Source organism: Belonocnema kinseyi, chromosome 10 (genome assembly GCF_010883055.1).
Source record: "Belonocnema kinseyi isolate 2016_QV_RU_SX_M_011 chromosome 10, B_treatae_v1, whole genome shotgun sequence".
Taxonomy (NCBI): Eukaryota; Metazoa; Arthropoda; class Insecta; order Hymenoptera; family Cynipidae; genus Belonocnema; species Belonocnema kinseyi.
In genome coordinates this window covers 65,512,161-65,571,277 of record NC_046666.1, presented here as the reverse complement: position 1 = coordinate 65,571,277, position 59,117 = coordinate 65,512,161, and the positions used below count along the sequence as shown (strand labels likewise).

Below are 59,117 nucleotides of genomic sequence, written 5' to 3'. Positions count from 1 at the left end.
TTTTCCATGTGGTTGGTGTAGAGTACTTGCGGTACTTTTCATTGTTTGAATTTTTTAGACGATACAACATAAGTCTGCAGGAATTGCAAATGACGTGAGGAAACCATTTTGTTTCTTGGTGCAGCAGTTTACGGTCAAAACACTTTTCGTAAAGACTTTTCACTTCCTCGTCGATTGATTTTCGCAAACTGCTCACTTCATATTTACTGCAAATGTAACAGAATGAATCTGAGCTATTCTTGCATGCATGCGATTGAGACATGCTCACGGTTTTTTTCCTTTTAGCATGAGACTCTACACCAACCAAGTGATCCATTGATGAAGAGCTACGGTTGTATGATGACGACGTCGGAGAGCCCGCTTCCCCACCCTGACCAGACGCCGATACTGGGGTTTTTCCCCACATCGCAATACACTTTTTACCTCTGTCTGCCATGACGGCATGAACGCCGTTTACCCAGGGACTCAGCCAATGTGGATCCGTTGCCCACCGTCACCACGTGGAGGTGCCCTGGTTACAGACACAGGCGAATAATGCTAGCAACAAGCGGTTACGAAACTCCAGACATTTACTGCTATTAATGTCAAAATATGAAAATACGCAAGAACAGGGTTGCCAGCGTAATCAATTAGGTTAGGTCAGGTTTTGTTAGGTTAGGATAGGTTAAACCTCTATGTAGGTTAAGCCGAAGCTGAATGAAACGGTACCGCAAACACAACGGGACAACACAATCAGTTTAATTGTGTTCCGTGAGGTTAGGTTAGGCTAGATTAGATTTATTTCTAGGTTACGCTCGAGTTGACCCATTCGATGTAAATATGTTAATATGTCATGTTAAATAAGTTGATATCAGGCAAGAGTTGATCCTTCACAGTTGTCGACATGTTTTTGAAGTGAAAATTTGCATCACTGGCATTATTTTGAAATTTATTTGCCTCAGTGCATGATCTTTCGTCATTTTTTGAGGTTATGACTCAACTATGACGTGATGGGTGGTTTTTGATACCGAATTTGAATTCAGCGTCCCAAAATCCATAGGAATACGTGTGTCTTGTTACCAGATCCGCACACTTTTTTTTGTGTGGCTGTGTAATTTGTATTGGCCGTTCAAATTTTAAGAAGATGAAACCGGTGAATTCAGAAGCCATCCCATACTCTCGCTACGCCTCTGCACGAGATGTAAGAAAAAAAAACAGAATGTGAGATACAAGACTGATTGGAAAGTGGTCCCAGCAGTATTGTTAATATTTTAATTTCTAAAAAACGTAGAACTTTGAATTTTAAACTGGATAGTTTTAATTTGAAACTTTCACTTCAAAAAAGCATTTTAAAATTGGTAAAAGAGCTTAATGAACATTATTTTTTCCAAATCTTAAGTACTTAATAATAAATGTTACAGAAAATTTTTATAAATAGTTAGTTTTGTAAATGTCACTAGAACCTTCATGTAGGATTCCGAATTCTTAAATTCCGTGAATTTGATAACATCTTAATTTCACAGTATTTTATCATTCAAATTTAGTGCTGAAATAGGCGGTAACTCATTCGGCTCTTGGCGACAGTACTTCGGACATCTTCGTGGCTGTCGCAGATATTTCACTTAAAAGTCAGGACATCTATTCCGAAAAATTGCCATGCTTTCGCAGCACACAGTTTCGTCTCCTCACTATTACTTTGTGCTTTGGCTACTCATATAGGCGACCTTGAAGTATTATAAGTCTGATCCCGCTCAGAGTATAAGCTAGATGGCGCAGCGTTGCTTCCCCTGCCCACACCACCGCAAACCCATAGCCCCGAGAAACGTGCACTTCAGCTTATTTACTTTTTCAAATTAATTATCTAAAAATTGTCTAAAAGGAACATGACCTCATGGATTATCTTATTTTAGGGATCAGAGTATACGCTAGATGGCGTCTATGATTCTTCATCTACAAAGCATTGAGTGTCCACAGCCTGGACCCATATATGTATCTCCTGTTGCAAGACCCAGCTTCTCCCTGTGGCTCTACTAAAAAGCCATATGCTCGCTGTGAATATTTTTCACTTGTTTTCAAGGTGCTCGTTTCATAACAGCTTGTTATCCAGGATTGCTCCTAGACATTTAGCTGGTTCTTCGATGTCCAGTTGTTGTCCGCCTAGTTGCAGTGTACTCGTGATTTCCCACTTGTACCTACTGGTGAATACAACTACGTCCGTCTTACTCTGATTGACTGATTATCCAGTCTTCTTGCACCAAGAATCCCCAGGGCTTTCTGCATTACCCCTAAGAGCGCATCCAGCTTCCGGCCACGCACGATATCGAGTATGTTTTTTGCGTAGGCTATAATAACGTAGTAGACCTGACTAATAAGTAGATGAAACAGATGATCAGCTACCTATCACCACAGCAAGGGCGATAAAGCGCCTCCCTACGGGCATCCCTAGTCCACTGTTTGATGTTCATGAAGTTTCTAATCGCGAAGCCTTTCTGCTTCAGTTGTCGTTCGATGAGATGTACTGCTCCGCTTTGGGCCGTCTTCTTTCGGTTAATGGTCTTAAAGGCGCGTTGTTCCTTGTAAAGTAGCCTACTTAATAAGACCTTGTCAAGAATATATCAATCCACAAGTTTTTCTACCGTCTTTAGTAGGAAAGTTGTGAGGCTGGTGGGATGGGAATCCTTGGGTGAAGGATACACGATCCTGCATGCTTTCGGAAGGAAGACTACTCGCGTACCTCTCCATCTCGTCGGAAGAAATCCCAGTATCATATAAGCCCTAGAAAGGCTTAACGAGCAGTCCTTTGATGATCTCTCCACTCGTCTAAAGAAGACTGGTTATATACAACCCGGGCCAGGAGACTTGTATGGGCTAAAAGACTTCAGGGCCCACTTGGCCCTGGAGGGGATAATAGTTTCGTGGGTTGGCAGCTGTTTTTTGCCAAGTGGGGCGACAGGCGGCTATGTTCACCTCTAAAGTTTTGCCTTCTTTTCCCCATACCTTATAATACCCGGAAAATGTGCCTTGATCAGTTAGCCAATGCCTCCTTGTCCGACACTGAGTATTGTTCGTCGGGCAATTTTAGAGTGCCAAGAATAGCATCCAAATTTCGAGAGAGAAGCTTGTCCAGTCTAACTGCCTCTCCTCGTTTCTCGATGTATGTGCAAAAGTTGGTACAGCTTTCTTGCTTGTCTCTGAGTTCCTTCGGAAGCTCTTCAAGTTTTGCGTTTCACCAGTGTGTCTCCCCAGGGTTTCGTACTATTGTGGGTCGCCAGTTTCTTTCATAAGCAGATTAGATGGTCTCTGTGAAAATATTGGCTGCCATCTCCGGGATGTCCAAGTTTCTAATCGACTTGGGCACCTCCGACAGTAAACTCTTTTGTTCAGTGGAATCCTGGTCTCAGTCTCCATCTGTGAGTGTTCTGAGAAAGTGGATTCGTCTGGGAATCCTAAACAGAGGAGGGTGACTTCTTACCTTGTATTACTACACAAGTGAACGTTTTTCCCCTAGTGGGTTGATTTCGCTATCATATGCAAAGTAGGCCGATCCCATCACTATCTTTCTGATTCCTTCAAGATCTGTGGCTATCAACATCAGACCTCTAGAACATAGTTCTAGCAGCGATAAAGCGTTGACTCTCTTCGCCAGTATGCCGGCCCTCCCCCTAATCCCCTATGCGTGCCTCTCAGCCATATCGCAGAGGTGCTTTTGCTGCAATGCAAGTTAATTCGGGTAATGGTGGGGCCGGAAGCTGTCACTTATGTACTCCCTCCAATTTTCCTCTATCCTGGTAGGTTGCTTCAGTCTCTGATAGGCAACCCCAAGGTGGCAGAAGGACCTGTTTGTGAGGACTATTAGAGCCCTCGCCTTGAACTAAGGAAATTGCACAACTAGAAGTTGCGTAGGACCTTCTATTGTGCTCTCTTCCTGAGCCCGATCTTCCTAGTAATAGGCTAGGCCGATGTCTTGAGTGAGCTTTTGCATAAATGTAACTAGTCTGCTGGACAACTGGCATCCGAGTCCCTGAAGACTCCCAATTCACCGACTGCTGGGCTGGCTTGTGCCTCTTTATAGGTTTATCCCTCCTTCCCCTGTGGGATGCTCTCTGGACACCTCACACTCTTCTGGGTCTCAATGCGGGTTGTCGGTGTTGTTACTACCGATGCTCCAGCCCCGCAGCCGCTCTTCTAGCCTGCTCCGCTTACCTCTTCAGTTTCTTTTTCAGAAAAACGTTGAGGACTTTCTTCTTTTGGGGAGAGACATTGACCTCTCCCGTCTATATATCATGATTCAGAGTCGCCACCTGAGTTTGGACAACTAGACAACACAGATTGGAAGAAATGGGCCCAATTATATTCAGGCCGAATCCCTCTCCCCACTCCGCCACCTGCTTCCCGCCTTTAGATTTTTGTTTTTTGGGGTGTTTATTTTTGATTTAATGATGAGCTATGAAAATAAAAGCTCAGCCTCTGCATATCCTGCTTGTAAGGGTAAGAATTATTACTCGCGGAGGCCGTCTGGTGATGCCGAAAGGCTGTTCGAACACTTTTGTAACCCTACTTAGTGGGCACACTTGGCTTAAATTCATCCTAAAGACGTCTTTTTGTGGACGTCTTTAGGCTTTCACAAAAAGATGCCATGAGGTCGTAATAAGGACGTTCTGAACTATTCCCATAAAGTATATCTTAAAGATGTTATCAGTACGGCTTAAGGATGTCTTTAAAATGTCCTGTCTGGCATTTCGTCATCTTAAGGATGTCTTGAAAGGATATCCAGGGGAAAATGTTGTAAGGATGTCCCTAGGACATCTTTAAAGCGTCTTGTATAAGATTATCATTATTCGAAATCGACCCAAATTCAAAGTATTTCTATATTTTTCTCTCACAAGACTTGAATGCGTATATGCTCTGAAATATTTTAAAAAAACTGATTGAGATTTAATTTTAAAAATTTTATTTTTTTAAATTCAACTTAAAAATATTTCTGCTATGAGATTTCTCTAAGTTTTATTTTGAAAAAGTGAATGAAACCAAAAACATCCTCTAGAGTAAGCCCGAAACTGTTCTAAAAGTGGGAAAACTGTTTTATCATAAATTTGTAAATTACACGGAGATTTCATAAAGTCATCATAAAGAAACCATGAAGACTTCCTATGTGATTTCCGTTCAAAGTTTAAGTATAATGCGCATAAGAGTTCCATTAGGTCACGTGTGAAATATGAAATACCGCAACCCTTAAATCGATAGAGTGGTCTTCTTTAAGACAATGATGAGTAGAAAATCTGCTAAATTAAAAGAATAAAATTTCTTCAATAAAGTACTTTTGAGGACTGCCCTACCAATAGAAATCTCAGAGTATATGCTAAAGATACTCAAGGCTCTCAAAAGCTCTGAGAAATTCTACGCAAATAAAAATACGATCATATATAACAAGCAGAGAGGCTGAAATTGAAATAAGAATTCGATCATAAATAACAAGCAAAGAAGCTACATCAATAGAGTAGCCGACACTCAAGGGTCCTTTGCTAAGCCTTCGGATTAAAGTTTAGAAATCAATTTTTTTAAATTTCATAGTTAACAGCCTAAAACATAATAATTCGAAATCTACGGATTTCGATGATTTCAGATACCTAACTTTTTTCTTAATGTTTAAAATTGGAATTAATACAACGTTTCTCGTAAATGGAATAAGATACGCAAAAAAACATTGTCCTACGGACGTCCTTAGGATGTTATCAAAGACGTCCTGAGGACAGCCTACGGACGTCCTCGGGATTTTCTCAAGGATGTCCTGAGGACAACCTACGTGCGTACTCACAATGTTATAAAGAATCACGTTATGACTAAACAAACTTTGAATGGCGGTGAAAAGATTATTGTATTGCTTTTGTGTAAAATCTGACATGATCGGTTTTTATCAAATCTCCACATTTTGAGACTCCCTGAGTCAGAAGAAACTAATTTTATGAAGGTGTCTGTCTGTTTTTCCGTCTGTAGTCTGTAGTATTGTGAGCTGCGGCACACTTTTTCAGGACCCAAAAAGAAAGAACGAGTTTGTTAACCAGCCATTTTGTATAAAAAGGCTTAGGGGGCTGGCTATACTGAATGAGACACTCAGTGAATATATGTTCAAAGGCCACTACACCCATGGAGGGCTCTTTCTAGGTCGCTATGCGGCCATTCACGTTCCAATTCCAAAACTGGATGTCGACCTGGGAGGGACCATGACCCAGGAATCCAACAAGCCCGTGTTAGCTAGGTCTTTACACCTGCTGGAAAACACTGTATGGAATTCCGTAACTGTTCCTGTAAGTGTTCCTTTGCAAGAATTAGGACCAGTTCTCGTACAAGAAACATTACAGGGTCAGCATAAAGCATTAAGAGATAAATCTGTACATGGACATGAAGGAGACAAGGGGACCCTCACGAAAACATTTACATGCTTTTTATAACCTTGAAGAACCGATTCACTAGCAAGAAAGCTAAGCCATAGATCATCCTGGTTGATTAGTCCCATCAGAGTTCCTGTAAAGGACTTAGTAGCTAAAGCTGTGTATCTAGGTTTCTTTATATCATTAAATTCATGATATTAAAATTTTTCCGCTACGGAGAAAACCGTGGTAGAGGCTAACGGTTAAACCCATTGTAGACTTACCTAAAATTACTATAGGAAAAGCATTACGTGGGGGTGTTACAACGCCTAAATAAGACACTACCAATAAATATAAAGCGTGCGAATGAGGGAAGTAAAGATAGGATGGGTAACGTATAAGTTTGTGACTGTGTACAATAAGGTACAATAAGGTACAATAGGTTAGAGTTAAATGTGGACAAGTCATATGTTATGGTGTTCAGAAAAGGAGGTGGGAGAGATAAGGGAGAGGAGTGGAAGTGGAAGAGAAAAGCGGTACAGGAGGTGAAAGAGTTTGTGTACCTGGGCTTCCTGTTTTGTATGAATGGAGAAGTGGATGTTCATATAAAAGAGAGGTTGACAAGAGCAAATGTGGTGACGAGGTAGGTGTGGGGACTGGAAAGAGGAAATTGTTTAATTCGCTAGTGAGGAGTGTCTTATATAATGGAGTGGAGGTGTGGGGGTGGAAGGTAAGTGACGAGGTAAATAGGATACAGGAGAGGTATGTAAAGTGACAGGAAGAACTAGTTTAGGAACAAACGTAGGGTTGGGAAGATGGAGGTGAAAAGGGAAAGGTATTTTAGAACAAATGAATTGTAGATGGATGAAATGAGAAAGATGCACGAGGAAGGAAGTTATACGTGTTGGTTCTAAAGAATGACATGGAGAAAGAGAAGGAAGAAGGAAAGGAGAGAATAAGAGAGTTAAGGTTTAATGGGAATTATATGTGGATTATGCCAAGGGAGAGAGCGCAATATTTGTGTGAGAAACGAGAGCAAGGAAGTCAGGAACTTATAGCGAGAACGAGATGCGGTTGCATGGAGGATTTTATTAGGTTCTGCCTTTCTAGAGAAAAGAGAATGTGTGGATTATGCGGGAAGGGGGGTGCAAAAGTGAGCACTGGTTGGAGGAGTGTGAAGGGGTGGAAAGGAGTGGGATAAACATGATGGTACTGTTACATGAAAGGGGGGACAAAAGGGCAGTAGCATGGTTGAAGGGGGTTTTGGGTAAGATGGAGAAGAAGAGAAGAAGAGAAGCAAGGAGGAAGAGGAATGGAGAAGGAAAGATTGTAAATAGGAGAGGAAGTAGGCGTAAGAAAACTGTAAATATTGCAAATAATAGATAAGTATTAGGTGTTAGCCAAGGAGGCAGAGGCGGGCAATGCGAGACATAGCGAGAAAATAGCGCGACATGCGTGTAAGGCGAGGAAGGCTAGGCTATAAAAGCGAGCGGATTAGATATAAGGTGTGGATGGATGTTAATTCTTAAGAAGTAGTTGTAAGAAAATTCTGTAAAAAATGGAAGTGTAAGTAAGTCAATTTTTTAAGGCTAGAGGGCCGAAAAATAAGCGTTTATCTATCTATTAAAGTAAACTATTCTGTTCTTTATAAATTTCTATAAAGTCGCTTTAACTTTTTTCTTAATAACGCGATTTATTATTGAGTAATGAAAAAAAAAATTTAATTGATTGAAAAATATCGGTTTTTCGAAATTTCCGCAGGTCTGAGAATAAAATCTGGTAGTCCAGATGTTGAAAATACCTCATCCTCGAGGAAGTTTAGTTAGCATTGAAATTAAAGTTACTCTGATAGGTTTTTGAAGGTTCCATCGTTCTTAGATGTACACCTAGTAATCCAGGTGTTAAACATATATCTTTCTCGAGTAAGCAGTCCAGGTGTTAAAAATACATCTTTCGCAAGGAAGTTAGGTTGATAATTGAAATTCAAGACACTATAATAGTTTTTCAAGGTTTCAACGTTCTTGCATTCGATCGGTTTTTGAAGATCTCTTCATTCTATTGAATAATCATGGTAGTCCAGATGTTTTCTAATTTATTAATGAAATTATTGTTTAAAGTATAATCTACACTTAAAGGAAGGTGTAAAGATAAGTTTTTATTACGTTTTATTGAATTAATATGTCATGCTCTCCAAGCAAATATTGATCTTGAAGTTAAAATATATTTAGAGAAATGCTTCATTTCAGAAATTATAACAAAATTAAGTTTATAACATATATTTTTTTAAGAATTTAGCAACACATATAATAAACTTATTTCTTATGTTCATGTTCTTTAATTCTTATCAAACCACCGTACTTCGTTTTTAAATTTCACTTTATTATTACTTAATTATACAATAATGTCTCATTATTAATTATATAATAATAACACTTGATTTCAATTTTATAATCATTTAAAATTGAATCATAATTAGAACATTCCAAACATTTATATCCCAGAAGGAAATATTATGTATTGTTTATACAAAGTGTGAAGTTTTATATATAATATTCATTTGTTTTATACAAAAAATTTATAAAACAAATGAATATTAAGGTAAATGTGCCAGTCTTCGTCAATGCATGGGTTGTCAGCAGATGGGCAGTATTTTACATATACTAGGCAGTCTGATAAGTCCCTGAAAAATGAAACACGGAGACGTTCTTTTGGCCAAAGTCGGTTTTATTTTGCAACATACTCTCCTTTTAGGTCGATACAGCGAGTCCACCGATTTTCTAACTTTTGATACCGTTCGAAAAGTACTCGATCGGAAGGTCTCCAAAATACGCCTCAGTTTCAGCTATGAGCTCCTCATTTGAGTAAAAACGCTTACCGGTGAGCCATCTCTTCAGGTTAGGGAACATGTAATAGTCGTAAGGGGCCAGGTCTGGTGAATACGGTGGCTGAGGAACCAATTCGAAGCCGATTTCATGCAATTTTGCTTGTACAACTAAGCATGAATGAACAGACGCATTGTCGTGATGATAAAGCGGTTTTTTCTTCTTCAAATGCAGTCGTTTTTCGGCGATTTCGACTTTCATTCGGTCCAATAATGATGAATAGTATGCTCCGGTTATGGTTTTACCTTTTTCAAGATAGTCCACGAATATTATGCCATGTGCATCCCAAAATACGGAGGCCATAACCTTTCCGACCCATTATTGCGTTTTTGGACGCTTCGGAGCACTTTGGCCCGGTGGAACCCACTGTTTTGCCTGTTGCGTTGACTCAGGAGTGTAGTAGTGGATCAAAATATCATCCATGGTTATGAATCGGCGCAAAAACTCGGTCGGCTTACGCGAAAATAATGCCAAATTCTGCTGGGAAGTTGTCACACGAATTCCTTTTTGGTCCACTGTGAGCAAACGCGGCACCCATCGCGCGCAGAGCTTCTTCATGTCCAAAACTGAATGCACGATATTGCCCACACGTTCCAATGATATGCCTACAGCATTAGCTACCTCTCTCAATTTCACCTTGGGATCATTCAACATCATATCATGGATTTTTTCGACATTTTCTGGTGTAGTGAACTCTTTTGGGCGCCCAGATCGTTGAGCATCAACTGTGCTCGTACGGCCACAACGAAACTCGGTAAACCACTTATGAATCGTTCCAAGCGACGGTGCAGGGCCCGAGTAATATTTATCCAGCTTGGCCTTGGTCTCGGATATCGTTTTCTTGTGAAGATAGTAGTGTTTTGTTCAAAACTCGAAACTCAGATTTTTCCATATTAAAAAAAACTCGGAGGTTAGTCGCTTCTCAGTGCTGTAACTTGTAAATGCGTAAACATAAATGGCTGAAGTTTTGACAGGCGTCATTTGAAGGATCAAGCTCGACGAAAATGGTTCACATTAGTGAATACTAATGCCATCTCTTAGAATTTTCAGGTACTTATCAGACTGCCTAGTACCTCTTTATTTCCAAAAAGTGACTGTTTGGTGCGGTATTTGTGCTGGTATGGTCATTGGGCCGTTCTTTTTCAAAGATGAAGCTGGCGAAGCGGTGACCGTCAATCAGGAGCGTTATCGCGATATTAAATTAAAATCAAAGGTTTATGTCAACAAGCCAACGACCCTAGACGCACTTAAGGCCAACATCTAACAGGAAATAGCCGCCATATCAACCGATACATTCGCCAAAACGATGGAAAATGCTGCTTCCCTATAATTTAAAAAATATATATATTTCGTCGAATATGGCCAACCCTGTATACAGTAGGACCTGTCGCATCGGGACTCGTCGCATCGAAATCCTCGGAGGGATGTAGTCCCCACTCGTGAACTTCTCCACTGACCGTGATAGGTGGGCGCACGCGCGTAAAAATGCAGCAGACTCCACGCGACAGAAGTCAGTGTCTGATCGAAAGTGGAGACCCGGTCCGTCCCGATTCGACGAGTCCTACTGTACATTCTTAAAAAGTGTTTACTAAGTACCAGCTTGTTTTACCTAGGTATTAGGTCTTTTTCCCCCCATTTTTAAATAGTATATTCCGAGGTTTTTTCAAACGGTCAGGTTACAATATTAAAAATTCTGAAATTTTGAGGAAAATTTTGGTGAAAATATTCTTGGAAAATCGTCAACTATGTTTACTTAGTTGAAGAAAATAGTTAATCCAACTTCTTTCTTATTTGTCGGTAACAAAATTCTTACCCAGTGGGCACCGGGACGTTCTAAAGACGTCCTTAGAATGCCCCTCTGTGTCATATGATTTGACGTCTTTAAGACATCCTTTGGATCTTTTCATGTCTTAAAAATGTCCTCAGGACGCCCTTAAGACGTCCGCCGAAAGACGTATATAGGACAAGTTTAGGACTTGTGTGCCCACAGGGTAGTTTGTGTGATTACAAGTTGACTAAGAAAAGTAGATTGGGGCCTTAAAAAACTAAGATGATTAGTTAGATTTAGTGATTTCCTTCTTACTACTTTTTTGAGTTGGATCAATTAAGAATTGATATAAAATAGTTAATTTCTTAGTTAGTGCAACTGGAAAAAGTAGTTGAAAGATATTCCAAGTTATTACAGCTATTTTAACTACTCATCTTACAAGGAAAGATTCCTAAACCGAACTCACCGATGTTAATGATTAAAATATATGTTGTAGAATATAAAAAAAATAAGAGACACGTATTTTTTTATCAGCTAACATTGACATTTGAGGAGAGAAACCCTCCCCTAGGGTAACCTCCAAAAAGCGTTTTTTTCTAAATATCTTTACTTAAAATGAATATTTCTTAATGAGGCAAAATAGAGGTTATTTCTTATAAAAATATGAAGTGACCCATGATGTTTTGAAAAGTAAGGATGGAATTTCCTTTTTTCAGGCGTTGAAAACATCTTTTTTTAGCATAATTTTATAACAAGAAAGTTTTAAACGACTAAAAAAATTGGAAAAAATATTTAAACACTATTAATGAGCAAATATAGGTAGCGTATTTCGTTGTTTCTATAAATATTACCCTTAAGGGGGTTAAACCACCCCTAAAACAAAGTAACAATAATTATGTAATTTAATCCATAAAACTTCGTAGAAAGTTTGTATATAGGGAATATCGAGGTAGCTCATTGCAAATCTGGTATCGTATTTTGAAAATTAAAAATGGCAGATCCAATATGGCGGACAAAAAATGTATTTAATATTTGTTATTATCAATATTGCAGTTATTATTGTACTTGTAATTATTGTTATTATTATTACTATTATTTTCTATTATTATTTTTGTTGTTGTTATTGGTAAAAATATATTAAAAAATTATAAGTTGATCCTTTTTTAAATTAGAAAACATGATGTTCTTGAAAGTGAATTTTATACGCGTTCATTAACGTAACGAATTTTATCATGAACTCAATGAGAATTCTACAGATAAAGGCGCTTCACTTTTATTTTTGACAATATGTGCGACTCACAATCAGCAGTTTACTTTTACAAGTATATTAATTTTATCGTGTGTTTGCCTTTGCAGCTTGTGTTATTTTTATTGCAGTAAGTGTCGTGGATACGGCAGTTACCATATCTTGAAGTATAAATAGTAAGCCTGTATCAGTTGTATCAGCTAACAAAGAAAATTGACTTGGATTATATTAGATTCAAAGCTTCTAAACATTGGTTAATAAAATTTTAGAAAGCACACAGAATAGTGTCTAGAAAAATAAATAAGTTCATAACAAGAAACACACTAGAAAGTAGTGCAGAACTTAAGGTTAAAGCAGGCGCATTTGTCGCTGATGTTCAATCATGTATACCTAATATTGGAATCCAAAATTTGTATAATTCAGATCAGAGCGGATTCCAGCTAGAAATGTATTCGGGAAGAATATTAGCAATAGAAAGAGAAAATAAACTGCAATGTCTGGTGCAGTCCGTTTCAGCAACAACGCACAGTTCTATAATACAGCCACTAATATCAGCTACTGGGCAACTATTGTCACCACTATTTCTTGATTTAAAGTAAGCAAGTGGTAAGTTTGCCCCTGTTGTAGAGCCAAACTTATTTAAACCAGAAAACATGTACGTAGAATCATCCAAATCTGGAAAATTAACAACAAGTGAGGAAACTTCTATATTTTAATATTGTAGATCAGTTATTTAATCAATCGTTTCATTGCAGATCAATTCAAAATTTGTTTGGAACAAATATTTTATCTACATGTAGGCCATTACTTGATTCTTAGAGTGGTCATTGCGACCTAGTTGTGGATGACACAATACCAGAAAATAAAATTGTTCACGTGAAAAAATTCCAATCGGATCCACTCGAAAAATTGAACCAATTGATGATTATTGATTTCGTATTTGGAAAAATTTTGTCCGAAAATTTTCTAATAATGCAATGTTAATGGATCATGACATGAATTTGAATGTGAGAAATAATATAATTAAACTTCAATCATTAGTTCACAATCAACTATCCTTACCGAGATATATAGATTTGTTTAAATATTCCGGGTATAAAAGTGGTTACATCAATGAAAGACAGGAGAAATGTACTAATTCTGAAGATTTCAGTTTTGGAGAATCTTGTGGAACACGTTGCGAATTTCAAGGGAGCAGAAATATTGCATTTGTACGGTGTGGTTGGTGTAAAAAATCATTGTGTTTCAAGCATTTTTATGGCGATTACCATTACTGTAAAAATTTCTTAAAATAATATATTTTATGCTCTCTAAAAAAAATTTACTGTGGCAAAAGCTAACAATAAGAAATTGCAGATTATTTTAATATTAAAATATTATTTATTAGATAGGTATTACTTACATTTATAATAAATGTATTTTAATAATAATTTAATATTCATTTTTAGAAAAATTATAAAACTGCTTTACGACACAGAATTGTCCTGTTTAGAAATTTAGGGGCATAGAGTTGTTTGGTTCAAAAGCACAGGTCTTCAGTATATCTGTCGTTAAGGGGGTTCGGGGTTCGGATTTGAAAAGCTACTATTTTTAAATGACATACATTTATTTTCGTGTAATGTTTTTTCTTTGGAAACTTTTGTAATCAGCAGGCTCTAAAGCCTCTGCATACAAAATTTCATAAAAATTTTGTTTGCATTTAACATCTTTGTCCGCCAAATTTCATCTGCCATTTTTAATTTTTAAAACACGATAGCATATTTGCAATCAGCTACCTTGATATCATCTATATACAAAATTTCTACGAAGTTTTATGAATTAAAGTACAAACACATTTCTACTTTGTGTTCGTGTTTCGTTAAGAAATATTCATTTTAAGCAGAGATATATGTATAGAAAAAAAGGCTTTTTAGGGGTTAACTTTAGGGGTGTGTTTCACCCCTTAATTGTTAATATCAGCTGATACACAAAATACGTGTCTCTTATTTTTTTATATTCTACAACATATATTTAAATCATACAAATCGGTGACTTCGGTTTGGGGACCTTTTCTTGTTAGTTCCCTGTGAACCCAGTACATTTTTTTAGTCAACTAAAAATGTAGATACCCACAAATAAGAAACCAGTCCGATTAACTATTATACTTTCCAAATAAATAAACTTAGTTCACGATTTATCAGGAATTTTTTTCAGTGTATAATTTCCGTAATTTTAAACGATATCCCACTCTTATCACAGTTTGTCATATATAAATATCAACAGGTAGACTGATTTTATAACGTGAAACTCCATCCATTTTTAATTATAACATTACAACATTTACAGTTTATTGATAATTGTCAATATCAAATAATCGATTTGACCCTCAACGTACAATTGGGGTTACGCTTATCCCACGATCTTTTTTGACTTATGACATTCCCGAATTATTCTGATTATTCTGATGACAAAAACTTCCATAATATTTAAAAGACAGATATTTAACAGTTACCATCTCATTCCTGATAAAATTTTCTTTCAACGAAAAAAACCGTAAACATTTATTAATTTCATTAAAAGATATAAACAGTCATAGTTGAATGGGGTTAGTCTCACCCCATATGTACGTTACCGAAGTTTTTTGAGGATTGTACGATGAGAATGAAACTTAACAAAGTCCAATTGTTCAATTTCAACTTTAAAGAATTTATATTGATACTTGTATCAATATAAATTCTTTAAAGTTGAACAACTTTCAATTGAAGATTTCCATTTATTTTAATTCAGTTACAAAATTGTACAACTTTAAACAATGTACAGAATTCCAATTTTAAGTTATTCATTTTCTAATGATCGTATAGAATAAGCGTAACTGTCAAGCCTTGAAATTTTAAATTGGCCGCTTTTGAAAGTTCAAATTTTAATATATTGAGTTTGTAATCCCTTAATTTAGAATTTTTTAGTTCAGGGATATATTAAAGTATGTCAGTATTACAGTGAAGTTTCGCTTATTTTAGGTTGCACAGTTCCATCAGCTTCCACCACGGCCCATGTACGCTCACCTCCGCGTCGATGGGTGACCAATTAAAAAGAGATCCGGAGAGCGGAAAGTCATCGTTGGTTTGAATTGAATATTTTAGCCTGACGTCAAGGGAATGCGGAAAATTTTTTGGAGAAAATAGTCTAAATGTAAAAGTAAGTCATAAATATACGAATAGCAATATTTGTCAGGTGTAAAATGTACTTTCTCAGTCATATTCCACTCTTTTGTCGATTGAGGATCTTTCAGTGTTACCAAATAAAATAAAATATCCAAAATTTCAAGTAAGTGTATCTGATCCGGTACTCTAACCTCAAATTGCCGATAGTTGATTGTATTTCGTAAAAATGAAAGGTCTCAAACCGATAAAAAGATTAAACAGAATTGCGCAAATGCATCGCGGTAAGCACACACACTAATTGGGGTTCTCCCACTACGTGTGATATTTTGCTCAGGATTTACGCCCATAACTTACGCATGCGCGCACCTGACATCGTGCTACTAGAGGGGGCATCCGATACGTCCAAAATTCATGGAATTTTCCGCCCCTACAGCCCCGAAGTTGGAAAGCTGGAAAGTTATGGTGAAATCAAATACCCGGGCAGGCAAACTCCAGCTTGGGGAAGGAACCCGGAATGACAAACTGACGATGAGTTTATAAACTCTTATAAACAACTTATTACCCCAAGGAAGGAGCAATCTCTCCGCCGGTTCCGATCAAGTGAAAGCCCGGGTGGCCGGTACTGGTCCTATGGATTTTCGAGAGGACCAAAGAAACTTAGATCGAAGCGTTTGTAAGGAGTTGGACCGTCTCTTTGGACGTCGCGGAAGAAGGGGTAGTGTCGGAGACCAAATCGGACACAGGCGGAGTTAAAGAACAAATTGAGCGGTCTCGAGAACTTGTTGATGAGCGGAAGGGCGTGTTAAAGGAAATTAGCATTCCTCCCTGACGCAGAATAATATGTGCATGAAAATTAGGGAAGGAATAGATAAGGTGCACAATTTCGCAAAGTATCGATTTGTGCTTTGGGTACGTTCCAACCAGTGTTGGATATACCGCCCGAAAAAGAGCATAGGCCAGTATGTAGAAGGTCAAGGCTAGGAAAGATACAAGCCAAAGCGGGACTCAGACGGAAAAAACCGTGGAAACTCCCACTAAACAACCTAGGAAGCGAAAGAAGGAGCCCACTCTGAGTCCCGCTAAAGCGAGTTCTTCTAAACCAAGGCAGAACAAGCTGAGGATCTGCAGCAAGTCAACGGCCATGACATCGATACCAAAAAGCAGAGAGGAGCTCGACCCGAGGCGATTGTAATCAAACCAGCTGAGGGATCGAGCTACTCTAAAGTTCTAGAAGAGCTCAAACATAAGGTCAAACCTGACACGCTTGGTGTTCAAATGAGTGGTGTCAGGGAAACAACGAGTGGATAGCTTCTGGCGGAGGTTGAACCTGCAGCGGATGGAAGATCAAAGCTGTCTGCTGCCATTAAAATGATGGCTGGCGAAGGTAACAGCGTGAAGGAGCTTGTCACTCGCACTGAGGTCGAGGTCTTGGACCTAGACACAACAACGGGGAGCCAGGAAGTTGAAGCTGCCGTCAAGAGTCATTTTGACAAGAAGCCTGCTGGCAAGTAGAGGGTCAACCCCAGGAAAAGGACCTTCAGAGGAACTCTAAAGGCTTTTGTCGAGCTGTCTAAGGAAATAGTCGCGAAATTGGTAAGTGGAGGACATGTGAAGGTGGGGTAGATGTTCTGTTGTGTGCCGCTGTCTGGGCTTCGACCACACGGTGGCGGGCTGCAGAAGTTCTGATCGGACTAAAGGATACTGGAGGTGCGACACGGAGTGCAACAAGTCTGCGGGAAGCGTCGGCACTTTCCACTGCTTTCTCTGCGCTGCACGAAGTGAGAAGCCCCGGACTGACCATCTGCCGGAGTCTAAGAGATATCTGCCAATTGGCAGGGAGACATCCCCATTGAGGAAGCCGCCCAGATAACAGAAGTGAATATCGAAGCCTAGCCATGATATCGAAGACGGATGAGCCCGTTGCACGGTACTGTCGGGCTACTATGTACGATGCGTACATCATAGCTGGTGCTTGAAGAAGTCCGAGCAACAACAGTTCTTGAGCAATGCATAAAAAATAGAAATACAGCGCCCTGCGCGCGTATTGGAGACTTCAAACTTGCGCCGGAAAAAACAAGGTAACTTCGAGCGTGGACTGGCAAGCGAGAAATCATCGTATTGAGATCATTTCTTTTTCAAATGCTTGGAACTGAATCTGCTTTCTTTTTTATTTCTGTCAATTTTTGTGTCAGATTTATCAAAAAAGAACTACGCCTAAAAAAGGAGCGGAAACAATTTTGTGCGGAGCTCTCTCGACTTTCAAGGTCAATAACTTGTTTCTAGCGCATCGGAGGTTTTTTATATAAATACACAAAAATACATGTCCTTGCGAATCCAGAGACCTCAGTTTGCCCGTTGTGCAACAACTAGAACACGAGATATGGGCGTTTGAAAATAAAAATCAAGATGGCGGCGGAACGGTCAATTTTGCGGATGCACAAACTCAGTGTTAAGGCCGTCATCAGAGACCCTTTTGATCGAGGGGCAAAAGAAAAAATGTACCCACGATTTTTGGTTAAGAAACTAAATGCACTGGACTATGAGAGGAAGATACATTTTTCGTCTGAATACGACAGGCGTGTAAATACACTATGATTTTAGTGGGTATTGCTGTGCTTTTGGTCGAGTCCCACACTCAGTGTGTAAATGCATTCTCACCTCCTCAACAAAACAAGAAACGTCGAATAATTCAAAAATCAAAATAACTAAAATGATAATTTATCAAAACTTAATGTTAACAGTTAGGCATCATTTTAAGTAAATAAAAAATACATAATATATTTCAGCAAGTCAAAAACAATATATTTTTAGAATACAATTCAAATTGAGTAATAGATATGTAATAGATATATATGATTCTGAACGGATTTTTTCCGCATTCTTCAGAAGGATTACCAGAATTGCACTTTGTCATTTAATTTATTTTTATCATCTATTCATCATCCGTTTCTCGCTACCATGTTAATCGTAACTTACGCTTTAAATTCCCGAAGTGTACACACCGTCGGTATCGATAAAAAAGAAAGTGTCGGTACCGGTAAACAAAAATTACCGGGCTGACAATTTTTTCCCGTTTTTTTTTAAAGAAGCATATTTCCAGCAAGGTAGCGACTGAGGCCGCGTATTTATGGAATTCGTGGAATTCATGGAATTCGTAGAGTTCATGGAATTCTAGGAATTCATGCAATTCAAGGCATTCTTGGAATTCACGGAATTAATCAAATGTATGCAATTCAAGTAATTTAAGGAATTCGTGGAATTCATGGACTTCACGGAATGCAGGGTATTCATAGAATTGACGGATTTCATGGAATTAAAGGAATTGGCGGTATTCATAGAATTCACGAATTTAATGTAATATACAGAATTCAAGAAATTCAAATTTTTCCAACTTTTCTTCAGCATCTTGTGGGGAAGCTGGAAGACACCCCTGTGACTGGTAACATAAATAATGTTGGTCTCGTAGGAGGCGAGAAGGGAATCCTTTGACCGTTCACAGAAATGATTTTGGTCGAAGCCCTACCCCTTCCCAACATCTCGCAGGGGGCGAAAAGGCAAACCTGTGACAGTTTACAGAAATGATGATTTTGGTCAAACCGTTACCCCTTTCCAACGTCTCGTAGGGAGCGCGAAGGCACCCTTGTAACTGTTACAAAAAATAATATTGATCAAACCCCTAACCCTTTTCAAAATCACGCAGGGGCGGGAAGGCACCCCTGTGACTGGATAAAGAAATAATTTTGATCAAACTCCTACATCTTTATTACATTTCGTTGGGTGGGAATGCACTCCTGTGACTGGTCTCAGAAATAATTAGGGTCAAACACCTGCCCCTTTCCCTACTTATCATGGGTGGCAAAAAGGCAACCCTGAGACAGTTCACAGAAATAATTTTAGTCAAACCCCTTTCCAAATCTCGTGGAGTAGGGAAGGCACAACTGTGACTTTTCATAGAAATAATTTTGATCAAACCCCTACCTCTTTCCAAATCTCATGGGGGCGGGAAGGAACAACTGTGAATTTTCACAGGAATAATTTTATTCAAACCCCTACCCCTTTCCAAAATCTCGTGGAGAGCGAGAAGGCAACCCTGTGGCAGTTCACGGAAATTATTTTGGTTAAACCCCTACCCCCTTTTCAACGTCTTGTGGGGGGCTCAAAGACACCCCTGTGACTGGTTACAGAAATAATGTTGGTCAAACACCTACTCCTTTCCAAAGTCTCGTGGGGACCGGGAAGGCACCCCTTTGACTGGTTACACAAATAATGTTCGTCAAACCTCCACCCCCTTTCTAAAGGGTTGGTTAAATCCCTACCCCTTTCCAACATCTCGTGGGGGAAGGCACCCCTGTGACTGGCTACAGAAATAATGTTGATTAAACATTACCCCTTCCAATGTCTCGTAAGGGGGCGGGAAGGCACTCCTGTGACTGGTTACAGAAATAATGTTGGTCAAACCCCTACCCCTTTCCAACGTTGAATTTCAGCCAAGAAAGACTTCTCACTCACATTTTCCAACCAAGCAGCTGTATTTTTAATCAAAAAGAATGATGTTTTTACCAGAAGAAATTAATTTTCAACACAAAATGAATACTTTTGAACAATTAAGTAAAATTTTCCATCCAATGGGACGAATTTAAAAAAAAAAGTTAATTTTATACGAAAAAGTTGGACTTTCTACCTAAAAAGTTGAATTTTTAACAAAAATACATTCCTTTTACCGCTCGATGGATGAATTTTCATATCGAAAATATTAATATTTAACAAAAAAGTTAATTTTCAACCAAATAGTCAACTTCTCTACCATTTTCAAACCAAAAAGACGAATTATCAACAAAAGAGTAACAATTTCCAACAAAAAAGTTATTTTTTAACAAAATAGTTGAGTTTTCTACAAAAATATTTAAATTTTTTACAAAAAAAAAATAAATTTAAAACAAAGAGATCAATTTTCAACTAAAATTATGAATCGTGAAACAAATTTTTTTTAACTTTGTTTAGCTTCCAACCAAGTAGTCACCTTTCCAATCAGAAAAAACGGATTTTCAACAAAAATGTTCTTTATTTTAAACAAACTAGTTTTACTTTGTACAGAATTAGTTGATTTTTTTACAAAATACATGAATTCTCAACGAAAAATATAATAGATAATATTATTTAAATCAAAAAAGATTTTAATTTGAAATCACACACAGCTTAATTAAAAAAAAAAGATGAACTTTCAACAAAAAAGTTGAACCGTCTACAGAATTTTTGTTACCTGTAAAATATACCTGTAAAAATTCAACTTTCGATTTTTCTTCATCGCCCCTCCCCCCTCCCCAATTTGTTTATTTTCTGAAAAAAGGATTCACTACATTTGTTCTAAATCGATCAACATTAACCCATGTCCTCGAACTTTTGAAATTAACATGGCATTTTAACATAGCCTAAAAAATGCACATTAGCAGTTCTGTCAAATTCATGCTAAAAATGGTATTTTTTTAAATTTTGTAACGTCAGTTATTTTTATTCGACAAGTGAAAAGTTCCCAAGTATTTTGTATCTAATTTGTGATTGTTTAGCCAATTTTTTCCTCTTGTAAATAGTAAAGTAATTATTTTTCGGGATAAATGATACAGTTGATGTATGTCAAAAGTGATATTCATTTCTTTTTTACCATACTTTGAAATCATTTAAACCATTCCCATTTGTTAAATAATTTTTCCCCTATATATCATTAAAATTGATTATTTTCTAGAATTAATGACACAATTAACTAATTTGGAGGGCAATATATTGTTTTAAAGTATATTCGGCAATTAGTACTTTTTTTAATTTTTCCAAAAACCGAGCTTTTCCCATTAAAAACTTCGGGGTTACTTTCGAGGACCGGGGACACGGGTTAATGTTGACTGGCTTAAAAAAATAGGGAACTTATATTTCCAGAAAACGTACCAATTGTGGGGAGGGGGGTCCAGCAGGACAATTTGTTTGGTACAATGTATACTGTAGAATTACAAAATTACAACATTTTATACTCGTGGACCCAAAAATCGAAGTCAGTCATTATTAAAGTTTTTTGAGAAGAAGCCCCGGCACAAAAATATTTTCAAACCCCAAAAGCTAGTTTCCAAGATAAAATATTATTTAAATTGAAGTGATGACAAATAAGCGCACTACAGTTTGCCCAAAAATTAAATTTGGCTCGTTTTGTTTGCTTTGCCATCCTCGAGCATGTTATAAATTAAGTAAGTCATCAAAAATGCAATTAAAAAAAAAAAGAATATAATTCTTTTGTGATACAATGTTATGAATGAAAGAATGTAATAAAAAGAACAAGATCATAAATTTTTCAATTCATCCATCAGTCGCTACGTCAGTAATTCTTAAAAAATTGTTTTCCCTAAAAAAAGAGATTACATTGAAATCGATTGATTGCAATTGCGAAATAAAATCATCAATCGGAAATTTGTTTAAGCGCAATAATTCGATTCAAACATAGTGAATGGCATTCAATTTCCAATTTTCAAATTGCAATTGAGTGACTTCTTCAAATTTAATGATCTGATATTTATTTTCAATTTTCAGCAAAATTTTGAGAAATTTTGTGAATGTCTGAAAAGCAAACGTTTTGATTGATATCAATGCATTTATTCACGCTTCTGTTCATGGTAATCTTGGCTTCTATTTTAGGCAGCGTGACATGATGATATATACGTGTGCCAAGTGACGTTCTGTATCCTTATCTCCAATATTCCCGAGTACTCGTGGATTCTTTAGTACATTTTTAATTATATTAAGTAGAAATAATCTTCAGTAACGCGGCATTTGCTGTTTTAGACCTCAAAGTTGCATTTGTAACTCAATAGTTAGGGCACAGTAATCTTTCCGCAGGATGAACATTGTTCTAGTGTCTTCGAACATAGTATATTAGTCTTTACACAAAAAAGCACAGTCAGTGAGTGTTCAAGGTTTTTGATAACGACAACAAAGTGCTTTACTTACATACATATAACAAAATCCAATTAATTACAATTGGAAACATTTTTCAAGGTTCCTCTAACAAGGAAAAATGAGAATCATCTTTGCAGCTCTGCTCCTTGCCTTTGTGGTTTTCTGTAATTCTATCGGTAATTTTTAGTTTTCAAGTCACCAAGTTGTAACATTCGTTTTCAATTTGAAATTCATGTTTCAATGTTACTAATTCAATTTTAAAACTGCAGTTATTTTTTGAAGTTTAGAATTTATAATTTTCTGCTGTTTTTTAACAGAACTGAGTTTGCAGTCCAGCGGACCTCCTCAAGCTCCAAATACTCCTTTAAAAAATGAAACAACTCTTCTTCGAGTATATCGAAGGCGACTTAGACCAAGAAATTCATGGTTCCCTTGCTTCTCTTGGCCTAGATTCATAAGGCCTTCGAGATCACGAGGACAAGCAAGATCACCTAGTCCACCTAGTCCAACTTCTCCGCCAGCTCCGCCAGCTCCACCAGCTTCGCCAGCAGCACAATCAGAATATATTAATCCTCCTTCACAAGGTTCCAAAATCAATATTCATAATTCACTCGTTAAATCACCTGAAAGAAGACCTAGTCCAGTAATACATCCACCTATTTCCCCAGGACGTTCTTCAACCGGTTCTAACACTGTTAGTGACAGTGAATCTTCAGATTATTTAGATATTCATGTGTGATAAACGTTTGTCAGACTCAGGGTAGCCGTATTCAAATGCTCAATATTTTACGCTATACAATGGAAGCTATTGACACTTTATTATTTTAAATACTCTAAATTGAAGAATCAATCAATAAGTTAAAAAAATTACGTATATCATTTGAAGTAATTTTAAGCTAGAAGCATTTAAAATTGAACAATTACATTTATTTATAAACTGAACACTTCTTAAATTAAAAGTTCAGGAATTTTCATTTTAAATAGTTTTAAAATTCTTAAAATGCTTCAAAATTTTATTTATTTTATTTTATTATCTTCCACTTTCATTTTTAATAATTCTGTTCATCTTTCTCAATCTTTTCAAATATTCTCTTAAGATTAATTTTTCAAAATAAAAAATTCTTTTAAATTTTCCAAGGAAATGTTTTTTATTCTTCTGAGGCCCCCACCAAAAAAGAAAGGATTGCTATGGATTGGGGCGAATTAATATTTTTGAATGCGCGTGAATCCCGTTTTCTGATTCGTTTAAACGTATTTATACAGACTGTTCCCGCTGAGCTAAGGGACAATTTACTAAAGAATTACAATATATTCTATATGCCCCGCACGCTAGTTTTCCTGTTAGGGTTTAAATTGTGTGAATCAACACTTGCTGAAATTTGCCGTGACGAATTGGGGCGAATGCGAGGGCGTATTTTACTCTCATGAATTTCGACGCATTGACCAGTTTTGAAGCCTTTGCGTGCTGACGCATTGAAGTGAATTCGCTGATTACAAACTTTTGCACGGCATTTGTACATATCGAAAGATTAAAAATTGAAACACCGGCTTCTCGAATTTACATGCATTGATATACTGGTTCAATGCTTCATTGTTAATTTCAATTTCAAATTAATTTTGAATTTTTTTTAATATCTAAATTAGGTATATTTTCACTTCAATCAACAGTTAACTTCACTTCGTAGATTTCTAAGGGAGAAAACAAGGGACAAATGCATCGGATTCAGCTAATTTTTGCCCTATTTTGCTCATATTTTCGTAAAAACTAATTTTTTCTATATTAATGTATTTGAAAAATAGTCTTTATTTTTTGAATTACTATTTAATTAAATAATAAAATGACAGTATTTGTTAATAATTACAAAGATATTACAGAAATAAAGTTTTGTTCCATGCATTTGATCTATTGTTATCGCCGAAGTGTTCAATTGTAATTTATACATCAAAATTCAACAACTTGACTTACAAATTGAAATTTTTGAAATAGAGCAATTAAAATTGTAGCGTTCAAAGTTTAGTTTTGAATTTTTAATTTATAATTACTGATTCTAAATAAAAAGTCAGATTTTTCAAAATATTAAGTAATTATTGTTCTTTTTCTTTATTACAAAATTTCAAATTGAATAGTTTAAAAACTATTGACGTTTAGTGACTTACAACAGTGACGTGCGCCGAAGAAAGAGGGCTTACTCTAAAAAAATCGAAATTAAGGTTTTTACACATTTCGATATTTTTGGAGCGTTTTAACACATTTACATATTACTTTTTGATATATGTCTTTAAATTTGATCAAAATTATAATTGAATATTTAATAATATTGTTAATATGTACATATTAAGTTTTTAAATATAGATTTTATTTATTTATTTCATTTACAAATATTTAGATAATGATGTACATAATATATTTAAAAAAAAATTAAATAAGTTTACCAGAACGAATACTTAATATGTTATGCGTATTAAAGAAACAAATAAAATTTTCTATTTAAATATCTTCATATAATAAAACTTCTAACGATGGGTTAAGAAATTTAAAGAAAATGTTGCTTTCTTCATTATAAGAAGTATTTTGGCTTTAAAAAATTTTTCTGTTGAGATACAAATCAAATTGTATACGTACAAATTGATACAAATCAAAATTGTAAACGTAGGCAAGTTTCAACTGATATACTGTAATATAATTAAGATAATTAATCAATTAATAATAATTATAATTTATGAGGATTTGATTTGATAATCTGTTAAAATTACACTAAAAAAGTTATAAAAACACGTAACATCTATATCCATACACTTCACTGAAACAAAACAAACCAAATGATCGCACAACTAGCTCAGTCGCCTATTTAGAGTAAATGCCCCAAGATCTAAAAAGGCAAACAAAAGATCAGATTATGCCGCGTCTACGCCCTATCTCTTTCCGTGAGAATGCAGTGGTAAGTGGAGAGAGAAGATTTCGTGAGTCTTCCCTCTCTCCTAAAAGTCCGGTCTATCGGGTTAAGACCATTTCGCTAGCCAAACCACCCACGCAAATTTAACTTTTTTCAGCTAAATATTTAGTGCAGAATTTGTTCAAATTTGTACAACCAACATTAGAATTTGTGCATCACCGGAAGTACCTTATTTCTTAGAAAAACACTGGCGGGGCCAGCGAAACGTTTCGCTGGCCCCGACATTATCCAAAATCAACTTTATATGGGTGCATTATTTTCCTTTTAATTTGTTTAAATTTGTACAACCAACATCCACCCCTAAACACTACCCCCTGTGAGAAAACCACCATGGCGGGGCCAGCGAAAGGTTTCGCTGGCTCCGACATTATCCAAAATCAACTTTATATGGGTGCATTAATTTCATCTTAATTTGTTAAAATTTGTGCAACAAACTTCAACCCCTAGAAACTACCCCCTGTTGAGCAAACGTTATATCAGATCCAGCGCAACATACCGCTAGTCGCGACATTATCCAAAATCAACTTTATATGGGTGCATTATTTTCGTTTTAATTTGTTCAAATTTGTGCAACCAACTTCAACCACTAGAAACTACCCCCTGTTGAGCAAACGTCATATCAGATTCAGCGAAACATACCGCTAGTGACGAAATTATCCAAAGTCAACTTTATATGAGTGCATTAATTTGTACAACCAACTACAGCCCCTAAAAACTACCCCCTGTAAGGAAAACACAATGACGGGCCAGCGAAACGTTTCGATGGCTCCGACATTATCTAAAATCAACTTTATATGGGTGCATTAATTTCATCTTAATTTGTTAAAATTTATGCAACGAACTTCAACCCCTAGAAACTACCCCTGTTGAGCAAATGTCATATCAGATCCAGCGCAACATACCGCTAGTCGCGACATTATCCAAAATCAACTTTATATGGGTGCATTATTTTCGTTTTAATTTGTTCACATTTGTGCAACCAACTTCAACCACTAGAAACTATCCCCTGTTGAGCAAACGTCATATCAGATTCAGCGAAACATACCGCTAGTGACGAAATTATCCAAACACCATGGTGGGGCCAGCGAAACGTTTCCCTGGCCCCGACATTATCGATAATTTCGAGACTAGCGGTACGTTGCGCTGGATCCGATTTGACGTTTGCTCATCAGGGGGTAGTTTTCAGGGGTTGAGCTTGGTTGTACAAATTTGAACGAATTAAAAAGAAAATAATGCACCCATATAAGGATGATTTTGGATAATGTCGCGACTAGCGGTATGTTGCGCTGGCCCCGTCAGTGTTTTTCTGAGACATAAGGTACTTCCGGTGATGCACAAATTCTAATTTTGGTTGTACAAATTCTGCACTAAATATTTGGCCGAAAAAAAGTTAGATTTGCGTGGGTGGTGGGGCCAGCGAAATGGTCCTTATCAGGTCGACTTCAACCGCTCGCCATGAAAAATCTCACTTTTCAAAGTAAGCCCCCTTTTTTCGGCGCACGTCACATATTTTTAATTTAATAAAAGCCTTTAATCATGAATATATTAATTTCAAGTTATTTTAAAATATAAAATAGTTTATAAAGTTTCAATCTGGCGTTTACATTTGTTTAAGTAATAAGACTTTCCAATTGAAACAGTTTAACTTTTAACATTAAAATCTGCAAATTCTAAAATTGTAAACCGATTCCGAATAATCTTGAAAAATCAATTATTATTTAGAGTTCAATTTTAAAAATCATTCATTAATTTATTTTCACAGTTGATTGACTAATAGTGTTTTTATCCAAAATCTTCTATTTCAAACACTTCTAACTTTTTATTGTTAAAGTCTTTAAAAAAAAGCATTAAAAAAATCTCCGAATTAAAAGTTGGACAGATTTCCGGTCTCATAAAATTCCCGATTTTCCAGTTTTACGGTCCAGCGGCCACCCTGCTTATCACTTAATTCTAAAAAATTTTGAGGAGCAATAATTTAATTTTAAACCAATAAAGGAATTATAAACATGAATGTTGAATAATTCAGGATTTAGATCCTTTAGAACCTTTAAACCTAAACAATTTAGAATTTGAACTATCTGAAAAAGAATCTCGAAATAAGTAGCGAATCATCTTATCAATATTCAATAGAATATTTTAATCAAGCAGTTTTTATTACTTCAATCACTAATTTTCAAGCTTTTTACTGATCTTAAACAGCAACAAAAGACTGTCTTATAAATAATGACTCTAGTTCCTTAAATTTCTTCTAACTTCGAAAACTAACTACACTCAATGAAATAAAACACTTTTCTAAAATTTGTTCATCATCTATATGATATAAAAAGTATAAAATACATAAGAAGAACACAATCTTAATAAATATAATTATATCATCACATAGGTACAATCATATAATCTCAAAACAACCTATCGCAATTTTTTTACATTATTATTACTTCAATTCTATATACATAATAATTCTTGCAAAGTCTCAAAGAATTATAAACGGGGAAAACTGAATTCACTATCTACAGTTGAAGTATCTTGACTATTAGGACTTGAGCTCCCAGAACTAAGAGTGTCTTCCACAATCTTCAATTCAACCCGATCCTCTTTGATTTTCTCTATCTCCTTATTCTTACTCTTGTCTTTCTCTTTGCTTTTATCCTTCTCTTTCTTCTCCTTATCCACGCCATGCTTATGATGTTTGTGCTTATGTTTATGTTTTTTCTTGTCCTTCTTCTTCTTTTTACCCTTACTCCCCGAATCTCCTTTCCCTTTATGCTCATCTTGCTTCTTAAACATCCCCGGTTCAAATCCAACAGGGCCCTGTGTTCCCATGATCCCCGGAAGAGATGCCGAATTATCACTATGGATATGTGACCTGTCTTTCACTTCGTTTCCTGAATTTTTGTCCGCCTTAATCCTCTTCGCACTGAGACTTTCCAAAACAGACGATCCCGGAACTTCCCTAGCAGGCGAAGCTTTCCTCTTAAGACTCATATCTGCCTCGAACGCGTCTTTTTTAACAGGAGGCTGCGAATTCCCTACAGAACTCACTTCAAGTTTTTGGGGTTTCATCAGCATCTCAAGTTCCTTCACCGGAAGACAAAGTGGCCGTTTTGATCCATACAAGGCATAGTAAAAATCGACCCAGTCGCATCTCAGTTTCGCATCATGGGAAAGTTCATTATTAATCAAGTCCCAAATCGTGTCAACCAACTCGGGCTTATCCAGAGGATGTTTACGGGCTCTTTGAAAAGGAGGATTCTCAATCAAGAGTCGAACCAATCGATGCCTCACTTGAGGATGTTCATCATTCTTCGCAATGTTTATGAGAAACATCAGATCCTGCCATTTGCCATCAGCCCTCGTGAAATCCACCAAAGCTTCTAAAGCTGCAATTCTTAGATCAAAAAATAGTCCATAAGCCGTATAGGCTCTAAAAATATGAGGATTGTTTGGCGCATGCCCAAGCTTCTGTAAAGTCCGAATTACTTTGAGGCAAGCAACACTCACTGTATTTTTATAACAAGGGAGCAACTTCTCCATATTTAAGTTCCTCGTCACCTCTTCCAAAATTGCTGTGATCTCAGGGGAAAGAGACTCCGCAGTGACTTCAGCTCCTTGTTGAAAGCTCATAACCGGAGTGAGGGTCGCTCCCAAGGCTTCAATCAACGCAGCCCTGTAGTAGTTGTCCGAATAACTGTTCTTCCTATTGTCGTTATACTTCAACAAATCCATTAGGAATGACAGTACCTCCGGCGGACAAATGCCATGCGAGTTTCGCAAACCAGCCATCGCGAGAGGAATAGTCTTTTGCAGAAAATAGTGCTGAAAGTTCTGGAAATTATTCTCCCTAACGATTCTCCTGCAAGAAAGAGAACCGAACAATTTCCGAAAGATCGCCAACATTGCCGGAGGTCCTGCCCAAGTAGAGACCATCGAATTAGCCACTTTAGTTAAACAGTGCGCAGCTCTGAGCCTCACTTTGTAGTAGAAATTCTCGTTTTCTATGGTATCAGTCAAAGTCATTCTCGTCGCTGGAGTCGCGTGATTCTTCAAAGCTACGATCGCCTCCATCTGTGCAGGCACGTCCCTTTCGTGTCTGAGTTGGTATTGCCACTGATAATCTGGCTGCTGGATCTGCACAGATCTCATAAAAGTAATATCGGGGTCTAGCCTGATCCACAGAATCGGAGAATCATCCATCGCTGATAAATCCATTTCAACCTCTTCCCCAGTGCAAAGGGGAATCTTCCTCCTCTTGTTCCTTCGGCTTTTGCTATGACAAGTGATGTCCGCTTTAGAAACTGTTCCTTCTATTTGCAAAGTGTGTTTAAAAGGCCCGTCAAGTTCTTGAATGTTAACCACAAGAGGACCAACATATTTCTTAACTCCTTTCTGATGGGTCGCATCTTGCCGAATCTCTATCTCAACCATATTCCTCTTTCTGTTGAAAACAAAACTCAGACTGAACTTGGCATGACCTCCAGTTCTAACCCACTTATCAATAAAGACAGCCATATCTTTTCCCGTAACGGTAAAAATCGCTTTCGTAAAAACATTCGTGCTGATCAGCATCTGGAACCATAGACCAGAATCGATTTTCTGCTGAGCCGCGTTTGCTGCCAGCGAAAGTTGTTTATTGAAAACCTGGAGGAGAAGTTCCTGTCCGATTCTGAGCTCCAGCATCCGAATCACTAAATGTGCCTTCTTCCTTAAAACTTCCAAGTACTTCGGGGACATCGTGTGGAGGTTTCGAATCGGGAAGTAGAATCCAGGATCGGCTGATCTTGGAACTGCACTATGAATATTCTCACCCATTGGAAGCGAAGCTGGAGGCTGTGATGGATCAAGAATTATCCCTCCAAACTGCTCCTCATATTGCACAACTTCCTGAAGTTCGGAGTGAATCCAGTCCCGGTACTCATTGTTTCCAAAGCATTTCTTCGCGTAGAGACCAGTTAAGTAAGTCGAGATTCCTTTCGGTAACCACGTGTCAGACCAATTTTGCATTGAGATAAAACAACCAAAGAATTGTTCTGCAATCGCCTGGGCCATGGCCCTTTTAGTTAAGTAGACCTGGTCGATTATTGGCGCTGGATGCAGGAGATTCGTGTTCAAGAGACTCATTGTTGCGTAGGCGTTGACATCCTCGTCGATTTCATCGACAAACACCTGCTTGTAACAGGAATATGGGTATCGATTTGACAGAGTTTCTTCAAAGAATTCAAATGCCTCGTGGACATACTTCGTGGAAGCTTTTAGAGAGGGCAGGAGCTGTGGAAGACAAAAGTGAGTGACTTCGTGCATATTGGGATCAACGTAAACTTCGAAGGGTCCCACTGCCAAGGCGATGTTTGGAGCACAAGTTGGTGTGTTCAGGATGTAATGGTAGGTTATTCCTCTCATATCGCGAGTGTAGACGGTTTCTCGAAGATCCCCGCAGGAAATGGCGATCATAGAAGCGTCGACTGTCAACTCCAATTCCCAAGTGCAAGGGTCCGCGAAGGAGTCGAGACAGGGAAACCAGAGTCGCGAGGAATTCTCGTAACTGGAGGTGTACATGTGGGAACCGCGCTCGGCGTGTGATCTCTTATCCTGGTCATCTTTCTTGGGTACTAGGACGAAATGAATTCCACCTTGGGGATTTTCGAGTGCAAATTCGATGCCTATGCGCAAGGGGCAACCTTTCGAGACTGAAGAAGTGACTTTTGGATCGTTAGGAATATAGATGACTAGTTCTCCTTCGTTAGCGTCTGGGTTGACTTTTTCAGCTGCAGCCAGATGTTGCTTGGAGAAAGCTTCTAGTGATCGCCTAAAATAAAGTGAATTACTGTAGGGTAGATAGGAGTAAGTGTGTTATGAAATAACAAAGTTATACTTTAAATAATGAGAGTGGTCTCTATTTTTATAATTTTCAACTCCCGGTTCCTTAAGTAAAACATCGTTATTGCTCCCGGTTTAGAAAAAATAAATTCTATTTGCACAACAGTTTGCTCACATATGACCAATTACGAAAGTCGATTAGAATCAGCCAACATTTTTGCAAGAAATCTGTTGACTTTGAATCTTATAATAAGTAGGAAAAGGGAATTTTTGTGTCTAACAAAGAAAAAAAGAGAAATGTTTGATCCTTTATACCAAAAGTAAATTCACGCACGCCACATGAGCGTTCACTTATCTGGATTTTTATGTCCTATCATCAAAAATAAAAATGTTAAAATAAAATTCATTTTCTTTTAATTGAAGAATATGAAAATTAAATGATATGGAATTAAAACTTTGAAATAGGACAATTTCAAAACGTTACAAATTTAATATTTTCAGATCGAATTTTTGAAATTCGCTTACTTAAAAATCAAAGGAATTAAAACTGTCTTACTTCTAATTAAAAGCGTTGAGACTTAAATAAATTTTTTAATTAAATTTAAAGCGTTATTACATAAAAAATTAACATTAAAACATAATTGACAAATTTTTCTAAAGTAAAATAAATAACGATAATTTTTAATGTAATATCTTTTAAGTATTTTTTGTAGCCGGGTTTCTATTATATTTAAATGACGAACAAGGACGCACATGTGAGGAATAAACCTATCTAGTAATTTTAAATGATAAAAATAAAAATTCAGAACTTTAAAATTGTAACCGTTCAAAATGAAAGAAATTATACAATTACTAAATAATAATTAGAATTATTATTCATTCTTGAAATTTTCCAATCAAATATTTTCCGCTTTTACATGATTCATTTGTTTAAATCTTCAACCTTAAATCGGACAATTTTAAGATATAAAATTGAAAATTACAAATTAAGAAATTAAAAGATGAGACTATTGTAATATGATTTCAATGTTTGAAAATACACAATTTTAAGCTTTTCAATACGAAATGTCTTTATATTAAAAAATTTACATATAAAATTATTCACTTTAAAACTGACGATAAAAGCTATTAATACGAAATTTTGAAAGATTCAATAGTGAAATTTTTAATAATTTAATTTGAAACTACATTATTGTGAAATTTGAAAGTCGAAACCTCCAAAAACTAGGAAATTTTAAATAAAATATTTTCGAATTCAAGCTTTTAAATAAAAAAGAACTTGCATCAAGTAACATTCAAAGTAACTGAATAGATTTTTTACTAAAAAATTATATTTCTTTAAAAAAATCACTGTTATTTTAACCGTTCAAAATGGAAAATTTTTTAACATTTTGAACCTTTCAAATTTACTTAATCTAAACACTCTAAAAATGGTATGCCTTTAAATTGGAAATTTTCAAAATTAGTAAATTAAACTTAAAGCGCTAAAAATTAAGCAATTCAAAACTTCATTTAAGAATTCCTAAATTGAGTACCTGAAACTAATCGTTAAAAATACTTCATTTTTAAATTAGGTTTTACACTAAATTCGTTTGAAGGGGTGTGCATATGTGAAAAAAATTAATTTTTTAAACGAAAAATATGATTCACCAAAGTTTTTACTTCATAAGGAAATCGTATTTTTCTAAAATACGGGTGTTATACGCCAACATAACCTTAAATAGTTGAAAGTAGTGAATCTTTTTTAAAATCTGGAAAATATACCAATTTTTGAAGAAATTAACTAACTTAATCCAAAATGATCAAAATAGTTGTTCAAAAATTGTAATTTTTGTTTTGAATATAATAATTTTTGACTAAAAATACGAATTTCCGGCAAAAAACAATAACATAATCCAAAATTGTTAAGAGATTCTAAATCTTCATCGAATTGACGAGTTTTATTTGAAAATATAAATTTTAATTTCAGACAAAAGTAACTAAAGCGATACAAAATTGTTTAAACTCGCAAACTTGATTATTTTTAACAACAACAAAAATCATTGGACATAAATCTAACAAATTTTGTTTTAAAATAAATCTTTTAGGTGAAAAAGCAACCAATATAGCCTAAAGTTACTTACAGAAAAATGGTAAATATTTTTTTAATTCTAATACTTTTTAAATTAAAAATACCAATAATTTCCTTCGAAAAAGACAACATAAGATGTCAGAAAATTGTTCAAAATTATAAATCTTGTTTGACATCTGATGATTCTTAACTACAAAAATCTTGGAAATTACAAAAAAGAACAATAAAGGATTCAACGATCAAATTGTGGCATTTAAAAATGTTTCTCAAACAATACCAGAGAGAAAAAAGGAGATAAGGAGGCTGCCTTCTTTTTCTTTTAATTTGAATGACGCGACATTTAAAAGTGTGTGTTGTTCAGATTTGATAGTTTCTTGGTTTTTTCTTCTAATATTTCCAAGAATGGCGTAGTTAAATTTGAGTGTTGAACGTTGAAGATAACATGAAATTTTTGTTTATTCTAAATTTAATTTCTTAAATTTTAATGATTTTGATTTAAAACAATCGATTTTCTGTAGAATCCGTCAATATAATCTGAAACTGTTCAAAAATTGCACATCTTGTTCGAACTATGTCAACTTCTTATGTAAAACGCGAACGAAACCTAAGATTATTAAAAAATTATGAATCTTAAAAACCGGAAGATTTTGGATGAAAAAATGTCATTGCCTGGTAAAAAAAAACTCTAACGAAACTGAAAAAAGTAAATAATCTGAAAATTTTCAAGCTAAAAAGTCGAATTTTGTTTATGACAGCTCATTCTTCAACCATAAAGTTAATTTTTAACCAAAAAATATGAATGATTGTCAAACCAAAAAGATCAAAATTCAACCAAAAAATTTGAATTTTCAAGCCAGAAAAAATTTTCTACGATAAAAGATGAATTTTCAACCAGTTGAATTAAACCTAAAGAACTTATTTTTACCAAATTACTTGAAGCCTCAACCAGATAGATGAATTTTAAATAAACAAAGATGAATCTTAGACCAAATAGTTCAACTTTCAACTCAAAAAGACATTTTTTAAATCGAAAATGCAAGAAAAATTTCTAGTTTAAAAAATTTGTTTTCAACAAAAAAAAAGTTTTTTTAATTAACTGAATTCAACCGAGACAAACCCAACAAAAAATTCAACAAAAAGTTAAATTTTCAACCAAAAAAGATGAAATTTTCGAGCAAAAGATCCGAACGTTCTACAAAAACAGTTGGACTAAGAAACAAAAACATTAATTTTCAATTAACATTTTAAATCTTCGAATAAAATTATTTTCTAGAAAATAAATAAGAATAATAGAATAAATATGAATAATTTATAATCAAACAGTTGCACTTTTAACCAGAAAGGATGAATTTTCAACCAAGAAGATTAATTTTCGAACACAGAAGAGGAATTTATAACAAAATACATGAATTTTCAATTAAAAATATCAATTTTCAACAAAAAATAGAAGTTATATTTTTTATTAAAAAAGTAATTTCTGACAAAACACGAATTTCAACCAAATAGTTACATTTGATAGTAAAATGATAAATCTTAAAAAATGAATTTTTAACAAGAGTTCAAAATTCATATAAAAATAAGATTTTTCAATTAAATTTAATTTTTTTTATGGAAAAGTTTAATTTTCAACCAAAAAATGAATTTTTAACAAATTAATTCAACTTTTAACCAAGTAGTTGAATTGTTGACCAAAAACCACTTTAATTTTCAAAATAATAACAGAATATAATAGTAGACTCTTCAATAAAAATTAGTTGAATTTTCTTTTTAGGTCTTCTGATTTACGCTCGCATGTAAGCGAAAACCCGAGAAAAATGGTAACTTTCTTAAGAAGAGGGAACAAGGAGGAATTCTTTAAAAAGGTAAAAAGAGGGGGCGTACATAACGTTATTTTCACCGCCCCCTCCCCCCAATCAGTATTACTAAGTGTAATTTTTGGCGTGACCCCACCCCCTCGAATTGGTAATGTAGTACCGAGACGGCCCACAATGGGGGGAAATACACTTTTTTCGTTCAGAAATGTCCAGAGCCTTCAATTTTAGTCCAATTTTGAATTAAAAAAAAATTAAACTTCAATAACTCTGAAAAACTTGACTCTCCGAACGGTTGTCTCCTCTATTTGTTTATTAATCATTTTTCCACTCAAAGTATGGAAAAACTGAAATTTTGTACATAAAAATTATCTACGTTTTAATAACAGATCAGGAAAATTGTATATCGTCTTAAATGAATGTTTAAGGACTCATAGAATACATATAATGTGTTCATTATTTCATTTGTTTGTTATAAAGAAATTGACAATTAACGGTAATCAAATTTTTTTTCTAAAAGTGCTTCATATTAATGTTGGAATGACCTTTAATTACAACACTAATTTAAGATTTCATAATAATCAATGTTATAAACAATTCTTGTGGAAAGAGATTAAAATTTGAGATTTTTTCAAATTATAATTAATTTCAATCTCCAGAACGACTTCAGGTATTCCTTGAAATGATAAATATTCCATAATATTTGATCAAATATAACAATTAAAATTTTTATAAACAAATTCAAAATTTTGGCCCTTTCACATAGCAAAAGCTTTTTTTGCATTGGAAATGTTTTAATCTATTGGACTCAATTATTAACAATTCTTGTGACAAAATAATTAAACTTAAGGTTTTATCAAATTTAAATTTTCTTTGACGCGTAGAATGGGTACAGATATTCCTGAAAATAATATACATTCGATAATATTTGGTAAAATGTAACCATCTGAATATTCATAAAGAAGATAAAAAATTTCATGTTTCCATAGTTTCATGCAGCAAAGAATTTGGTTCCTTCAAATTCAAAATTGACGAATAGAATTCTTCTCCGTAACCATAGTATCCAGAGTTATGTTTTGCTTTTATAATTTTCTTTTGTGCATTACATTATATTTGTTTTCTTTATTTGTTTCGTTTTCTAATTTTCGGATTTTGTGTTAATAATTGATATAAATACTAAATAGTTTTAGGCAATTGTAAAACAATTTGTTGGGCTTAATATTTCTCCAATAAATGGTTTTCCATTAACACAAAATGGATGCTTTAAAAGTTCTGAAAAAAACACTATCCGATTTTTGTTCTCATTACAATGGAGGTGTGGAAGATTTGGAGCAGTATTTAAAAAGAGAATTTAATTTGAACTATAAACAGTTGGAAAAGGTTCAAAACAAATTAAATAATGAATTTATCCCTCATTTTAAAAGAAAAGGGCAGAGTTCAGCATTTATTAAAACTTGCCTCGACAAAAAGTTTGCAGATTGGTTGGAAACATTTTTCAACGTAGAATTTCAACCTGAAAGTAGTTACAAATGCGGAAGGCCAAACTCATGTGACTTTGTAGAATTTTATACTTCGACAAAACGAAAGAAATTAACGGATACACGGCAAAAATATACTGACATCGAAATAAGAGTCTTTTTTATGCTCGCTAAATCTATGTGATAGAAGGAAAGTCTCAGAATTCATGAATTATATTTTACCTTCCAATGAAAATGAAAATATGAATGATTTTCCGATTCCTCGCACATCAGAAGCAACTGTGGCGTTACTAGAGGAAGCTGATTTGTCTAAAAGTCAGTATCACATGATTCATATGCAGGCAAAAAAGAGAAATCCTGACATTTAACTAGCATAGGACAATTTGGCAAAAGCTAAAGAAGAATTACCAATACCGTTTTCTGACATTTGGAATTTGTTTTTCTAAATTGTTTATAAACATATCATTGCTTATATTTTACTGAATATTATCAAAGATACATTTGTTTATTAATACCTGAAGACGTTCTGGTGATTGAAGGAGGTTATAATTTGAAAAAAACCTAAATTTGTATATTTTGCCACAATAATTGTTTATAACAATCAGTATTACAAACTTTTCGATCAGTTTTGTAATTAAATGTCACTCCTACATTAATATGAAGCACTTTTAGCAGAGAACATTTTTTTTACCGATAATCATACTATTTTGCTCATTTGTTGATAACAAACAAATGAAATAATGAATAAATTATTTGTATTCTATGAGTCTTTAAACATTCATTTAAGACAATATAAAGTTCACCTAATCAGTTATTAAAACGTACAAAATTGTAACGTACAAAATTTCAGTTTTTCCATACTTCGAGTAAAAAAAATTATTAATAAACAAATAGAGGAGAAAAAAGTTCGGAGTATCAAGCTCTTTAGAATTAACTTTAATTTAAAAAAAAAAATCAAAATCGAACAAAAATTGAAGGCTCTGGAGATTTTTGAACGAAAAAAGTGTATTGCCTCCCACTGTGCGGCCCCCCAAGTAAGTCGAGTGGATCCGATTACTGCTATCTTACTTCTATTGTTACCTAAATTCAAGGCCTTTTGGATTGTACAGAAAAATCTACCTTTCTTAATTGAGAGAAAATAATGAATAATTTGCTATAAATAAGAACGGGAGTTTTTACGTATATTTTAGAATTTGCAGAATTGATGTTTTTTTAGCAAGGTTACCTGCACGTAACATGCGTAACACTGCGACTTTGCGACAATGTAAAGGTTATGTTCGCATGCCCAGTGGAGAAATTTTGTAGTCCATGAACTTAAATTACATCCAGAAAAATAATACAACTCACTGCTCGGGATTTTCTTGGCAGATATCTAGGAAGGGATCAAAATATCGAAAAGGCACCTCCACCTCATTGTTCAATATTACATTGTAAACTCTACACTGCTTTGCATTCAGTTTAATACACGATAGTGTATTTTTCTGTGGAATGATTGTAAGTTCTACAAGACCCTGCAAGAAATAATCACAATTTTTGTAACGTGAATAGATTATCTAGTAATAATAATAATAATAATATAAATTATATATTATCAACTTACAACAATAGTTTTAGTTTCAAAGTTGATTCCAGTAAGACTTAAAAGTTGATGGGCTGTAAAGTAATTAATAACGCGATTAAAATACTGTTTTTGTTCAAACTTTATAATTTTTTTATCCAAAGCTAATTAAAAACTTGAAAAAGTGACAACAAAGTTCTACTTAATTTTATCAATATTTACATAATGATTATAAACATAACCTGAAAACAAAACTTTAACTTTGGGTGTTTACGAATTCCGAATAGCTTATTAAATTAAATAATATATAAAAATACTTATAATTTATAGGGCCGACTGTAGTCGACTGGTTTTTCCTTCTTCATGTCTTCAGTTGTGTAAACTTCAGTTATACTTTTATTTTTTCCAAAAAGATCGGTAGCATTTGACAAAACATGACGCACGCACTACAGAGGACGGCCAACCCTCCACGCATGCTCCGTACTGACGAATCCCAACCTTTCTTCACACCCCTCTATTTTCACCCATTCGGCGTACGCCCTCCCCGGAACTCTAGTAAATAAATATATAAGAGGTGAATATTTTTTATTGCAGTTGGGTTGATAATAAATAAATTAAGAATGTACACTAGTTATCTCAATTACAAAAATGAGCATTGTTAAAGAAGTATCCTCGGCAAAAGAATTACAAATGAGAATCGTTTGATATTTGGGTGACAGTTTTATAAAAAATGCACTTGAAGCTCTGGTTTAAATTTTGGAACCCTTCAGAGGTTCATAATCGAAAAAACAATTATTGAAAATAACATGTAAACTTATGAGAAAGCGTACTTTTTGTAGTATATAAAAAGATTGAAAAATGAAAAAAATCTGAAATAATTCTGACATATACAGAATGTTTTCCGAAATCCATATCTGCTTCGAAAAGTATCATTCAGAGTCTTTAGGAATAGAAAAAATTATTTATACCGTAAATGTATGACTGACGTCCGCGAACTGAAGATATGGCAAGATCGCATCCTTTCCACGTGTTACAGTTTATGCGCGAATTTCAAATAACACGCGTGCTCACACGCGACCTTGTCAAACTTAGGATTGTGACTATGTGAACCAATAACTAATTGAAGCTTTCTATCTACTGACTTGCTATGTACCCAGGGTACTTTCTTAAAAATGATTCTAAAAGACGAGAAAAACATTCCCATTGTTACTTGTAACTAATTTTCGAAGAGAGCTGAAGGCAAACATTACAATAAATATTTTATTCCAGAAGTATTCTCTGCAAATCTCTGTGGCATGTTATTTTTAAATATTTAAATATCAAACAATTATTCATTTTATGGAGAATAATTTTTTCAAATAAACTGTCATTGGGATTAAATAAGAATTATAACCTTTACCTAGTGAAAAAGTAAAAAAATAAAACCCTTAGTAACTATTTTTAAAGAAGCAATTTTAATGTGTACGGTGCTCATTTTTTAACTTGAGATAACTAATGTACATCCTTAAGAATATTGACTAACCGGTAAGAGAATTCAGAATCTGAATGCCGATTAATACGCAAATTTTCCTCCATCGAAAGTTCCACCAAAGAGTAGAAAAAAGCAAAATCTATTCTTTTTAATCGACTTAGAACAATTTAATGGAAGCGTATTGAGAGGAATTAAAAATGAAGGAATACAAAAGAAAGAAAGAGAATAACGTCACTTTGAAGACGTAAAACCTAGTATTTTTAATCGATTGAAAAAATTTTCCGTTGCAAATATAAAATAATTATATTAATAGAAATAATTTGTAAAATTGCCAAAGAATATTTTTATAATTCTGTTCAAAGATAAATAAGTTTTGTTTACCTTAAACAACATAATGAAATGAATTTACTATTAATTATATTATTTAATCTATAATTTGTTTATACAATATAAAATATTATAATTAAAATTACTCCACCGTTATGACAGGCAAAAAAATTGAAATTTCCAAACTTATATTCCACAAAAACGAATAGAAACTATGCATGTGTACATATTTTGTGGACAGATTAGAAGGAATTAAAATAATCGAAAATAAAGCATGTAAGTATAGAATTAAAAATAACCTTGATAAAAAAATAAAAATTTCCAAACTTATGTTGCACACGGAGGAATAGAAACTATGTAAGTGAACATATTTTGTGGAGAGATTAGAAGGAATTAAATTGATCGAAAATACAGCATGTACGTATGGAATTAAAAATAAATATGAGAAGTGGGTCTACTGGTCGGATTAAGCGGAATTACAAAAATGGAATATATGTTCGCCTGTATGGAATACACCTTAAGGAAATAGAAAAGAATTGGTTTTTGAGATAAACCTATTCTTTCGTTGGACACTTCTCCCGATGGAAAATGAGAACATTACAAAAAATTAGACAATGCTCACAATTTCGTTTACATCTGAAAATATTAATTTTTCTCTATTCTTCTCTTCTCACCGGGTAGAATTGAAACGTCAAATGTGTTGAAACATTTGAAAAAATTAGGTCTACAAATTAATTATTCGTTGCCTTCATTTTTATGTCTCGTAACTTTCGGTCAAACTTTAATTTTTTCCCGTCCTAAGATAATTTCAAAGGGCGAACCTAAAATTTTTAATCACAATTTATAGATGACGACCCGGTGGCCTTAACCTCAAAAATAATTTGTGAAATTATTGGCGACCGACCAGGAGCATTTGAGACACTACATGCTTTTTACATTCCAATTAAAAAATTATGATTGTGTAATTTCTGAAACAACTTTTTAAACGTTTTACGTGTCACCGCACCCTCTCCTAAAGCTGATTAAATAATTTCAGTCGCTTTAGCTGCGTTTTTTCAATTGAAATGTAAATAAAATACAGTGTACATAATGTCTTTGTCGAACGCAACTGTATTAGCTAATGATTTTTAAGGTGGTCTGCAGGACCGACACATATTATACTGTGTTTTAAAGCTTAATGTTTGCCCTTTAAAACTACCTCAGGGCGAAAAAAATTCATATTTGAGTAATAGTTACAAGGCATTATAGTAAAGACAATCTATAAATCTACATAAATCTATAAAGTACTTTTTTCATTGCGAAAATGTTTGTCGCTTTTTTTGTCTCAGATTCGGCGCTTTTTGAGCTGAGTTTTTCTTTGATAAGGGGTTTTTCGCAGGTGATTGCTTTTTTAAGTGCTCCTTTTGCGATTCAATAGAGTTAAATAATAGCTCGAAAGTAATTTCGTTTTTTGCACTTATACCCCTATGGGACTCTTGGAGCCAAAAAATGCCGTGATTATCTTCACTTCCCTCATTTTGTCAATCGTAAGAAAATCGTAGTAAGAAGTCTTCAAAATATAATTGTTGAAAAAATGTATATTTTGTATGATAAATTTTCTGGTTATCAGCTTTCATCTTTGCCAAAACCTTTGCGATTTAGATGCCAATGAGATAATATGTCATTTAAATTTATGTTATGATCACTATCGCCTAAATTAATCTTTTCCATGGTTATCGTCAACCAAGAAGTCTTCTGATTTCAGCATTAAAATTCACCGTATTCTTCAATAAAATACGTGGAACATTAACTATTATATTTTTAGCCACAAAATGAAGAATAGCTGGCTACATTTAGATGTCCATGATACGAAGCAATGTATGTTGCTGGTTAGAAATGAGTCCTTTTTGCTGTTAGAGTACAATATTCGCAAAGGATTTTGGCGATTTTAAAACTTTCGTTCTGAGCAACAAAAAAAGCCAGCTCGTAAGTTGTCTCTCCAACTGCTGTAGCATTAGCACCGTATATTTCAAAAGAATTTGAACGAGTTCTTTATATATTTTCTGAGCTGCAATCTGAATTGGAGTAGATCCGTTTCTTGTTGTGTAGTTTTATTGAAACATTTGTCCAAAAATAACTTTACTATCTTTTAGTAGACATCATAGAAAACCAGCATAGAAAACTTGCAATCATTGGCATGTATCCACTCTTGGCTGCTAAATTTATAGAGTTGAGGCCAGATTAATCAGCTAAAGCTGTGTTGGCTTTATACTTCATAGAAGCTTCACCATTGTTTTGTGTCCTTCCTCCATATCAATTGGATTTGCATCTTGTTTGAAGAGCAATAACCAGACAATCTCTTTCAATCTATTTTATGTGACTACGTGGAGTTATGTAACATTTTCTTAAAATTGATATTGGAATAAGCGATCTAATAAAAATAGAAAACTATCTATCAGTTAAGTATTATTGCTATATGTTTTTTTTTTTTAATTATTAGTAATTCGTTGTTAACATTGTGAACGAACCAATTCGTATTTTTAAGGAAGATCATGCAATGAGCTTAAATTCGAGATTTTATAATGCCCTTGAAACGCTTTAAATTTTTATTAATTCCATATAATTTTGCAAAATATAAGAATTTCTTAACATTGTGTAGCAAATATAATCTTTTAAATAAATATTGTTTCTTACGTATACCTTATAAAGAAGAATCATATAAATCGGAGATTTCTATTCAAACATCCAAGATATTTAGTCATAAAATTTATGAAAATCAAGAAGGATTTTTCTAAAAGTCACGGAAATGAATCAATTTAAAACTCACTACTGATTAATATATAATAATTCATTTTAAAGTGGTACAAGTCAACTTTTTAAAGAAAATTGACGTGTAATTTGGCAACATTGTGAGGACTTCAATTTGGCGGGAAACCAACTTATTAAATATTTTCAACCCCAAAATTATTACCAACATGGCAACACACAAAAAATAGAGTCAAATTCGTCAAATTAGATTCCACTTCCGTTCAGTTGCCCAACCTAATCATAACATTGTCCACGACAACCAAATCTTCAATAATCATATTTATAAAAATTTATAAAAGTAGAAAGCCATTGTGGAAATGTTTTCGTGTATAATTATTACTTTCTAATAGTGAAAAAATATTTCTTGTTTATTCGTATTGGAATTAGTTTAAGTCATGTCCGAAAAATGGCTTGGTAGTTTGTAGAAGAAAGGTTTTTTTTTAGAAATTTAACATAAATTTGCAATTATAAGCGCATAAATATTTACTACTGTGGAATTTTTATATAACTTTTATATAACTAATTTTTATATTTTTTAGGAACGCATTTATAACTTTTTTACAAGATACTAGAATCTAAAAGTTGCGTATGATCCTCCTTAAAACTATCAGGAGTTATGTATGCAAGTATCTATTAGTTTTGGTCCTAGTTTCTTTATTTCAAACTTTTCTACTTAAAGTTGCTAATTTTGTACGTCACTCACCTACTTTTCATCGAAACTGGATAAAATCAAAGATAAAATCCATAAACTATTTTTTTTTAGGTTTCCTAACCTATATAACTTCAAAGATATTATGTGTTTTCTTATTTTTGAGATTACGAATGGCATTCTTTAAACCACTAATCTCTGAACCAAGATATTTATCCTGCTATGAAACATACTGCAATACACGACTTTTCTCTTCTTTGGAACTTTTATTCAGAAAAATGGAAAAATTACCAACAAGTTTCTTCCACAAAGTTTCTATTCGAAGTTCGAATCTGTCGGCCATTTTTGAAACAACAAAATCAGTGCTACCAGTGCCGCGAAAATTCGAATAATGTACGCAAGAGAAGAAAACAATGATAATTCTAGTATAAATAATAAGAAACGATATCTTCGAAATTGAATATTCTTAAGTTAGTAGAATAGTCATTGCCAAAAAGTTCAACAATTCTTCATGGCCATTTAATAATTACGAAAAATGAAGATAACATTTTCTGTCCTTCCTGTTATTAATTAAATAGACTATTTATAAGAAGAATACCTATGGAAGAATCTGGATACAGAAAACATTAAGGTACAACATGTTTATAAGGTATATGCAGGGGGGCTAATCAAACTTCAAGAAAGAATTCCAGACTATTTTCCGATTTTTCGATCAAAAATTATATTTTTCTCGGCTGACTTTTAGACGTTTATTATAATAATTATTTAATACTAATTGCTTGATTATATTAACTTAAAAAAGTATTAAACATTATAGAACTGTAAGGTAAAATATATAACGTAAATTATTGCGAAAGTGATGTCAAGTTTCACAGCCCAAAATGCTCTGAACACATAAGAAATAGAATGATTTTTCAAGAAAATATGGGCACAATAGGGGAATAAATTCTTTTAAATAACATAAATGTAGGGAACATATTCCTAAGATTTCAAGTCGTAATATATTGCATTTTCAGTAAATTAGTGGAAGTTTCAACAACAAAAAATGAATTTTCAAACAAAGAGCTGAATTTTCTAGCTGAAAAATCGAATTTTTTGTTGTTGTAATTTGACCATTAAACCCGATCAGATCAATTTTCAATAAGAAGATCATTTTCAACTAAGATCATTTTTAAAACAAGTCGTTGAATTTTCAACAAAAAGTTGAATTTTTAATAAAACAGATGAATTTTCAACCTACGAAGATGAATCATTAATCAATTTTCAATCAAAAAGATAAATTTTCTACAAAAAAATTCAGTCTATTAACAACAAAATTACATTTTCTACCAACAAATGTGAGTTTTTAACGTAATTTTTTAATTAAAAAAAGAAAAAAGAAAATTTTCCCACAAATAGTAGAATTTGAAAAAAAAAATCTGATATCAAAATATAATAATAGACTCTTCAAATAAAATGAATTGAATTTCAAACAAAAAGATGTCTTTTTACCAAAATAGTCGAACTTTCAACAAAATAATTGAATTTTTAACTAAATAAAACTATTTTTTGATCAAAAGAGATGAAGTCTAGGCCAGAAATATGATAATAGACCTTTTAATTTAAAAAATGTAATTTCAACCATAAAACATGAATGTAGAACCAAATACGATGAATTTTCATTTCAGAAGGACGAATTTTCTATCCAAGAGGACAATTTTTCAACAAAAAAGGTAAATATTCGGAAATAAAACATGACTGTTTAACAAGATAGTTGAATTTTCAACCGCATAATTAGGTTTTCAACTTAATAGTAGAATTGTTAATCAAGAGAGATTAATTATAAACCAAATATATAGTACAAAGGCTGATAAAATAAAAAAAATTAACTTTCAAACACAGAAAGTAAATTTTTATTCCAACAAGACAAATTTTATTTTTAAAAAACAACTAGAAAGTGGAATTTTCAAAAAAATAATGAAATTTTTCACCAGATACAACAAACTCTTGCTTTTAGTCACCCCGTTCTCAACCTTCCTAGAACTGCTGGCTCACGAAGTTTCTTAGGGGGGCAGGGCGAGAGCGGTTGCGAGATTATATATATATATATTCCTATTGGAAACAAGTCAGGCGACCCTCACTGTTTACGTTTCGATCTCCCCGAAATCAGTCCAAGGTTATTTTAAGGCAACCCCCGACACTGGACTGAATTCGAGTGTTTGGTGTAGTCGAATTTTGAACCTGAAGAGATTAATTTTGAAACTATAATATAATAAAAGACTTTTTAGTTAAAAAGAATGATATTTCAACCAAAAATATGACTTTTTAAGAAAAAAAGATAAATTTTTAACAAAAAATTCCAAATTTCAACTAAACTGTATATATCAAATATATCAAAGTTTTCAACCAAATAGTAGAATTTTTTAACAAAAGAGATTATTTCTAAACCCAAAATATAATAGTAGAATTTCATTCCAAAAGAGATGAATTATAAATAACAAATATAATAGTAGACTTTTCAATGAAACAGAATTCACTTTCAACTAAATAAGACGATTGCTAAAAAAAAAAGTTGAATTATATACGAAAAAAAATGAATTAGGAACCTAAAATATAATATTAGACTTTTCAATTGAAAAGAATGAACTTCCAACCAGAAATAGTTTGATTTTCTTATTGGGTTATATTAATTCAGTGACCACCCTGTATATATGCCATAAAGTTTAAGAATAAATGAAGTATTTGATATAATCGATCTTATATCTTGTCGAATTATTCATAGTTCCAAATTACTCATTTATCAATAATAAAGTTTTTATTATCAGCATTATGTCACAGAAAGAACACAATGAAAAACTATAATTCGAAAAACAATTCTTATGTGTATAAACAAAATGGCCATCGTATGGAATCGCTTACTGCCTCACATTTATAAAAGCTTCTTCAAAATTTTTTAAATCCTTTTCACTTAGGTGAGAAAATACCTGATCAACAATCAAGGGCGGCAGATTTCGCTTTATATGTTTGCATAAGCGAGAAGCACAGGTTGCAGTAAAATTTCTTCTACTAATTGCCACATTGATAGACTCGGTCAATGAATTTGAATATAACGGAAACATCTCCTTATATTTTTGTGAAGCCAATTTCTTCATAATTTTCTTATTTCTGACAAATGCTACTAACTTCCGAGGACTGACCTTCAATATATAAAAGTAACAAAAGTGACTCAAAGAACTGACTTGCTCCTCTTTCATTTTGTTTAATTCGACCTCAAACTTTTTATAAATCTCTTTTATTTCAGGATGATTTTTCACTAAAAACATATTTTCCTTGCAGATATATTTATCAGCAGCTTTCAATTTTGCTATATGCTCACAGAGATTTTCCAAAACCTCAACCCTTAAATCATCATCAGAAAGATCGCGCATTTGTACAGCGACGCTTAGAGGTGTCTCTCCACTTTTATTGAGAGCGTTAATGTCTGGGTTTCTTTTCAGAAAATATTTGTAAAGTACGCTATTAACAAAATCCCTGGTGCAAGCAGTGTGCAGAGGCGTATTTTCACAATAATCTCGGCTATTAATATCAGCCCCGAATTTAATTAAAAGATCTAAAACTTCCGGTGTCCCTTTGGATGAATAATACTCATGAATCGGAGATCTGCCTAAAGAGTTTTTATGATTGGAATCGAAGCCCTTGTCTAAAATGATTTTAATAAGACCTGGGTGAGCGGACTGAACAGCTTTATGAAGCACATTTTGGCCAAATCGATCGACAGCATAAAAGTCAGCACCATGCTGCAATAGAAGTTTAAATATTTCTAAATAGCCACTTTGACACGATAACAGGAGTGGGGTTTCTCGTTGAGAAATAGTTTCAATTTCGAGAGCAGACCCGTATTCAAGGAGAAGTTGCACTACTTTTGGATCTTTAATAAGCGCAGAAGAGTCAAAAGAAGACTCTGTGCTCATGGAACCAATCGAAAAATTAATTTTTACGTTGCTACAAGCGTAATGCAGGGGAGTAAAATTAAATGCATCAACGACATTGACATTAGCACCTCGTTCAAGAAGAGTTTTTGCCATTTCATAGGTGCCCTCCATGTTGACAACATGAAGCAATGTAGTTTTTGTTCTCGGGATGAATGCATTTACATTAATGCTGCTGTCTTCTAAAATTAAATTAAAACTTTCATTGACTCGATTCATAGCTGCAAAGTGCAGAAGTGTTGAGTAATTCGAAGGACGCATGTTGTAGTTCTTTTTCTGCTTCAAAAGAAAATTTATCATATGTCGACATCTCTCGAGTTTCTTTTGCTTTGTGCATATCGGAAATTCCATTGTTGGAAACCGTGCTTTGACTCTCTGCAAGCTTCCTGATAATAATTCCTTCTGAATACATGTATCTTCCATATCCTGAAATGTCGTACATACCTCTTTATATTTATATTATAATGAATCTAGATTTGCCCAAATTAATCAGCCCATATTAGAATTTTCCCATGTTTTGCAGAAGAAAAAACTACTATTTTTACAGGAAAAACTTTTAATTTAAAATAGTTTTAAACTAAAAAGGGAGCTGATCTCTTCCTCGAATAATTTATCACTAAGGAGTAAAATTAAACCCGAAATATGGCATACACACACACACTCTCTCTCTCTCGCTCTCTCTCTCTCTCTTTGCAATACTATGAAATCCCCCTTACGAAAAAATATTATGGAAAATTTAGTGTAAGTTTGTAATGATTTTCCTATAATCACAAAAAGTCATTATAGTATATTATGATATGAAAATCATGATTAGAAAATGAGTATAGAAATAAATAAGATTAAAATATTGAAAGAATTTATAAAAAGTGCTGCAAACGAATTACATAATTTCAAAAGTGAAAAGATTTCGAATATTTCAATAGCTTTGAGAAAATTTCAACGAATTTCATGGGATTTTACGTGATTTCCACAAATTTCAACTAATTCTAAATTAATTAACGGGCTTCACAGATTTCATGTAATTTCGTAACATTCCGGAAAATTTCAAAGGATTTTAGAGGATTAAAAAAATGTCCAAACACTTCCACGAATTTTAAGGGATTCCAAAGAATTTAAAGAATTTTGTAGGATATCGAAACATTTAATGGATTTTTACAATTTGCAAAGATATTATTTCAAGAGATTTGTAAGGAATACCAGAGTTTCAAGAGATTGAAAAATTTTCAGGCGAATTAAAATAATTTTGTAGGATTTCCAAAGACTTCTAGAGATTTTTAGACAAATTTGGAAAGTAAGTGTAATTAAATGAAATTTAAAAGGATTCCCAACGAATATTATTCAGTTATTTAAAAGCATTATTACTTATTTTAATTAATCTTTACGGATTCCCAAACACTTTACAAGAATTAAAGGTTTTTTTTTCATCTCCAAGGATTTCAAAGATTTCTAGGGATTCGAACTTTTTTTTCAGAACTTCAATAAATACGTTTAATATATTTATTCTCAAGGAATTTTGAATATGTACAGAACTTTAGGGGATAAACTAAAATAATTTCCTTTTAAAGGAATTTAGAATGGAGTTACAGGGATTTCTACAGATTTTTAATATTTTAATGGACTTAAATTAAATTTTAATCGATTTTTAAAATATCGAGGGAATTCTCTACTTTTCACATGAATTCGAAAAAAATGATAGGAAAATCATTATAGACCCTACTAATTTTCCAATAATACTGTGTTATAAGGGTAGTCTCTATAAAATCTATAAAATTCATGAGATCTTTACCAATCTCCTGCAACATTTTTCAGTCACATACCTGCAATAACAGTTGAACCCCGAAATAGCTCTCCCTTCTATAGCAATTCCGAGAACTGATGCCGCGCCGCGGATAGGTGTGAAAGGAGCTACGGGGAGTGTGCAGTGGTCACATAGGCATGAACAAACAAAAGCGTTTTTAGCCGAAGCGGCAGTCTATTAAGTTATTTCCCCACCAACTCCAGCCCCAAAACTGGCGCAATAGAAGGTTTTCACTGTATTTGAAATCCCAGGCTACCTTGCAATCTTATGCACCCAAAAAATCTGAGTAAACGCCTCATATCTCACCAACAAAATTCCAGGTAACTTTACGGCATCATTTTTGTCTTAAAACATTTTTCCCGATCCTTCAAATTTCTAAATTCAGGTCTACAAAAGTTTTCGATATTTTATTGAAATAATGAAAACTATTAAATTAACACTTAAAGCATCCGAACTAAAATTTCAGCGAAGGACCACGCACATTTCTTAAGGAAAAGTGGTTTCGGTTAATTTGGACAAATTCGAACATGAAAGTGGCGATATCTTCAAACTTGATAGAAACAGAGATGTACCAGGCTTTTTGAGGATCAGAATCTACTCTCGAATCAGAAATTCTACTCGCTATCAGTTATGGATAACTTTTCGAGTAGGAGAAGTTGAAAAAGATCAGAAGGAAATTGGAGACGAAGATATATTAGGATATTGTACCTGTAAAGCTGGGGTAAGAACTTTGGGTTGCTGCGCACATGTCGTGAGTATCTTGTGGTTACTCGGCTGGGTTCGGCATCAACAGCCTATAAAATATCCCAGTACAATGCTCCTCCGATACATCCAGGATGCCGGAAATAGGAATAATGATGAAGATTGTGCCGGAATAGAAGAATTTACGTTATGGTCTTAATAATCGCTAAATTGACTACAGTAGACTGAAATACAAGCAAATGTAAAACTTATGACAACTTCACGATCCGAAATCAGAAGCAAAATAATAAATTCACACGGTGAAATATGGGTCATGCTAATGCAAGCGGCAACGGTCAGCCGTCTTGACGTATTTCAGAGAAATGCAAACATGGTTCTGAAATATAACAAGCCCATGTTCACTCTAACTGCTTACTATTAACTTTAATTTACGGTAAAACTGAAATTAGAATGTAGAATTTCAGACTCTTTTCATTTGTGGCGCCGTAAAAAGGAGTTGCTGTTAAAAAAAAACCGATTTGACCTTGAGATGTTCCTTTGACCTTGACATGAAGGTCCTAAACACTAATAGTATTTCAGTTGAACAACAAGCATTAGATCAGGAATTTTACAATCAACGTTAATTTTTAGAAGAGCTAATACACGGTGATACTGGTTTCAGCGGACCTTATCTCGGAACCTGGGGGGTTTTGGGCTTTGTTTCTATGGAGACATTTGTTCAGGACGCTGAGATACAAAACACATAGCAAATTCAACCAACTTAACCGAAATCACTTTTCCTTAAGAAATGTGCGTGGTCCTTTAAATCTAAAGCTCAATATTCTACAATGTTAAATTCCCCCCGTTTTGAGGGATGCTGAATACTATCGCCTTTATTCAGAATTTTGAAAAATCGAAAAATTTCCCGATTGTTAGCCGCCTGAAAGTCTTATATAAGACGCTACCTTGGATCGGAACTTTGTCGTGGTCCAATCCATGAAATATGAACAGGTTCTTATGTCATTTTAAGGGAAATAAAGTCCCCGAAACCCCGGCGGCCTAGAGGTTAAAGAACGCTGCACCAAATCTACACGTTTTGGATGTCGGCCGAATCGGCTAATTTTAATTACCCTAATATTTTCGGTCGCGCACTTTTTCCCAGAAGGGGAAAGTAGACGAAAATAGGGGGTAGTCAAGGAAGTAAGGAGAAATGTGGAGAGGGGAAGTGAAATAAAACTTGGGAAGGGGCAGGGAAACAGGAGTGTTGAGCTTAGGGGGTGAGGGGAGGTGAAGCAAGGACAAATGAGGAGACGCATTAGGGGCGATGTGGGGTAGTAGGGTAGGGTACATTTTTAGTATGAAAGTAAGGGGGTATAAGCTGAGGGAAGTGGGAGAATAAGGGGAGGGTGAGTGGAGAAAGTGAGGAGTAATTAGGGAGGGGAAGTAGGGAAAATTATTGGAAATAAGGGAGAGTAGTGAGGGTAGTAAAATGAGGACTAGTAGGTGAGGGAAAATGGTGGCAGGGAAAGAAAAGTAGAAAGAGGAGTGTTTCCTAGGGAATTGAGTAGAGGGTGGAGATCGTAATATTGATATCTGACTGTTATTTCCTTCTTACTAAAAAGGAGAGTCAAAAACAATATTCACTCTAAGTGATAATAGAGTACCGGAAGAAATTTCCTGACTGCAGCAGGTCTATCTTGTCACATGAGATATTATAATCAATTAATTATTTGACTGAGGCTTTTTTAATCTCCATATATGTATATATCAACATCAATGACGTTTTTTTCAGTGAAGGAGGGGGAGGAGTACCGATAGTGAAATATGTGCAAATAAAATATAGCAAAGAGTAAAAATAATTTAATATTACAAACATACAGTAGGATAAGAGAACACGTAGTTGGCACTGTCACCAGTCGTTAGCACTTACTCTAATTTGCTTTAAACAATAGAAAAATGCCAATATTTAATGTGAAAAATATGATCATTTTACTATGGTTTCAAGCAAATCTGCAAAGGGATGACAAGGACTGGTGCGGGTTCCAATGTCTGGTCTCTTATCCTACTATTTAAAAAATGATTATTATTGAGGTTCATTTATTATTTGTCCATAACTAAAAAGTCAAAGCAAAACAGAAGATTTAGAAAAAAGCACAACTTCTAGCATTACTTGAAGAGAAGATATATATATGCAATAATCAATTGTTTGATTTGAAATAATTAATACAAAATGAATAAAAAGTTGCATATTTCAGAAAAAACGCAACTTTCTACAAATATTAAAAGAGAATATTATTAAAAATAATAATAAATTGTTGAAATAATTATGTTTCTTTAACTTATATCAATTGAGCGTGCGGTTTGCACAACGTCCACAGCGCTTGGATTCAGCCAGTCTAGTAGGCAAAAGAGAGGTTAACGAGTTGCAAATATTGTTACAAATAATAACAAATGAATAAACAATTATTTCTATTAAATTTAATTGATTAATGCCTCGCTCTTACTGAAGAGTAGGAGACGAACCGCCAAGAAATTGTAATGAAGACTAAAAACTCGTAATACACAATTTTTCACTTATGGATTTTTTTAGGACCCTAAACTTGCGAAAATATACTTTAAAAGAAGGATTTTTTATGGATACCAACCAATTTGGGGGCGATATCCATAAATATTTAAAGAAAAAATGGTAAAACTTTAGAATATCGGCTTTTTTAGTATGGTCATATGGCAGTGATTTCAGGCAGGTACGCAAAGTGCATTTCAGCCTGTTTATTTTTCATAAAAAAAGTGATAATATGGTCTGAAAATTCTCTTCCCCCACGTTTTCCATTTAGAATTCATCGATTGCAATTCTTTGTCGGTTATTTTAAAGGACTATACTGGAGAAGCCTATATTCTAAAGTTTTACCGAAAAAATTGGACCACCATAATAGACGCCCTGAAATTTAACGCTTTTAAATCCGAAGCGTTCAGAACTTAAAAATTTCAAGCTATCTTATCACAAGGTTCGACCTTTTCTTAATTTACCATTTTTGTCCAATTCAGAATAATTGTGAGCAATTCGCGTTGACGCGGAAAGTAAAGTACGTAAATAGTGAATAAAAATAATGCGCATCAACCGATCAGGATCTTTACCTGCATTTGATCACTTTACGCCGTTTTTCAAGTCACACATCTAGCAGCCCAGTAATCAGAAACTTTTACTGAATTTATATCTGAAAATGAATTTTTGTTATTAATCTGACGATTTATGTGTTTCAAATATTACACCTGCATAATAAAAGAACAAACTTATTTATGTTTGTTTTTCTAACCTATAAAATCTTCATTTCCTTTCTTTGTGAGATCAAAGATCTTCGGTGTGATTACGCATTGCGACTCGCACTCTTTACAAAATCCCCCGAAAAACTTATATAAATATCAAAATTTAAAGATAAAACACACCTATCTATGCCAAAGTTCTTTTTTGCTTACTTAAGTACAGTGTTTTCAATTCCTCATTTTCTAACCTGAAAATATATTGAAATATCAATGACAGTTCCACTTCCACTCGTTCCCAATAACATCTTATAAATTTGGCGCCAAATAAGCAAGAAAAGCCGGAATATATAAAAATGTTCGTAATGTGGAAAAGTTCATTAGTCCGGCGGATAGTGACTATTTTTTAAATGAATTGTGCAAATTGTATGATAAACAATTTCATTGTTGGCATAGTTTTTTCTTAAAATGTGAAAAGTGGTAGTAAAAATTAAAAAATGCAATTTGTTGATCTAACTATGCATGTTGCGAAAACATATTTCGGAAAAAAATTGTTCTCAAAAAGATCTACAAATTTTCAAAAGACCATTTTTAATAAGAAGCATAATTTTTTTAAACGTAAAAAGGCATTGAAAATTAAAAAATGATAATGTGCCCGCGAAGGTTAAAAAATATACTAAAAAATTGTCTAAAGAAGTTTTCGTCGCATAAATCATTCAACTTTTTTATAATTATGAACTTCCCTGACATTGAAACAATAATTTACTTATGGAATCAGAATATAATCGAAAAAGAAATCTCAGTTACATGAACTAGTGAAAGAAATAGTGAAAATTGAGAATAAATAGGCTATTCTCGATTAACCCGTTAATGACCAAAGCTATCAATTTTATAACATAAGTTTGACCGCAAAATTTGGCGGTTTTTGTATACAAAAATAGTGAAAAATGTTTGATTTTTTATTTTTATAATTTTTTTCAGACTTAAAACGCTTTAATATCTTAAAATTTCTTCAACCATCGGTGCACAAAATTCTTAAACTTTAACAAAAAATTTGTATATATATGTTTTTTCTTCCAAAATGTCGGACAAAATGCAAAAATGTTCCAAAAACTGTTTTTTTCCATCATCGTTGTTTTTCTCAAAAACTTGAAAGTTTAAAAGAAAGTTCCGTGGAATAAAAACGTCTTGAAATTAACCATAGAACACTAAAATTTTTTCAGATTTTTCAGAAAATCAAAACATTTTTCTAAAAAATCTGAAAAAATTTCACAGTGTTCCTAATTTAGCTCACCCAAAGACATAAGGAACAGTACTTTGAATCTATTTATTGCTTTGTTATACCCATAAATTTTGTGGTCAAACTCATGTTATAAAATTGATATCTTTGGTCGTTAATGGGTTCAGTTCAACCAAAAAGTACTTAAACATCCAGGTTCTCTTTTGTACATATTTCGAGCCCCCCCCCCCCCCCACCTCATTTGAGTCAAGAAAATATTCATATTATGCGTTTTTCAGAAAAATTTTCCTATTTAAAATAATAAAAAATCTTATTTTTCTCGAAAAGGACACAAAAGATGGATAGGAGTTGATTTTTTAATTTTCCCATCGTCCTGAAATCTATTACATTGTATCCTTTTCAGATATTTATATTGTTTAATTCAATAAGTTTTTCAAAAAATAGCATTTATTTCATTTTAATTCTAAAAACGTTTGTTTTTAGTTCACTGAATATATAAAGAAAGCACATGTTTCATGAGATTATTACGGTTCCTGAGCTTCAATGTAAAAAATGGTCTTCTGTCTGAAAGTAAATCTCATTTTTCTCGAAAAATATGCAAAATATGATCAGCAGTTCATAGTTAAAAATTTTTCAACTTCCTGAAATCTATAAAAATGTACCCTTACCAGATTTTATGTGCGTTGACAAAATTTTTCAAAAAATAACAAAAACCTATTAAAACGGGTAAAATAGTATTTAGTACAACAAACATCAAGATTTTATTTTTTAACCAGTTTTTTTTTTTTAGTTAAGTATTGATATTCAAACTGTTCCCCCTCCCTGAAATCTTTATACAATAAATATCTGGTAAGGGTACTATTTTATAGATTTGAGGAAGTTTAAAAAGTTTGAATGTTCATACTCAACTAACAGGGAAAGTACCCCAGGTGCCCCCCTCAACAGCACAAAAATAAGGTGACGCAGGTTGCTTATATGCATATATATGATCAAGTGTATTCAGGGGTAGTCACCCCCTAGGCCTACAATATCATTTTTGGAAAAATGCAAGAACACGTCAACTTACTTTTGTACTGTTGAGTAATATATATTTTTTCAGATTTTTCCTTTTCATTGCTTTGCTTGTAAGAAAACAAACTTTTTTGAAAATAAAATCTTCAGGTTCGTCAAACTACAAATGCTATTCTGGTCGATTTGATAGATTCTTTGCTGAAACCCATAAGATATACATCTGATAAGGGTACATTTTCAGAAGATTTCAGAAAGGGGAACAATGGTGTAACTACAACCGTGTAGGCCCCACCGCAGAAATGTTTAGGAGGCCCCTCTTATAGAATTGAAAAGCAAACAGCGTATAAGTGTAGCTGAAATAAATGTAAAAATATATATCTCACATAGTTCTTTGAATAATATATTGCAAATTATGTTTTATTTTAGACAATTTATATCATAAATTATACATAGTTCCGACTTAAAAAGTAGCAATGCACCGTTAAAAAATTATCTGCACGTTGCTATATTGCAATTCGTCTCGCTTTCTTGATGACAAGCTTATTAATAACAATTTCGATCAAGTTTGATTGTCAGTAGAGATAGATTTAAGAATCGACTTTGATGCATTCTATTCCGTAAATAGGATTTCATTATTTTTAATTTGCTGAACGTCTTTTCGCAAGTTGCTATACTGTAACATCCAGAGTTAAATAAATTCTTAAGGGATTAATTCTAAAAAAATCGCTTTCCATCAAGCTGTATTTAATGAGTAAAGTGCGAAAAACATCTTTTACTGTTGACGCCTCATTGAACCCGTTACTACTTAAAAATGGGATAAAGTTGATGAATTGCAAGGGGAATTCTTTTGTGAAATCCTTATGATATCGAATCTGTGATTTCACTGTAAACTATGTATTCACAATGTCTAATTAGACCTTAGACACCTTAAAGTGTGATTAAAGACATTGATTTTTAAAAATTCTTCAATAATAGCAAAATGCTTCTGACGCTTTGCTTTCCGTTTTTCTACAAAGACTGGTTCAATACCCCATTTTTCAGATATTTGTGTAGCTTCTTCCTTACACTTTTCATGCTCATGTCTGTACTTTTTCGAATGTTTCCTTGCAGTTTTTGAGATTTTATGTGCACGACTCAAATCTAAATTTTCTGTTTGAAGTAATTTTGATGAAACATTTACTTCGTTTAGTATATTGGAAAGCATTGTGCATATCATTATAAATTCAACCATCACTACATATTTTTAAATTATAGCTGCATCTAGGTGCATTAATCCATTAGGTTATGTTTCTTCACTAGCCAAGAATATTTTGGAATATATCAGATATGTAAAAAAAGTATCTTAAACAATTTTAAATAAAATTTTATTATTTGACAAGATATTTCACAATTTTAGCAAAATTTTTAACCAGTTTAGAAGATTGTTAGGACTGTTCAAACATTGGAAAAAATTTCAATAATAAATTAATTTTCAGAAATCTTTAAAAGTATTAAAATGTTTTTTATCTATTTAAAATTAAAAAATTCGGAAATATCTTTTAAACTAACTTGAATTAACCCTAAAATTCTTCAAATCTTCGAGATTTACCTTCTGGTCAGTTTGGAAATCTTATGTGATGTTTTAAAATCGTTTTAAGCATTTTCTTAAAATTGAACACCCAGTGGGCACAACATTTGGCGACGTCTTTACGACATCGTACGACAGCTTTACGACATGGACATAGGATGTCACTGGGCATTTTTTGAAATCCGTTGAATTACACTGAATTCTGTTGAAAACTATTAGGTTAAAAATTCGGAATTTAACATAATACTGAATAATTTCAGGTAGTAAATTTTGTTAAAAACGTCTTGTCAAAGTTTGAACAATTTTTATTCATGAGCATTCCATGCTCAATTTAAAAGAAATATGGAAGGAAAAAAAATATTGAATAAACATTGCCATAAAGCTTTTAGCAGAACTTACTATTCCTCATAATAATACAATATTAAGTTTAATTCGTGAAATGCAGTATTAAAAGACTTTTCAAAAAACAATTGTTTAAACAAATTATATTTGTTCAAATAATTAAATGATGGTTAATATATATTTCGAATTTCTGCAATTCTAATAAATAAATATTTTAAAATGCACAAGAATGTATAAAATTAAAATATAATTTTGCCACTGGCCGTAAGCCCCCCCTCCCCATGCGGGGTTTTGCGGTACGGAAGTTACGCCACTGAAGGGGAACAATTTTCAACTATGAATTGCTACTCCTTTTTCGCTCCAATTTCGAAAAATGAATTTTTGAATCAGTAAAAATCATATTTCTTCAATTTTAGAATTAAAAATAAACTTTACTTTAAAGCTCAAGAACCTTAATAATCTCATTGAACATAAAAACAAATGTTTCAGAAATAAAATGTTAAAGTTCGTTAAACTATGTGCTATTTCAGTCGATTTTTTTCTATATTTTTGGAAAAATATATTGAATTAAACAATATAAACATCTATAAAGAGTACAGTTTAGTAGATGCCAGGAACCTAAACGGTTTTGAACTACGAAAAACAATGCAAATGTTAATTAATAATCTTATGGAACATATTCTTTAGTTACTTAACTAAAACCATGTTGTTAAAAATAATATGTTGAAGTTCTTTAAATTAAATGCCATTTTAGTCGACTTTTTTATCATCTGTTAGGAAACATTTTGAATGGAAAAATTTAAAGATCTGGAAAGGATACAATTCAATAGACTGCAGGAAGCTGAACAATCTTTAACTATAAACTGATATTCATATTTTGCGTAGTTATCGAGAAAAATGAAATTTTGAATGATAAAAACTGAAAAAAATCTTTTTTTGTACGATTTTTTAAAACTTCTTGGCTCATAATAACTGGATACTTTTGGGTTGAACTTAATAGAGGCTAGTCATGATTTTCAACAAAATAATCAAACTTTCCACCAGCGCGCGGCGTAATTTCAAATAAAATAAGTCGTCCTACCAAACTTCCACCAAATGAGGATTTTTCAATAAAGAGAAAAAAAAGTTCATTTAAATGATTGAACTTCGAAGCCAAATGAATTTGCAACTCAAAAATGTAAATTTTCTTTAAAAACTTTATCTTACAGCCAAAAATAGATAAGTTCAACTTTTAGTACATAAATTTGTCTAATTGTCATATAAAATTTTACATTTCCCAATCAAAATGGCGATTTTTGTAACAGAAAAAAAATCCAAATTGTTGAACTTTAAAACAAAGACGAACTTTCTGTAAAACGGTTGAATTTTTAATCCGAAAATAAGAATTTTCAACAGAGGAAATTCCAAACTAAAAAGATTAGTTTTCTGTCAAAAAGAAAAAATTATTTTTTGACGAATTACGGAACAGTAGATATTTCAACAGAAAGATTTTATTTTAGAATCAAAAAACGCCGAAGACGAATTTTCAATCAAGAAGTGAACTTGGTAACAAAATAACAAAATCATCCTGAAAAAAGAATTAATCATCTACGAGAAAAAGGAACGCATCCTAAGAAATGGCGTTATTTTTAAATCACAATTTTATTTTAAGAGGATTTAATAGATAATAGAGACCACCCAAAAAATAACATTGTAAATTATTGGAAAGGTTCGTTATTAAGGTTAGAGAAAAATAATATTTACTTTGAAACACATATACTTTAAATTTTTCATAAGAAAAAAAAAAAATGAATAAAAAATAAAACTGTTCAAAATTTTCGCGCCCCATAAAAACATTAAAATTTCGGTACAGCGGAAACATGTTTCAACTCTCCCTAGAGGATCTTTAGTTGTACTGAATTGCAAAAAGGGCGCTTAAGGGCATGTGACACAGCTAAATACCTATATTACCGACCACAGTTTTTCAGTTCACTGAATGTTTTTTTGAACCTCAGAACTTTTTTTGTAAATAAA

General features: G+C 33.6%; 2 protein-coding genes across 2 annotated transcripts; both read right to left on the bottom strand.

Annotated features, from left to right (window-relative positions):
• Positions 1–27,591: 27,591 nt before the first annotated feature.
• LOC117181555 (transcription initiation factor TFIID subunit 2-like) lies at positions 27,592–43,530 on the bottom strand. Its single transcript, XM_033374377.1, has 5 exons — positions 43,294–43,530; positions 38,327–38,557; positions 38,048–38,102; positions 37,795–37,958; positions 27,592–31,076 (listed from the first exon to the last, which is right to left on the bottom strand). The coding sequence occupies exons 2-5, from the start codon at positions 38,368–38,370 to the stop codon at positions 27,755–27,757; spliced, it is 3,585 nt and encodes a 1,194-aa protein (XP_033230268.1). The 5' UTR covers positions 38,371–38,557; positions 43,294–43,530; the 3' UTR covers positions 27,592–27,754.
• A 2,491-nt stretch (positions 43,531–46,021) lies between these two features.
• Positions 46,022–53,181, bottom strand: LOC117181556 (ankyrin repeat, PH and SEC7 domain containing protein secG-like). Its single transcript, XM_033374378.1, has 3 exons — positions 53,001–53,181; positions 52,822–52,901; positions 46,022–47,633 (listed from the first exon to the last, which is right to left on the bottom strand). The coding sequence occupies exons 2-3, from the start codon at positions 52,825–52,827 to the stop codon at positions 46,134–46,136; spliced, it is 1,506 nt and encodes a 501-aa protein (XP_033230269.1). The 5' UTR covers positions 52,828–52,901; positions 53,001–53,181; the 3' UTR covers positions 46,022–46,133.
• Positions 53,182–59,117: the final 5,936 nt, after the last annotated feature.

Excerpts from the sequence above, each read along its gene's own strand:
- LOC117181555 (XM_033374377.1), bottom strand. The coding sequence starts at position 38,370 with ATGAAGAAGGAAAAACCAGTCGACTACAGTCGGCCCTATAAATT. Across the intron at positions 38,103-38,326 it reads TACAGTCGGCCCTATAAATT|AGCCCATCAACTTTTAAGTC; the intron begins ATAAGTATTTTT and ends TAATTACTTTAC. Across the intron at positions 37,959-38,047 it reads TTGAAACTAAAACTATTGTT|GGTCTTGTAGAACTTACAAT; the intron begins GTAAGTTGATAA and ends TATTTCTTGCAG.